The sequence below is a fragment of the Macaca mulatta genome, chromosome 16 (assembly GCF_049350105.2).
Source record: "Macaca mulatta isolate MMU2019108-1 chromosome 16, T2T-MMU8v2.0, whole genome shotgun sequence".
Classification (NCBI taxonomy): domain Eukaryota; kingdom Metazoa; phylum Chordata; class Mammalia; order Primates; family Cercopithecidae; genus Macaca; species Macaca mulatta.
This window is the reverse complement of record NC_133421.1, coordinates 55376532-55448620: the sequence shown is the minus strand read 5'-3', so window position 1 is coordinate 55448620 and position 72089 is coordinate 55376532. Positions and strand designations below refer to the sequence as shown.

Below are 72089 nucleotides of genomic sequence, written 5' to 3'. Positions count from 1 at the left end.
CCAGCTTTGTTCTTTTTGTTTGGGATTGTCTTGGCTATAGGGGTCTTCTTCGATTCCATATAAAATTTAATGTAGTTTTTTCTAATTCTGTGAAGAATGTCAATGGTAGTTTGATGGGAATGGCATTGAATCTATAAATTACTATGGACAGTATGGCCATTTTCATGATATTGATTCTTCTTATCTATGAGGATGGAATGTTTTTCCATTTGTTTGTGTCCTCTTTTATTTCCTTGAGCAGTGGTTTGTAGTTCTCCCTGACAAGGTCCTTCACATCCCCTGTTAGCTGTATTCCTAGGTATTTTATTATCTTTGTAGCAACTGTGAATGGGAGTTCATTCATGATTTGGCTCTCTGCTTGCTTATTGTTGGTGTAAAGGAATGCTTGTGATTTTTGAATACTGACTGTGTATCCTGAGACTTTGCTGTAATTGCCTATCAGTTTAAGGAGATTTGGTGCTGAGATGATGAGGTTTTATAAATGCAAAATCATGTTGTCTGCAAACAGAGAGACAATTTGACTTCCTCTCTTCCTACTTGAATACCTTTTATTTCTTTCTCTTGCCTGATTGCCCTGGCCAGAACTTCCAATACTATGTTGAATAGGAGTCGTGAGAGATGGCATCCTTATCTTGTACCGGTTTTCAAAGGGAATGCTTCCTGCTTTTGTCCACTCAATCTGATATTGGTTGTGGGTTTGTCATAAATAGCTCTTATTATTTTGAGATATGTTGCATCAATACCTAGTTTATTGAGAGTTTTTACCATGAAGGGATTTTGAATTTTATTAAAAACCTTTTCTGCATCTATTGGGACAATCGTGGTTTTTGTTTTTGGTTCTGTTTATGTGATGGATTACCTTTATTGATTTGCATATGTTGAACCAGCATTTCATCCCAGGGATGCAGCAACTTGATTGTGGTAGGTAATTTTTTTTTATGTGATGCTGGATTCGGTTTGCCAATATTTTATTGAGGATTTTTGCATTGATGTTCATTAATCTAAAATTTGGCCTAAAATATTTTTTGTTGTTGTTGTTTTGTTTCTGGAAAGTTTTGGTATCAGGATGATGCTGGCTTCATAAAATACGTTAAGGAGGAATCCCTTCTTTTCAATTATTTGGAATAGGTTCAGAAGGAATGGTACCAGCTCCTCTTTGTATTTCTGGTGGAATTCAGCTGTGAATCCATCTGGTCCTGGGCTTTCTTTTTTTCTTTTTTTTTGGTTGGTAGGCTGCTAATTACTGCCTCAATTTCAGTACTTGTTACTGGTCTATTCAGGGATTTGACTTCTTCCTGGTTTAGTCTTGGGAGTGTGTATGTGTCCAGGAATTTATCCATTTCTTCTAGATTTTCTTGTTTATTTGCATAGAGGTGTTTATGCTATTCTCTGATGGTAGTTTGTATTTCAGTTGGATAGGTGGTTATATCCCCTTTATCATTTTTTATTGTGTCTATTTGATTCTTCTCTCTTTTCTTCTTTATTAGCCTAGCTAGTGGTCTATTTTGTTAATTTATTCAAAAAAACCAGCTCCTATATTCATTGACTCTTTGGAGGGTTTTTCATGTCTCTATCTCCTTCAATTGTTCTCTAATCTTAGTTATTTCTCGTCTTCTGTTGGCTTTTGGATTAGTTTGCTCTTGTCTCTCTAGCTCTTTTAATTGTGATGTTAGGGTATTGATTAAAGATCTTTATAGCTTTCTGATGTGAGCATTTAGTGCTGTAAATTTCCCTTTTAACACTTTAGCTGTGTCCAAGAGATTCTGGTATGTTGTCTTTTTGTTCTCATTGGTTTCAAATAACTCCTTTATTTCTGCCTTAATTTTGTTATTTACTCAGTAGTCATTCAGGAGCAAGTTATTTAATTTCTATGTAATTGTGTGGTTTTGAGTGAGTTTCTTAATCTTGAGTTCTAATTTAATTTCACTGTGATCTAAGAGTCTGTTTTTACATTTGCTGAGGAGTGTTTTACTTCAATTATGTGGTCAATTTTAGCATAAGTGCTATGTGGCACTGAGAAGAATGTATATTCTGTTTATTTGGGTTGGAGAGTTCTGTAGATGTCTACTAGGTCCACTTGATCCAGAGCTGAATTCAAGTCCTGAATATCCTTGATAATTTTCTCTCTCATTGATCTGTCTAATATTGACAGTAAAGTGTTAAAGTCTCCCATTATTTTGTGGGAGTCTAAGTCTCTTTGTAGGTCTCTAAGAACTTGTTTTATGAATCTAGGTGCTCCTGTATTGGGTGCATATATATTTAGAACAGTTAGCTCTTCTTGTTGAATTGTTCCTTTTACCATTACGTAATGCCCTTGTCTTTTTTGTCCTTTGTTGGTTTAAAGTCTATTGTCAGGGACTTGGATTGCAACCCCTGCTTTTTTGCTTTCCATTTTCTTGGTAAATTTTCCTCCATCCCTTTATTTTGAGTCTATATGTGTCTTTGCACATAAGATAGGTCTCCTGAATACAGCACATCAATGGGTCTGGACTCTAATTTGACAGTGTCTTTTATTTGGGACATTTAGCCCATTTACATTTAAGGTTAGTATTGTTATGTGTGAATTTCATCCTGTCATTATGCTGCTATTTGGTTATTTTATACACTAGTTGATGTAGTTTCTTCATAGTGTCATTGGTCTTTATATTTTGGTGTGGTTTTTGCAGTGACTGGTACCGCTTTTGCCTTTCCATATTGAGAGCTTCTTTCAGGAGCTCTTGCAGGGCAAGGCCTGGTGTTTACAAAATCCCTCAGCATTTGCCTGTCTGAAAAGCATTTTATTTGTCCTTCACTTATGAAGCTTAGTTTGGCTGGATACGAAGTTCTGGGTTGAAAATTCTTTTCTTTAAAAATGTTGAATATTGGTGCCCAATCTCTTTTGGCTTATAGAGTTTCTGCCTAGTGGTCTGTTGTTAGTCTGATAAGCTTCCCTTTATAAGTGGCCTGGTCTTTTTCTCTGGCTCCCCTTAACATTTTTTTTTTCATTTTGACCTTGGAAAATCTGACGATTATGTATTTTGGGGTTAACCTTCTTGTGGAGTAGCTTAATGGTGTTCTCCGTATTTCCTGAATTTGCGTGTTGGTCTGTTTTGCTAGAAGTTCTGCTAGATAGTATCCTGAAGTGTGTTTTCCAGCTTGTTTACATTCTCATAGTCTCCTTCAGGTACTCCAATCATTCGTAGTTTCAGCCTTTTTATGAAGTCCCATTTTTCTTGAAGGCTTTGTTTATTCCTTTTTATTTTTTCTTTGGTCTTGTCTGCATGCCTTATTTCAGCAAGGTGATCTTCAAACTCTGTTATCCTATCTTCCACTTAGTTGATTTGGCTATTGATACTTGTGTATGCTTCACAAAGTTCTGGTGCTGTAGTTTTCAGCTCCATGAGGTCGTTTAACTCTCTAAACTGGTTATTCTAGTGAGCAATTACTCTATCCGTTTATCATGGTTCTTATCTTCTTTCTGTTGGGTTAGAACATGCTCATTTAGCTCAGCACAGTTTTTTTATTACCCATCTTGTGAAGCTTACTTCTGTCAATTCATCCATCTGATCCTCCGTCCATTTCTGTGCCCTTGATGGAGAGACACTGAGATCATCTGGAGGAGAAGAGGCGCTCTGGCCTTTTGAGTTTTCAGCATTTTTTCATTTATTTTTTCTCAGCTCTGTGAATTTGTTTAGTTTCGGTCTTCGAAGCTGCTGACCTTTGGATGGGTTTTTTTGGGGGGCTTTTGTTGGTGGTGGTCATGGTGTTGTTGTTGATGCTGTTGTTGTTGCTTCCTGCTTGTTTTTTTTTTCAGTGTTCAGGTCCCTCTTCTGTAGGACTGCTACAGTATGCTGGGGGTTCACTTCAGGCCCTATTCATCTTATTCATTCCTGTGCCTGGAGATGTCATTCAAGGAGGCTGGAGAACAGCAAAGATGGGTGCCTGTTCCTTCTTCTGGGACCTGTGACCTCAAGGGGCACCAACCTGATGCCAGTAAGATCACTCCTGTATAAGGTTTCTGACAACCCCTGTTGGAGGGTGTCACCCAGTTGTGTGGCATGGGGAACAGGACTCATTTAATGAAGCACTTTGTCCCTTGGTGGAGGGCGTGTGCCTCCCGCAGGAGAAACTCACTTGTCTGGGCTGCCCTGATTCCTCAGAACTACCAGGAAGAAAGGCCGAGGCTGCTGGTCTACAGACTGTGGCCACCCCTTCCCCTCAGGGCTCAGGCCCAGGGATATCTGGGTTCTATCCCTGAGCCTCTGACTGGAGTTATTGGAGAGTTCCTGCAGGGAAGCCCCACCAGATGAGGAAGTACGAGTCAGGGTCAGGCCTGCAGAGGCACTCTGGCCACAGATTGCCACAGCCAGCTTATTGGACTGTGGGGAACAAGTCGTGGGACCAAGTCATTCAGCCTCCCTAGCTCCCGCAGGGGAAAAGCATAGCCTTTAGCTATAGAGATGTGTGCAGCTCTTCACCCGCCCAGGGAGCTTAGCATGTTATGCAGTTGCGAGTCCCAGTACTGGCTGCTGCGCCTCGCCTAAGGAGCTCAAACAGGCTTAGAAAGCAGGCAGTAGCAGCTGTGGTGTTGGTCACCCCTCTCCCCGGAAACAGATTCTAGCTGAGAGACTGTTGAGAATCTGTGTGTTCCAGGGTTGGGGCACTAGGCCCGAATGGTGTGGGTTCGTGAACGGGATCTTCCGATCCATGGGTTGCACAGTTTTGTGGAAAAAGCATGCTTTCCCTGCTTTTTCATACATTTGTATGAGTGTTCTATACTTCACAAATTTTTACTTGGCAATAATTTGTGCTCATTCATTTATTCAATTCCCAGCGTTCACTCACTTCCTCCCTTGGCTGGGGGGAGGACGATCCCCTGCCCTGTGTGGCTCTCAGGTGGGCCACTGCACCACCCTGTTCTTCCTTCTCTCCGTGGGTCACGCCAGCCTCCTAGTCAGTTCTGATGAGAGAACCTGGATACTCTGGTTGCCGGTGAAGGGCTCACATGATTATGGTTTTATTCGATGGGAGCATCTGAATGCCACTGTTTCTAGTTGGCCTTTTTGGCCCTGCCTCCTGTGATATGTATTATATATACAATAAGTAGTCCTCAATGTCATCATTCGGCTCTTGGAAACTGAGTGCAAGCGAAACGGCATATAAGGAAACCACATAGGCTAATTGACATAAACAAGAGTTAAGCCCGCCGGGCGCGGTGGCTCAAGCCTGTAATCCCAGCACTTTGGGAGGCCGAGACGGGCGGATCACGAGGTCAGGAGATCGAGACCATCCTGGCGAACACGGTGAAACCCCGTCTCTACTAAAGAAATACAAAAAAACTAGCCGGGCGAGGTGGCGGGCGCCTGTAGTCCCAGCTACTCTGGAGGCTGAGGCCGGAGAGTGGCGTGAACCCGGGAGGCGGAGCTTGCAGTGAGCTGAGATCCGGCCACTGCACTCCAGCCTGGGCTACAGAGCGAGACTCCGTCTCAAAAAAAAAAAAAAAAAAAAAAAAAAGAGTTAAGCTCATAAGGCATATTTCTAGTCATAAAAATATCACCAAACTTCTAAATAGAAGCCAAACACTTCTAATATTATACACTGAACTAAATGTGAGCTATACATACATCTATACATATATTTATAAAATATGAATACAAACAAAAATGATTTACCCAATTTTTGGTGAATCAGTGAGTGACTGTGGTCGTGGTAATGGTGGGTTAAGTCAAGAAATAAATGTTTGCAAAGCAAAATTGTTGAGGAGTCCCTCCTACCACCATGTAGTTCAAACCCAAACAATAACATATCATGGGCTCACTGAGCACTTACGGATTGCATCATTTATTGTCACATATTTGTATGAGTGTTCTATACTTTACAAATTTTTATTTGGCAATAATTTGTGCTCATTCATTTATTCAATTCCCAACACATTGATTTCAGTTCAGGGTCTTGGGTAGTCAGAGCCTAACCCAGCAGCACAGGGTACGAAGCAGGTACCCATCCTGGACGGGACATTTTATTCCAGGGCACACTCTTTCACACATCCACACTCACTCAGACTGAAACAATTTAGACATTCAATTCGCCTAACCTGCACAGCTCTGGGATATGAGAGGAAATCAGCCAGAATACCAGGAGAAAATCCACACAGACATGGGAAGAACATGCAAACTCCACATAGACAATGATATTAGCTAGAAATCAATTTTTTTTCTCAACATTATAAGGAAACAATGTTATTCAAGGGTCTGCTGTATATGTATGCATACATATGTATACACACTATACATACATATGCATATGTGTACATACATATGCATATATATAAATACATATGTAAAACTTAACTATATCTTAATCTGTCATCATTGATACTTACGCCTTACACTTCAGCTGAAAAGAACAATCTGTAGGTCTTGAGCTTGTCTTGATGTTTTACAACTCCAAACTTATCTGCCTGCCACTCCCCAGCCTGGAGTACTGTAAGGTATACTTGGCATATTCCTGTCAATTTTTTGAGACTTGGTTTAAGTGTCCCATCCTCTGTGAAACCCACTCAGCCAACCTTAATTATTTCCCCATTTTATTTAGGACACTGTCACTGCAATTATTATTTTTTGAACCTGCCACTCAAGTATACACATACCCCACTCAGTGCCAAGGATTGTCTTGAGGCAGAACTGTCTGGAACTCCTGTATGTGCCTCCATGAAAGTCTGCGTGTAACTATTTATTTGTCAATCTTCCCACTAAAATGGGAGCACTTTTATTCCTAAACCCCGGGACTCAGCACAGTGCTTGATATCCAGTAAGTACTCATTAATATTTGTTGAATGAATAAATGCATTTTAAAAAGCTGTGCATTAAAAATGTTAAATATCTTAGGATATTATTTCCTTAGCTAGCAACATTACAGGAGAACAGAAACTCCAAATTTGACCTTAAAACTCTGTAAGATTTACAAGTTGGACTAGATTTTCCCGAGAAATAGCATGAGATACAAATTGGAACCTAAGCACTGAGATAATTTTTTCTGGCTACTTTGCGAAATATCAGGTAAGGCATGTTAATAATTAATTAAGTCTTTCATAGTCAAACAGTAGTGAAACTTTGCAACATGGAGAGAATTCCTAATAAATCTGGCACATAGTGTTAATTTTCACAGCCAAAGTTTATGAGTACTGTCAAAAGAGTTTCTAGCATTAATGGACTTCGCTGAAAATTTTCTAGTTTGCCATCTGATACAATGAATTTGTCAATATTTTTGTGTGGTTGTTTTGTTTTAATTTTAAGCAGGACATAATTTTTGAGCAGAGCATAATAAGGACAGAAATCTAGAAATCCAGGGAAAGATGATCTGGTGGCTCCATATGGAAAATTATTAGAGTTCATACAACACTTAAGTAATTTCTCATCTCTGATCTTCAACTTCCTTTACACATGAAACAAAGAACCTGGATTTGTCTCTCACATTCTCTATTTTAAACTGCTCTAGAATTTTCAGTTGAAGAGAACTTCACTGAGTGAGTTTCTTGACCCCATAATGTTCAAACATAACTTTGACAGACTAGGTCAAGATATTCAACTGTGAATTCAAGCATCTGGGGAAAAGATGAGATTAAATGATTATTAAAGTTTCTTCTCTCCTTCAAGAGGGGAATGGAGAGGTAGGGGAATGGGAACAAAATGACAACAACTACTTTATCATGCTGGTCAGAGTAGCCCTTGGGCATATCAACAGAACTGAGATTAGTTATTTAGGGTTTTAGACTACAGTGAAAGTGTAATGTGATGAGGATATTCAATTACTTAGTTTCATAAAGATCAAGAGCTCCTGGATAAGAAGAAAAGCCTTTTAGATAAGAGGAGACTTGATCTCATGAACATAAAAGAGACATCATTTACTTTAAATTAGATTTAGAGGCCTGGGCCAAAAAGGCAAATTAAGTACAAAGAACTAAGTAGAACAGAGATGCTGTGGGGAAAAAAAGAACCAAGTGTATATGAAAGAAATGAGAGACTTTTAATGCACTGTAGTCTAAGCATTATTTACCTTCATTGAGATGAAGGGGAAAATGTTGATGGAAAAAAAAGTGTTCATCACTGTAACTGAATTTAGGTTGAAAGAAGCTCGTATCTTAATGCTTAGGTGAGTCTGTTGGAACACACAGAAAAAGCTATTGTCTTAGGTGGTTTCCCTTAGAAAAAGCACTTAGGTTAGAATTCTTGTTCAAAGGAATTATTGAGGGAGTGCTCAAGAGGAGCAGGGAAGCAGAAAGCGTCAGGGGCAAAAAGAGCTAATCAAGCATGTGGTAACAGCTGGAGACCAGCTTCCATTTGATCTCTTGGTGAAAGACTGGAAGACAAATTGTGCCCCAGAGTGTGTCCCACCTTAAAGGAAGAGGAATGGTCTTTTGCCAGTGCCAGTCAGTTATTGAGCAAGATCTGGAAAGTGATGGGTTCAGGACATGCTACCCCCAAATACAGCACCTTGGCATTTGAGAAAATGGCAGAAGCAAGAAGGTCACTCTCTGACCTTCTCTTGCCCCTATCCCTTGAATCAGGCCTTAAGACCTAGAAAAGACTTCTCTGAGTTTCCTCTGAAGCAGGTCATAAGACCCTCACTCGAGAGGCACCCTCCCTTGACCTGGAGAAAAGAAGTATCTTTATCTCTGAAGACACAAGGACACATAGAAGAATGCTCTCGGTTTACTATAGTTAGATCATACACTTCTTTGTCCAATAATACTTCCCACAACTATCCACATCTTCATCAAACTTATACATAGGTTTCTGTTACTTTGGGTCTTCATTTCTGAGGACTCCTGTGTCACATAAACTTATTAAATGATTTCAAATCCTTTTCTCTTGTTAATCTGCCTTTTGTTATAGGAGCTTCAATCATGAACCAAAGAATCTGTGAGAAAAAAGAAATCCTTTCTCCCCTACAGAGAAGATGCAGAGTGTACCACGGAGGCAGATCCCCAGTTGACAAAAGTAATTCTCCAGAGAAGTGGGGAGCTAAAAATTGTCATCAGTCAGCACTTACAACAGTCAGGTCTTGCGTTTACCAGCTGGTAAAGGGCATTTTGCTGAGGCCCCAACAGCATCCACTTCTCTGACAAGTCTTTCCCAAGGAATCACTATCTTTTCAGTGTTTCTGTCCCGCCCTATATATAATTCTGCCTTCTTGTTCTCACAAACATTTGTATCTGTTTAGTTATGTCCCTGCCGTCAACTATGAGCCTTACGTGAGGAAATTTGCTTTTTCAACTTCAAATCCCAGAATTTAACACAAGTGCTATTTTTTTGGAAAATAAAATTATTCTCTTTCTGGTTTGTTATTTTAGAAATCCTGCATTTCTAGAATGATGTTCCTTTCTACCTCAAGTTTTAAGTCATTAAAAATGTGTATCCTGTAACCTCTCTGACCTTGAGTAGATATTTATAATCATGTTTCTCATTTTATTTTTTCAACTCTTGGCCACAGTTCATTGTGTTAAAAAGATAATAACTGTACCCCATGGCAAATCATTAAGAAAAATACACAAGCAATATTTTTTTTACACCCCATCTGTCATTGAGCACTTGGTAAACTAGCAGGACTCAGTAGGACTGTCACAGACTCTGGGTTTCCATGTGCTCTAATGTCACCCCAAACTCCTTGGCCTACTCACTCACCATATGGAATATGAATATCAGAATTCTTCTGATATTACCAGAATGTATAATTGAGATATTTGCCCTGCTGCCAATACCCTAACATGAACTCATTCTGAAGTCAGGCAGGAGCTGGTTGTTTTTCTGTCTGGTGCCTCATAAACCACCCATATCAAAACTGAACCAACTAATTAGGGTTGTAATTTATGTATGGCCAACTAAAGAGTTTTTAATGGCTCATAACATATTTGCCAGCTCTAAGAACAATTCAGTGGGAACCAGATGGCTCAAAATACACGCCTTTTGTTGGCTCAGTCTACCTGATTTCTGCAGCTCACAGTCAAGATTAGTTCCTCTTTGTCTTATAATTTTAAAATTATAATTTTATTTTTCTATCATTTTTCAACATGACAACATGAACTACAAAGTAGGAGTCAAATAGACAATGTGATTCTTCTTGTCAATCTGTTACTACAGATACTTTTTTGACAGAAAAATAATCAAATTCTCTTTCTGATTATTTGTTTCAGATTTGGTAATTTAGTTAAAAAATTTCAACCATCTGATAAAAATAACCAGAGAATATGAATATCAAACATATAGAAAAAGAAACATAAATAACTGATAAGTATATACAAATAGATAACTAGTCATTTCAGTAGTCAGAGTTGATAGTCAATTCGAAGATAATTTATTTTCATGAAAATAGAAGTATGCACTATATGCTATTGTACAATATTTTTCTAGGTTACTGAATAGTCTACCACAAAAAAAGATAATTTTTGTCTTCCATGAATTAACAATATCATACTTATTGGCAGCGTATGGTTCATGTTCATTAAAATGAAATATTTGATACAGGAATGTCTGTCATTGTTATTAGTAATAGCCATCATTTGTTGAACCTTTCCTATGTGACACAACACTGTACTTTGTGCTTCTACAAACATTATGTTATGTAATTTTTATAAACACTTTATTGTTTTACATATAAGAAAATTAGGGCTCAATGATTCTGAGATTTTTCATGAATGACATAATTTAAAATGGTAGAGCTCAGAATTAAACTCAGATCTGTCTGCTTCCAAAGCTCCTACTCTAAGGGTTAAGACGAAGCTCCCTCCCTAATTTAAATGATGAGATTGCTATGTGTTAAGTCCATCTAGTTGAGCCTCTGTTGGGATATTGCTCTAAATTTATCCAGTTTGCTGAGTCAAGTGACCTATTGTTCTGTAGGAAAATAAAGGCAGAGATTAAGAAAGTGGAGAATGGTAACCAAAGCCAGGGAGTATGATGCTCCGAGAGAGAGGAAAATCAGTCCTCAACTACTGTCAGTTGATCTAGCCTGTCACTAAGAGCTGTACCGTGATGTTCTCTTGTGGAACATAACCTCACAGAAGCCAATATCAGACAAGGTCACTCATTCTGTGATCACAGTGGAGCAAGACAAACCGATACCACTCTATAATGTATGAGGCACAGACAGCAGTGATCGAACATCTTCTCCCAGCTAATGAGTGATGACTGCTTCTTTACCTATGATTTAACCCTGCTCCATTCCTTATCTACATAGATAAAAATTATTAAGGATCATACAACTTTTCTCACTTTGTGGCAGCACCCAGTGAAAAGCAAAACTACATTGTCTTAAACACTCCCCCAAATTACCTAATGCAAGCACAAATACTGTAACAAATCCCTCCTAACACTCTCTTTCTGAAATGCCTAATAGTTCCCCATGGTTTTTACCTCCCTTGGGGCAATGAGCCAATAAGTCCAACTTTCTTGACTACAGATATATTGTTTGTCTTTGGTGGGAGGGCATTGAAGAACTCCTTCTCTAATGAAGCTCTTGGATTGAAATATTTATTTGATACAACTACTCTCCTTGATCAGTGCTCAAGAAAGGAGTTGGCAAACTTTTTTTGTAAAGGACAAGATAGTTATTATTTTTACCTTTGCATGCCATAGGATCTCTATTGCAACGATTCATCTCTGCCATTGTGGCACAAAAGCAGCACAGACAACATGCAAACAAATGAGCAAAGCTGGATTTGGTCTGCCAGGTGATTGTTTAGGGATTCCTGGATTTGATTAGCTTGACAGGGTTAACTGTTAGAATCATACTGATTCATTTTTCCTTCTGAATAGCTTCTCTTTTAATTGCCTTTATTTTCTGAACTGGAATATGATTACTCTGCAGAAACTTCTTCCCATATGGTTGCCATATAAAAATGTCCTTTTGTATAGCTAGACTAAAATTACATAACTATAGAATAACCTTTACACATTTGAGTGGTTCCTATGTCTCCCCTTGAAAATGGATCATTGCAGTCATTCGAGTGAAATTACATTTTCTAAGCCATAATTCTGTACTATGTACTCTTTTAGGCACAGAAGGTAGAAGGATGATTATTTCCTTTTAGGAGCTCAGAGCATAGCTATAGAGTCAGTATCGCAGACAATTAATAATGAAGAATAAATTACAAGAGCCTATAAATTTGAACGAAAGTAAATCTGAGTAGTACAATAAAATGAAGAGCAATAAAATGAGGTATGCCTGTTCTAAAGATCCCAGAGAGACCTGATGAGAAATAAACATAACGTTCTTCCTTTAAAATAGCATACGTTCCGCCATGAAAGTCCAAATTCTATCCAAAGAGGTCTGCTCTAAACTATTATCTGTCCAATTTCTGAACCTTTCTAGCCAGGAGTTTTAGAGTCTTGGTGTCGTTTTCTTGTTCCCAGCTATTCTTTGCACATTGGCAGGTAAGAGTCCACTGCTTTCTAGGACACTTACGAAGTATGAAGTGAAGTCGCTTAAGGAAAGAACAAAGCTATCCAGAATTCCTTTTGAGTGATTAAAGTTTCAATCCTCAAATCAAGGCGTAGGGTTTTTGTTTGTTTTTCTTTTTCTTCTTCTTCTTCTTTTTTTTTCTTTTTTGAACTAAGAATACAATTTTCTCTTCTTTGGTGAAGGAAAGCTAGTGAATCCAAATGAAGTCTGCGTGATGCCAGGCACAATCCTGAAGGCAGGCATTCAGTTTACTTAGGTGAAAAATTCCTCTCTTATTTTCAAGGTGTATTATTTCAAAATTATTATTTCAATATATCAGCCATCTAATATCAACTAATGATTTATTTAACAGCAAATTACGCACATAAGGATTCCAAATAGTTTTGTATAACATTTATAGTAAAGAGATGATTGGGTAAATCTGAATTGCTTGGAGTTGAGTTTAATCAGCACAACTGACCTGGGAGGTGTCCAGAGGTTAGCAGCCTCCAAATAGGTACCTTCAATTCCCTAGTCCTTGTCCAAGTTTTATGTCTGTGAAAGTTCAGTTGCAAAAGCTATCTCCCATGAAAGGCCTCCATATTCTTAGTAGAGACTGAAACTTCTATTCCTTGGCATAAAAATTTGCATTACTAAATTTTATGTTTTTGGTTGTCTGATATATGCCATCTAAAAAGTCACCAGTTATTCAGAAAACCAACAGATTCATTCCAATAAAGTGGTATGAAGGGAAGGACGCTATGTGGCTCTCAAAACAAAAACAAAAACAAAAACAAAAAAAAACTGTATACAAACACAAATGTTGGTTTAATGTCTTTTTTAAATCAAATTATAATTAAAATATTAACAGGTGTTGGACTCATAGCACAGAATGACTAAGGATACAAAAATGCAATATGAAGAATAGGGGCCTTATAGATAATATGACTAACGTTAATGTGAAAAAGGAAAGAAAACAGGAAAATAAATACCTAAATTTTTAGATTAAATTATGACAGCATGGATTTCAGTTATTTGAATTCTGTTCCATAGACCTTAGTTGGAAGACATAGTCTATCTTCATTATATGTAGATTTTGTATTTGCAAATTTACCTACCCACTCACATTTATTTGTAACCCCCAAACCAATAGCCACAGTGCTTTAGAGGTCATTCACAGCTCTTCAGAGTGTAGTGAAAAGTTTGAGTTGCCCAATGTGTTTGTTCCTTGCTAAGGACCTACAGGGCAACACTCTGCCTTCTTGTTTCAGCTTCCATACTGTAAACAAGTGTTCTTTTTGTGGTATATTTAGTTCTATGTATTTGCATTTTTGTGCTTTGTATTGGTGACTTTGCTGTTTTGAAAGGTTCCCAAACATAGGGCTGAAGTGCTGCCTAGCATTCCTAAACTCAAGGAGGATATGATGTGCTTTAAGGCAAAAATAGTATGTGAAAGTTGTAGGATTCAAAATGGAGTCATTGTGTCAAACCCTGGCAAATGAAGCTGAGTAAGGCAATGAAGGGAAGGCTCTAATGCACAATTTGCCTCATAACAGAAACTGTCACAAGAAATGTTTTCAAACTACAAGCTTACTAAAGAGTCAGCTAGGACAGCTAGTAGCATGAGGACAGCTAGCCACTTACATAAGAACACTTGTCTAATACACTGTCTCACAAGCCCAACTCCAAACTGTAAGGACCTAGCCGTAACTACAAGATTACCTCTCCTACGTACCAACTGCTGAAAATCACCAGTCACAATTCACCAGCTCTTGTAATATGTTTCCAGGGTCAACTAAATTTCTTTCAAAATAATTTGCATAAACTGCTCTTTCCGCCATAAAACGCTCACCTTTTCCATTGTTCTCCAGGCATAGCAGAGGCCATTCTGGTCCATATCTATGTCCTGGACTGCAATCCCGTTTCTTGTATATTATTCACAATTAAAATATTTTCACTTAGAAGATTCACATCTCTATGTTTTGTATAGTGGCAAACACATAAGATAAGCTTCCCTGAGGCATGAATTATAGTGCTATTGATCATTATTTCAATGTAAGTAAATCAACAATATATATTAAATAAGGTGTCTTTAAACAGAAACACGAAACCAGGTATTGATCAGTTAACTAAAACATGGCCAGATGCTTACAGAAACATCACCTCTTATTTCCCCATGGAGCAACGATTCAGTATTCACTAATTTAGTGTTCATGACAACTTCATGAATATTACCATGAATAACAAGAATCTGCTGTATCTACATCTCTTAATGCTTTTTACCAGGACTCAAGGTTTTGGGTGAAAGCAATCAGTCTTCCTCCAAAGATTGATTCTTAGTGGAACGTCTGACTTGTGACTTCCGACTCAAAGGAAATTAAATACCTAAGCACAATTTCATTTGCTTAAAATTCTTCCCATTGCCACAAAAACATGGTCAACAACAATCTTTAATTCTCTTTAAATCTCAAAGCACTATCAACTATTTGAGTAGGATTTTTGCTGTACTTATTTCACAGGATTTAAAAGGATTCAAGCCATTGTTAATTCACTGTCCGAATTCCTTCTCCTCAAAGGTCTATTCTGTCAATCTGTATTTGTTGGCCACATTAATTATTAAGAAAACTCATCAAATTCATGTGGACATGCTCCTCCATAATCTGATTTAATCTTTGAAGTAAGCATCAACCTTTCTTTCTGAAATCTCATAGAGTTATTTGCCTCTAAATAATATTAGACATGTATGCAATTCAATAGTTTTAGTATTTATAAATCCTTTATTTGTTGAATTAAATTAACAAATACCTATTAAATTATGATAGGCAGTCACAATTGTTAAACTGAGTGTATTTTTCTACTAGGAGATCATAACCTTGAATAAGATCTTTATTCTGCTAAATGTAATGAAACATTTTTATGCCTAAGCTTCCATAATAGTTGTATAGCAATTGGCATTCCTGACCATTCTCACCTTTAAATATATATCTTTAAAGTATATCTTCAAATAAATATACATCTTTAATACATTTAATAATATATAAATATTTATTGGTTTCATCATAAAAATAACATGCTATTATACAGGAACACAAATAGCCTAGAAATATAGATGATTAAAAAATAAAATTCCCATTTGCTATTTCATGATGTTCCTTAGGAAGTAACCATGGGAAACAGTTTAGGGAATAAATATATCATATATTAATAAGCAAATGCATTTGTGTGTGTGCGTGCGTGTGTGTGTGCATGCGTGCACACATATACATGCAAGGGGATGAGTTTAGACTTTTTACAAATGGAATCTCCCTAAAAATTTATTTGCTTATTTGATATATCCTTCTCATTTTCTTCCAAATTTGTACTTCAAAAACTACCTTATTCTTTTTACCTTGCCTTTGTAATAAATATCCCATTGATTGAATGTAGCACGATTCACTGGTTATTGTTTATATAGCCAGTAGGACTAGACGCTTAGGATAAAAAATAGTTCACAGTTCTTATTTTTCAAGCTAATCACTGTGCACTTTTTGCCCAGTTTGGCAGTTAGTATTGCATCTCTCTCTTGATGTTTCCACATTGAAATGTCTAAGAATCCAGGCAGTTTACTTAGGGGTCTATTTTCCTTTCAGATGCCAGGTGGGGGGAAACTGGAGAATACAATCAGCCCCCTATTGCCATTGCTTTCTGTCTCTTCAACATGGTACTTTTGTTGAAAGCTGGTCCTACTGATGTGTGTCTACCTGGTAATCTGATACCTGCCCAGGCTGTGTTGATCCCAAGATTGAGCTCCAAGTTTGCATTAACATTCACATCTGCATATTGTGCACATGTACCCTAGAACTTAAAGTATAATTTAAAAAAAGAAAAAATTCACACCCTCAGTTGTTTATCTCAAAGAAGGGCCACTGTTATCTGATGACTGGGTCATCATAGGGTCTTTAGTCTCAGCAGGGGCTGTACTGGAACCAGCCTTTCTTTTTGAGCCTCTAGTCTAAGTACTGGTGTCACACCCTGATCTCTGGTTCTGACTCTTTTTCTCAAAAGGTGTACTCACATTGGGCTGGGGAATCATTTCCTGCCGTAATTCACAACAATCCAACTCCATCAAAGAGGCTCTAATACATCTAAATCAAAAGAGCTTGGGTTCAGTGGTGGGCACAGTGGCTGACACCTGTAATCCCAGCACTTTGAGAGACTGAGGCGGTCAGGGATTTGGGGGATCACTTGAGGTCAGGAGTTTGAGACCAGCCTGGCCAACATGGCAAAACCCTGTCTCTACTAAAAACACAAAAATTAGCTGTAGCTGGGTGTGGTGATGCCCGCCTGTCCCAGCTACTCAGGAGACTGAAGCAGGAGAATTGTTTGAACCCATCAGGAGGAGGTTGCAGTGAGCTAAGATGGTGCCACTGCACTCCAGCATGGGCCACAAAGTAAGATTCTGTCTCAAAAAAAAAAAAAAGAGAGAGAGCGAGCTTGGGTTTGAACTTAACCAGCACATCTGACTTGGGAGTTCTATAGCAATTAGTAGTCTTCAAGTAGGCACTTTCAAAAGGAAATGATTTGGGGGTTGGTTCTCAAGATAACTGGCGTCCTCCCATGAGGTTACCTGACTCCTGTGCAAATGCACTCAGCTTCTTGCCATGGACAAGTTCTCAATATGGAGCAATATTTAGAGATACCTTTGCTAGGCCACAAAGACCCCCACTGCAGCCTTCCTCAAAGGTAAGGAGTACTTGCTTTAATTTGCATAACCAAGAAGATCCTCTTGAGTGTTTAGATAAGAGGCAAAGAAGACATATTCCAAAATGTCTCCATTCTAGGCCAAGAAGCAGAAAACAGTTTCTTTCTTTTCTTTTTCTTTTCTTTTTTTTTTTTTTTTTTGAGACTGGGTCTCTCTCTGTTGCCCAGGCTGGAGTACAGAGGCACGATCTTGGCTCACTGCAACCTTCACCTCCCGGGTTCAAGCGATTCTGCTACCTCAGCTGCCCTAGTAGCTGGGATTATGGGCGCGCAACACCACGTCTGGCTAATTTTTTGTATTTTTAATAGAGACAGGGTTTCACCATGTTGGCCAGGCTCGTCTCCAACTCCTGACCTCAAGTGATCTGCCCACCTTGGCCTCCCAAAATGCTGGGATTACAGGCGTGAGCCACCACACCTGGCCAAGAAGGCAGTTTCAATCACTAAGAACTTGAAGGTTCACTTCTGCAGGTGTAAACTACATTTGTTTATTGACAAGTAATTTTTTGTATATTAATTTAAAAAGTAGTATACTTAATAGCCTTATTTTAAATAGTTTGTAATTAATTCTGTTCAGTTTTGTCAACTGCAAATAAAAGCATTGCTTCCTCTTTACTACTGTTAACATCTCTTCTTTTTCTTATCTAGTAAAATTACATAGTTCTTCCCCATCGAGTTTAAAAATGATCATGAGCATCATTGCCTTGTTCTTAAATTTAAGAAGAATGTTTCTAGGGTTTCATATTAAACATGAAGTTAGCACTTTTTTTTTCCCAACATTTATTTTAAGTTCAGGGTCAGGATGTGCAGGTTTGTTACATAGATAAATGTGTGCCATGGTGGTTTGCTGCACAGATCATTCCATCACCTAAGTATTAAGCCCAGCATCCATTAGCTATTCTCCCTGATGCTCTCCCTCCCCCAGTACCCCTTTTGGCAGCCCCCAGTGTGTGCTGTTCTCCCCCATGTGTCCATGTGTTCTCATAATTTAGTTCCTACTTATAAGTAAGAACACGTGGTATTTGGTTTTCTATTCCTACATTAGTTTGCTGAGGATAATGGCTTCTCAATCTATCCATGTCCTTGCAAAGAACATGATCTCATTCTTTTTTATGACTGTGTAGGATTCCGTGGTGTATATGTACAACATTTTCTTTATCCAGTCTATCATTGATGGGCATTTAGGTTGATTCTATGTCTTTGCTATTGTGAATAGTGCTGCAATGAACATATGTGTGCATCTATCTTTATAACAAAATGATTTATATTCCTTTGGGTATATACCCAGTAATGGGATTGCTGGGTCAAATGATATTTCTGCCTCTAGGTTTTCTTTTGTTTAATTGTGAGTCTCATTCTGTCACCTAGGCTGGAGTGCAGTGGTGTGATCTTGGCTCACTGCAATATCTGCCATCCAGGTTCAAGCAATCCTCCCGCCTCAGCTTCCTGAATATCTGGGACTACACGAGTGCGCCACCACACCCAGCCAAATTTGTATTTTTAGTAGAGATGGAATTTCACCATGTTTGCCTGGCTGGTCTCAAACTCCTGACCTCAGGTGATCCATCAGCCTCAGTCTCGCAAAGTGCTGGGATTACAGGCATGATCCACCATGCCCAGCCTGCCTCTAAGTCTTTGAGGAATTGCCACACTGTCTTCCACAATGGTTGAATTAATTTACATTCCCATCAACAATGCAAAAGTGTTCCTTTTTCTCCACAACCTTGCCAGCATCCGTTGTCTTTTGACTTTTTAACTATTGCCATTCTAACTGGCGTGAGATGATATCTCGTCGTAGTTTTGATTTGCATTTCTCTAATGATCAGTGGTGTTGAGCTTTTTTTCTTCTGTTTGTTGGATGCAAAAATGTCTTCTTTTGAGAATTGTCCCTGTCCTTTGCCCACTTTTTAATAAGGTTGCTTGTTTTTTTCTTGTACATTTGCTTCAGTTCCTTATACACTGGATATTAGACCTTTGGCAGATGGAGAGATTGTAAAAATTTTCTCCCATTTTGTAGGTTTTCTGTTCACTCTCTGTTGATAGTCTCCTTGCTGTGCAGAAGCCCTTTAGTTTAATTAGATCCCATTTGTCAATTTTTGCTTTTGTTGCAATTGCTTTTGACATTTTTGTCATGAAACCTTTGCTCGTGCCTATGTTCTGAATGGTATTGCCTAGATTTTCTTCTAGGGATTTTATAGTTTTGGGTTTTACATTTAATTTGTTAATCCATCTTGAGTTAATTTTTGTATAAGGTGTAAGGAAAGGATCCAGTTTCAATTTTTTTGCATATGACTAGCCAGAGACTGGCGCTGTTTTAAATGATGACTAGGTTTTACTTCTATGTTGTGCTTTTAATTAATAGATTGATGATTATTTATATCATCCTCACCTTCTTATAAAGAACCTTGATTAGTTATGTTGTATTATTCTTTTAACTTACAGCTGAATCTTGTGAGTTCATATTTTAATTTAGAATTTTTTAATAAAAATTAATAAGTTGAGTTTGATAACTTTTTTATGCTACTTGTGTCTAATGTATTATCTTCCAAAAAATAAAGAAATTTGGTGTTTTACATTTAATTCTTTAATCAATCTTGAGTTAATTTTTGTATAAGGTGTAAGGAAGTGATCCAGTTTCAATTTTTTTGCTTATGACTAATCAGAGACTGGCATTGTTTTAAGCGATGACAAAGTTTTACTTCTCTGTTGTGCTTTTAATTAAAAGATTGATGATTATTTATATCATCCTCACCTTCTTATAAATAGCCTTGATTAGTTATGTTGTATCATTCTTTTAATTTAAAGCTGAATCCTGTGAGTTCATATTTTAATTCAGGATTTTTTATAAAGATTAATAAATTGAATTTGATACATATTTTTTATGCTACTTGTGTCAAATGTATTGTCTTCCAAAAAATAAAGAATTTTGGTGTTTGGTTTATTTCTCCATGCTCCTGATCTACAAATTACATCAGAATAATGCACTTTTTAAAGTTATAAACTAATGAACCAGTAAAATATGTGAGACTACCTTGTCATTTTTGTTTTTTTTTAATTTTAGAAGACAGTTTTTCAATAATTTTCTCAGGATTTTCTATGCTTCTTGTTCTGTTTTCTTTTACTACTTAAAGTCAATTTTGATCATTTATAAATATATATATTTTTAAATAATATTTTCTAGGTTTTAAGTGCATTTGCATAATGTTGTAATGCTTGTTATCTCATTTTTTTATCCAATTTTCTCACTCTGTAACTGGGTTTTCAATTTTGTGTGATTTTGCTTACTCTCATTTTTCTTGATTAGAATTATGTTATGATGTTTTAATTTACTTTTAATACACTTTAACATAGACAGTGTGATATTATCTATGTGTTATCCTAAGCTATACCTAAGGTAAAAAACACTTGTTAAGCTAATCATAAATTAACAGGCTTGGACTGGTCATCTAGCATTCTAATTAAGAAAGGTATATTTCAGGTATGACTACTATAAGTGCTTTAGCTATTGACATATCAGTTCCACAAGAAGCTTTGGGAATTAATATAATTAGTATCAGAAATACTTTTTAACCAATAAAATTAGTAACATTTATTCTGTATAATAAATATTATAGTAGACTCCTACATGCTAAGAGAATTCAGTAAACATGATGCTCTGAGTATTCGGAGCCCAAAACATAAAAACACTGTGTGTTAGTGAGGGTTCCCTAGAGGGACAGAACTAATAGGAGAGATGTATGTATGAAGGGAGTTTATTAGAATTAACTCACATGACCACAGGTGAAGTCTCACAGTAAGCTGTCAGCAAGCTGAGGAGCCAGGAAGCCAGTTCAAGTCCCCAAACCCCAAAAGTAGGGAAGCTGATAGTGAAGCCATTAGTCTATGGCCAAAAGCCTGAGAGCCCCTGTCAAATCACTGGCATAAGTCTATGAGTCCAAAAGCTGAAGAATCTGGAGTCTCATGTTCAAGGGCAGAAAACATCTGGCAAAGGAGAAACATGGAGGTCAGAAGACTTAAGCAGTCTAGTCTTTCCACGTTCCTCTGCCTGCATTTATCCTAGTCACACTGGCAGCTGATTAGATGGTGTCCGCCCATACAGAAGGTGGGTCTGCCTCTCCTAGTCCACTGACTTAAACTTTAATCTCCTTTGGCAACACTCTCACAGACACACCCAGGAACAATACTTTGCATCCTTCAATCCAATCAAGTTGACACTCAATATTAACCATCACAGAGTGGTAGCTTTTCCTCCCTTCCTCTTAAAATCCAGCAGCCTTGCTATAAGAAGCCCAAACCACATGGAATGACCACATGGAAGAAAACTAAATTTCCAATTAATAATACCAGTTGAATTCCTAGCCAGGAGCCAGCACCAACTTCCAGCCATTTGAGTGCAATATCCTGTGTGTTCCAGCTCAGTCAAGCCCCAGGTTAATGCAGCCCCAACTGACATCACTTGGAGCAGAAGAACTACACAGCTGATCCCAGTCAGCCTAAAGAATCATTAAAAAGATAATAAAATGACTGTTGTTTTAAGACATTACATTTTGGGTTTTTTTTTAAGTATCAGTAAATCATCAGATCGGCCACGTTTACTTGAATAGGGTATAAGAATTTAAAAAGGTATTTAAGGGGCAGAGCAAGATGGCAGAATTGAATATTCCACCAATCACCCTCATGCCCCATAGGAACACCAAATTTTAAAAACCATCTTCACAAACACAAAAAAGCACCTTCACAAGAACCAAAAATCAGGGGGGCAATCACAGCACCTGGTTTTAACTTCGTATTGCTGAAAGATGCACTGGAGTGGTTAGGAAAGACAGTCTTGAATTGCTGGCACCATCCCTCCCCTGGCCTTGGCTGCATGGCATGGAAACAGAATTTGTGCACTTGAGGAAAAGAGAGTATCACAATGACTGGGGGACTTTGCATTGAATTCAGTCCTACCTTGTCACAGCAGAAAGTAGAATCATGCTGAACTCAGACAGTGGCCACCTACAGAGGGAGCATTTGAACAGGCCCTCCCTAGAGGGGAAGTGCCCATCTCAGTGGCCGGGAATTGATTTTCAGCAAGCCTATCCAAGGCAGGCTAAAGTGCTCTGGAGAACTAAACAAACTCGAAAGGCAGTGGAAGAAACAAAGACTGCAATTCTTAGGCAAGTCCCGATGGTGTCCGGGGCTTAGAGCCAGTGGACTGGAACAGCACATGACCTAGTGAGACACCAGATGCGGTGGCTAGGGGTGTTTCTTCCACCCCTCCCTCAATCCCAGGCCCAATAATTATTCAGTCAGCGTATGGTGAATGCTATCAGGCCTGAGACTCACCCTTCAAGGCAGTAGACTCCCCTCTGACCCAGAGCAGATACTGAAATGCTGTCCAAGAGCGTAGTCCTGGAATCAGGGATCCCAAGAGTGCCCTTGGTGCTCTATTCCACTGTGGTCAAGCTGTTACCTGAAGCCAGCACATCTCAGAGTCTCACCCAAGGCCCATGGCATATTACCTGATTATCACTTTTGGTTATTCAGGTCCCAAGGTCTCTGTAGTCAGCAGGTGATGAATCATACCAGGAGTTGGTACTTCCCTTCAAGGCAGTGGGTTCTCTTCTTACCCAGGGTGTGTCTATAAATGTTGTCCAGGAGCTAAGGCCTGGGACTGGGGCCTCACAACCCTGCCTGGTGCTCTATCCTACTGTGGCTGAGGTTATGTCCAAGATGCAAGACAAGGTCCTCTTTACTCTTCGTTAAGCAGGTCCCTGATCCTGTGCCTTCTCACTGGGTGAGACCCCCCTTCAACAGGGGTTGCCAGGCACCTTACTCAGGAGAGTTCTAACTGGCATTAGGTCAGTGCTCCTCTGGGACAGAGTTAGCAGAGGAAGGACCAGACAGCCATCTTTGCTGTTTGAACCCTCCACTGGTGACACCTCCAGGTGTGTGAGGGACCCAGGCACATAGGGTCTGGAAGGGACCCCCAGCAAACCACGGTAACCCTACAGAAGAGGGATGTGACTGTTAAAAGAAAAACAAACAGAAGTCAACAACAACAACAATAAAAGTCCCTACAAAAACCCCATCCAAAGGTCAGCAGCCCCAGAGATTGAAGCTAGATAAACCCACAAAGATGAGAAAGAATCAATGAAAAAAATCGTGAAAACTCAAAGAGCCAGAGTGCCTCTTCTCCTCCAAATGGTCACAACACCTCTCCAGCACAGAACTAGGTGGAGGCTGAGATGGATGAATTGACAGAAGTAGGCTTCAAAAAGTGGGTAATAATGAACTTCACTGAGCTAAAGGAGCATGTTCTCTAACCCAATGTAAAGAAGCTAAGAACTTGGCTCATCCCATTCCTGGGTATGTACCCAAAGGAATATAAATCATTCTAATACAAAGATACATGTATGCGTATGTTCACTGAAGCCCTATTCACAAAAGCAAAGACATGGAATCAACCCAAATACCCATCAATGGTAGACTGGATAAAGAAAATGTGATACATATACACTATGGAATACTATGCAGCCATAAAAAGGAACTAGGTCATGTATGGAGCTTGAAGCCATTATCCTCAGCAAACTAACACAGGAAAAGAAAACCAAACACTGCATATTTTCACTTATAAGTGAGAGCTAAACAATGAGAACATATGGACACAGAGAGGGGAACAACACACACTGGGGCCTGTCAGGGCAGGGTGAGCAGGGGAAGGGAGAGCATCAGGATAAATAACTAATGCAAGCAGGGCTTAATACCTAGGTCACAGGTTGATAGGTGCAGCAAACCACCATGGCACACATTTACCTATGTAACAAACCTGCACATTCTGCACATGTATCCTAGAACTTAAAATTAAATTAAATTTTAAAAAATGAAACTACCACTACCATATGATTCAGCAATTCAACTTCAGGATACATACTCAAAAGAATTGAAAGCAGAGTGTCAAAGATATATATGTACACCCATGTAGCACTGTTATTTCCAATAGCTAAAAGGTGGAAGTAACCCAAATGTCCATAGATGAATGAATGGATAAACAAAATATGGCATATACACACAATGATATATTATCCAGCATTAAAAATGAAAGAAATTCTGACATGCTATGATATGGATGAACCTTGAAAAGATGGTAAGTGAAATAAGCCAGTCACAAAAGGGCAAATACTATATGCTTGCACATATATGAGGTTCCTAGAGTAGACAAACTCATAGAGCCAAAATGGTGGTTTCCAGGGCCTGGGATAGGGGTGAATGGGGAATTATTGTTTAATGGGCATGGAGCTTTACTTGGGGAAAATGAAAATTTTCCGAAGATGAATGGTGGTGATGGTTACACAACAATAAAAATGTACTTAATGTTCCTGAACTGTACCCTTAAAAATAACTAAAGTGGTAAATTTTATGTTTTTATTTGCTAGATGAAAACATTTCTAGAGATTGGATGTACAACGTGACTGTGCTTAATATTACTGAACTGTAGGATAACTGAAAAATAATTAAGATTTAATTTTATGTTATGTGTATCTTACAATTAAAAATTAAAAAAAAAAAAACTTAAGAAGGAATTAGCCTTTAGTCTTACCAATTATACTTGAAATTTGATGTCTAATTGTCCTATGTCCAGCCATTGAGTTGGAGGATTTGTGAACGAATGCCAACTACAGTTGGCAGCAGAATATAAGAGCAATAGAAATATGTCAGGTCTGACTCAAGCAAATGGTTTATTCTAGGCTGTGAGCAGAGCAGTGAAAAGAACAGGAACTGTAAACTTTATCAAGAGTGATGTAGAATGACCTAAGTAGCTACAAGAGCCATCCCCTTACAGAAACACTGAAAACCAACCGAAACTGTAAGAATCAACTTTGCCAGAATGCTGGAAAACAGTAAAAGGTTTAGAGTAAAGCTGAATGAAGAAAAAAGCAACTTAAAAATGACAGGAAAGCTCTGTCGTGTTTTTACATGCCATTTTCCCACCCCTTCCCCAGTGTAGTAGCTGTCTTGAAGACAGCAGCCTACATTCCCAGTGTGGAACCCTATCCCTGATTCTAGAGGAAGCAGCATAGACCTTATTCAGAAATAATTATGTTTGGTCTAATTTGTCTGGGAACTACCAGGAAGACTAATTCAAGGAATATGGCTTTGTTTGGCCTAACCTAGAGCTCACACAGGATGGAAGAGTAGAGGGCATTTTTCAAAACCATGGTAAGAATAACAAGCAAGCCATAGACACCTGGAGCAAAAGGTTACAGTGAAACATACAATAGAGTGTTCAAAACCTGGGATTAAAAACTGAGGAGAGAGTTTCTTTGGAAATTAAAACATTCAAAAGTGACCATGTATCCTACGGGATTTAGAAAGCTACACATATACCCATGCCAGATGCATACTCAGAAAACAACAATAACAACTGCAAGTTTTTACCTCTGGCTGATCTCTAGTCTCAGTGCAAGCAGACAGTGAAGGGGAAGGTGAACTTGTGAATGACAGGACTAAGAATTAAAGGAGTGCCCAGTACAGAGCCAATCTGCAAAGAGTAGGAGGGAGTTTTATCTTTATTTTTCCCTTTTTTTCTCCCTTAGTTGCAATATCTATTCATGACATTCAAGGAAATCTCTGTCGAAACACTAGTTGAACAAAACATAAAGGAACATAAATTTCAGAGACCACACATGACTGAAATACAAACTTTACAACATTAATTCAGAAAATTGCTTTAAAAACAAACAATATAAAGCACAAACCAAAACTCCTGAAGAGTGGGAAGATTCTGATTTCAAGTTAACACATTTTAATACTGAAAATGTTCAATTTTCCATGGAAAATTATGAAGCATGAAAAGAAATAAGAAAGTATAGTCCATTCACAGAAGAAAGTAATAGAAAATGTCTTTAAGGAAGTATAAACTTTGGATTTACTGCACAAAGATTTAACTCAGCCATCTTAAATATGCTCAAGGAGCTAAAGGAACCCAGGAGAACAATGTATGAATAAATAGAGAATATCAATAAAGATATAGAAATTATAAAAAGAAACCAGAGTCTTTTAAAAATATTTTCCGGGGCGGAGCAAGATGGCCGAATAGGAGCAGCTCCAGTCTCCAACTCCCAGCGCCAGCGACACAGAAGACCGGTGATTTCTGCATTTTCAACTGAGGTACTGGGTTCATCTCACTGGGGAGTGCCGGACGATCGGTGCTGGTCAGCTGCTGCAGCCCGACCAGCGAGAGCTGAAGCAGGGCGAGGCATTGCCTCACCTGGGAAGCGCAAGGGGGAAGGGAGTCCCTTTTCCCAGCCAGGGGAACTGAGACACACAACACCTGGAAAATCGGGTAACTCCCACCCCAATACTGCGCTTTAGGAAACAGGCACACCAGGAGATCATATCCCACACCTGGCCGGGAGGGTCCCACACCCACGGAGCCTCCCTCATTGCTAGCACAGCAGTCTGTGATCTACCGGCAAGGCAGCAGCGAGGCTGGGGGAGGGGCGCCCGCCATTGCTGAGGCTTAAGTAGGTAAACAAAGCTGCTGGGAAGCTCGAACTGGGTGGAGCTCACAGCAGCTCAAGGAAACCTGCCTGTCTCCGTAGACTCCACCTCTGGGGACAGGGCACAGTAAACTAAGACACACAGACACCTCTGCACAGACGCAAACGACTCTGTCTGACAGCTTTGAAGAGAGCAGTGGATCTCCCAACACGGAGGTTGAGATCTGAGAAGGGACAGACTCCCTGCTCAAGCGGGTCCCTGACCCCTGAGTAGCCTAACTGGGAGACATCCCCCACTAGGGGCAGTCTGACACCCCACACCTCACAGGGAGGAGTACACCCCTGAGAGGAAGCTTCCAAAGCAAGAATCAGACAGGTACACTCGCTGTTCAGAAATATTCTATCTTCTGCAGCCTCTGCTGCTGATACCCAGGCAAACAGGGTCTGGAGTGGACCTCAAGCAATCTCCAACAGACCTACAGCTGAGGGTCCTGACTGTTAGAAGGAAAACTATCAAACAGGAAGGACACCTACACCAAAACCCCATCAGTACATCACCATCATCAAAGACCAGAGGCAGATAAAACCACAAAGATGGGGAAAAAGCAGGGCAGAAAAGCTGGAAATTCCAAAAATAAGAGCGCATCTCCCCCGGCAAAGGAGCGCAGCTCATCGCCAGCAACGGATCAAAGCTGGACGGAGAATGACTTTGATGAGATGAGAGAAGAAGGCTTCAGTCCATCAAATTTCTCAGAGCTAAAGGAGGAATTACGTACCCAGCGCAAAGAAACTAAAAATCTTGAAAAAAAAGTGGAAGAATTGATGGCTAGAGTAATTAATGCAGAGAAGGTCCTAAACGAAATGAAAGAGATGAAAACCATGACACGAGAAATACGTGACAAATGCACAAGCTTCAGTAACCGACTCGATCAACTGGAAGAAAGAGTATCAGCGATTGAGGATCAAATGAATGAAATGAAGCGAGAAGAGAAACCAAAAGAAAAAAGAAGAAAAAGAAATGAACAAAGCCTGCAAGAAGTATGGGATTATGTAAAAAGACCAAATCTACGTCTGATTGGGGTGCCTGAAAGTGAGGGGGAAAATGGAACCAAGTTGGAAAACACTCTTCAGGATATCATCCAGGAGAACTTCCCCAACCTAGTAGGGCAGGCCAACATTCAAATCCAGGAAATACAGAGAACGCCACAAAGATACTCCTCGAGAAGAGCAACTCCAAGACACATAATTGCCAGATTCACCAAAGTTGAAATGAAGGAAAAAATCTTAAGGGCAGCCAGAGAGAAAGGTCGGGTTACCCACAAAGGGAAGCCCATCAGACTAACAGCAGATCTCTCAGCAGAAACTCTCCAAGCCAGAAGAGAGTGGGGGCCAATATTCAACATTCTTAAAGAAAAGAATTTTAAACCCAGAATTTCATATCCAGCCAAACTAAGTTTCATAAGTGAAGGAGAAATAAAATCCTTTACAGATAAGCAAATGCTTAGAGATTTTGTCACCACTAGGCCTGCCTTACAAGAGACCCTGAAGGAAGCACTAAACATGGAAAGGAACAACTGGTACCAGCCATTGCAAAAACATGCCAAAATGTAAAGACCATTGAGGCTAGGAAGAAACTGCATCAACTAATGAGCAAAATAACCAGTTAATATCATAATGGCAGGATCAAGTTCACACATAACAATATTAACCTTAAATGTAAATGGACTAAATGCTCCAATTAAAAGACACAGACTGGCAAACTGGATAAAGAGTCAAGACCCATCAGTCTGCTGTATTCAGGAGACCCATCTCACACGCAGAGACATACATAGGCTCAAAATAAAGGGATGGAGGAAGATTTACCAAGCAAATGGAGAACAAAAAAAAGCAGGGGTTGCAATACTAGTCTCTGATAAAACAGACTTTAAACCATCAAAGATCAAAAGAGACAAAGAAGGCCATTACATAATGGTAAAGGGATCAATTCAACAGGAAGAGCTAACTCTCCTAAATATATATGCACCCAATACAGGAGCACCCAGATTCATAAAGCAAGTCCTTAGAGACTTACAAAGAGACTTAGACTCCCATACAATAATAATGGGAGACTTCAACACTCCACTGTCAACATTAGACAGATCAACGAGACAGAAAGTTAACAAGGATATCCAGGAATTGAACTCATCTCTGCAGCAAGCAGACCTAATAGACATCTATAGAACTCTCCACCCCAAATCAACAGAATATACATTCTTCTCAGCACCACATCATACTTACTCCAAAATTGACCACGTAATTGGAAGTAAAGCACTCCTCAGCAAATGTACAAGAACAGAAATTATAACAAACTGTCTCTCAGACCACAGTGCAATCAAACTAGAACTCAGGACTAAGAAACTCACTCAAAACCGCTCAACTACATGGAAACTGAACAACCTGCTCCTGAATGACTACTGGGTACATAACGAAATGAAGGCAGAAATAAAGATGTTCTTTGAAACCAATGAGAACAAAGATACAACATACCAGAATCTCTGGGACACATTTAAAGCAGTGTGTAGAGGGAAATTTATAGCACTAAATGCCCACAAGAGAAAGCAGGAAAGACCTAAAATTGACACTCTAACATCGCAATTAAAAGAACTAGAGAAGCAAGAGCAAACACATTCGAAAGCTAGCAGAAGGCAAGAAATAACTAAGATCAGAGCAGAACTGAAGGAGATAGAGACACAAAAAACCCTCCAAAAAATCAATGAATCCAGGAGTTGGTTTTTTGAAAAGATCAACAAAATTGACAGACCACTAGCCAGACTAATAAAGAAGAAAAGAGAGAAGAATCAAATCGACGCAATTAAAAATGATAAAGGGGATATCACCACCGACCCCACAGAAATACAAACTACCATCAGAGAATACTATAAACACCTCTACGCAAATAAACTGGAAAATCTAGAAGAAATGGATAATTTCCTGGACACTTACACTCTTCCAAGACTAAACCAGGAAGAAGTTGAATCCCTGAATAGACCAATAGCAGGCTCTGAAATTGAGGCAACAATTAATAGCCTACCAACCAAAAAAAGTCCAGGACCAGATGGATTCACAGCTGAATTCTACCAGAGGTACAAGGAGGAGTTGGTACCATTCCTTCTGAAACTATTCCAATCAATAGAAAAAGAGGGAATCCTCCCTAACTCATTTTATGAGGCCAATATCATCCTGATACCAAAGCCTGGCAAGGACACAACAAAAAAAGAGAATTTTAGACCAATATCTCTGATGAACATCGATGCAAAAATCCTCAATAAAATACTGGCAAACCGGATTCAGCAACACATCAAAAAGCTTATCCACCATGATCAAGTGGGCTTCATCCCTGGGATGCAAGGCTGGTTCAACATTCGCAAATCAATAAACATAATCCAGCATATAAACAGAACCAAAGACAAGAACCACATGATTATCTCAATAGATGCAGAAAAGGCTTTTGACAAAATTCAACAGCCCTTCATGCTAAAAACGCTCAATAAATTCGGTATTGATGGAACGTACCTCAAAATCATAAGAGCTATTTATGACAAACCCACAGCCAATATCATACTGAATGGGCAAAAACTGGAAAAATTCCCTTTGAAAACTGGCACAAGACAGGGATGCCCTCTCTCACCACTCCTATTCAACATAGTGTTGGAAGTTCTGGCTAGGGCAATCAGGCAAGAGAAAGAAATCAAGGGTATTCAGTTAGGAAAAGAAGAAGTCAAATTGTCCCTGTTTGCAGATGACATGATTGTATATTTAGAAAACCCCATTGTCTCAGCCCAAAATCTCCTTAAGCTGATAAGAAACTTCAGCAAAGTCTCAGGATACAAAATTAATGTGCAAAAATCACAAGCATTCTTATACACCAGTAACAGACAAACAGAGAGCCAAATCAGGAATGAACTTCCATTCACAATTGCTTCAAAGAGAATAAAATACCTAGGAATCCAACTTACAAGGGATGTAAAGGACCTCTTCAAGGAGAACTACAAACCACTGCTCAGTGAAATCAAAGAGGACACAAACAAATGGAAGAACATACCATGCTCATGGATAGGAAGAATCAATATCGTGAAAATGGCCATACTGCCCAAGGTAATTTATAGATTCAATGCCATCCCCATCAAGCTACCAATGAGTTTCTTCACAGAATTGGAAAAAACTGCTTTAAAGTTCATATGGAACCAAAAAAGAGCCCGCATCTCCAAGACAATCCTAAGTCAAAAGAACAAAGCTGGAGGCATCACGCTACCTGACTTCAAACTATACTACAAGGCTACAGTAACCAAAACAGCATGGTACTGGTACCAAAACAGAGATATAGACCAATGGAACAGAACAGAGTCCTCAGAAATAATACCACACATCTACAGCCATTTGATCTTTGACAAACCTGAGAGAAACAAGAAATGGGGAAAGGATTCCCTATTTAATAAATGGTGCTGGGAAAATTGGCTAGCCATAAGTAGAAAGCTGAAACTGGATCCTTTCCTTACTCCTTATACGAAAATTAATTCAAGATGGATTAGAGACTTAAATGTTAGACCTAATACCATAAAAATCCTAGAGGAAAACCTAGGTAGTACCATTCAGGACATAGGCATGGGCAAAGATTTCATGTCTAAAACACCAAAAGCAACGGCAGCAAAAGCCAAAATTGACAAATGGGATCTCATTAAACTAAAGAGCTTCTGCACAGCAAAAGACACTACCATCAGAGTGAACAGGCAACCTACAGAATGGGAGAAAATTTTTGCAATCTACTCATCTGACAAAGGGCTAATATCCAGAACCTACAAAGAACTCAAACAAATTTACAAGAAAAAAACAAACAACCCCATCAAAAAGTGGGCAAAGGACATGAACAGACATTTCTCAAAAGAAGACATTCATACAGCCAACAGACACATAAAAAAATGCTCATCATCACTGGCCATCAGAGAAATGCAAATCAAAACCACAATGAGATACCATCTCACACCAGTTAGAATGGCAATCATTAAAAAGTCAGGAAACAACAGGTGCTGGAGAGGATGTGGAGAAATAGGAACACTTTTACACTGTTGGTGGGATTGTAAGCTAGTTCAACCATTATGGAAAACAGTATGGCGATTCCTCAAGGATCTAGAACTAGATGTACCATATGACCCAGCCATCCCATTACTGGGTATATACCCAAAGGATTATAAATTATGCTGCTATAAAGACACATGCACACGTATGTTTATTGCAGCACTATTCACAATAGCAAAGACTTGGAATCAACCCAAATGTCCATCAGTGACAGATTGGATTAAGAAAATCTGGCACATATACACCATGGAATACTATGCAGCCATAAAAAAGGATGAGTTTGAGTCCTTTGTAGGGACTTGGATGCAGCTGGAATCCATCATTCTTAGCAAACTATCACAAGAACAGAAAACCAAACACCGCATGTTCTCACTCATAGGTGGGAACTGAACAGTGAGATCACTCGGACTCAGGAAGGGGAACATCACACACCGGGGCCTATCATGGGGAGGGGGGAGGGGGGAGGGATTGCATTGGGAGTTATACCTGATGTAAATGACGAGTTGATGGGTGCAGCACAGCAACATGGCACAAGTATACATATGTAACAAAACTGCACATTATGCACATGTACCCTACAACTTAAAGTATAACAATAATAAATAAATTTAAAAAAAAAAAATATTTTCCTCCTTGTATTATATTCAGCTGACACACAACAATTGTACATATTTATGGGGTAAAATGTGATATTTTGATACATGTATACAATGTGTAATGATCAAATCAGGGTCATTAGCATATATATCCCCTCAAATATTTATCATTTCTTTGTGTTGGGAACATTAAAAATTCACTCTTCTAACTGTTTGAAAATAAATAATAGATTATTATTAATTATACTCATCATACAGTGCTATGGAACACTAGAACTTATTTCTCCTATCTAGCCATAATTTTGTATCTGTTAACAAACTTCTTACTATCACCTCTACCCCCACTCAATACCTTTCCCAGCCCCTAGAAACCACTATTCTATTCTCTACTTCTATGAAATCATTTTTTTTAGCTTCTACATATGAACATTCAGTATTCATCTTTCTGTGCCTGGCTTATTTCACCTACCCTAATATCCTCCAAGTTCATCTATGTTGCTATGAATGACAGGATTTTATTCTTCTTTCTGGCTATATTATTCCACTATGTATGTATACCACATTTTCTTTATCTGTTCATCTGTTGATGGACATGGATGCTTATTCCGTATCTTGGCTATTGTGAATAGTGTTTCAAAAAACACAGGAGCCTGTGTTTTGGACGTATTGATTTCTTTTCCTTTGGATATATACTCAGTAGTGGAATTGCTGGATCATATGCCAATTCTATTTTTAGTTTTGTAAGGAAGCACCATAGTGTTTTCCATAATGACTGTACTAATTTACATATCCACCAACAGTGTATAAGAGTTCCCTTTTCTCTGCATTCTTGTCAGCATTTGTTATTGTCTTTTTGATAATAGCCATTTTAACTGGGGTGAGGTGATGTCTCATTGTCATTTTGATGTGCACTTCCCTGATGATTAGTGATGTTGAGCATTTTTCATATACCTGTTTGCCATTTGTATGTCTTCTTTTGATACATGTATATTTACCTCATTTGCCCATTTTTACATTGAATTATTGGTGTTTTTGTTGTTGAGTTGTTCGGGTTTCTTGTGTATTCCAGATATTAATCCCTTATCAGGTGAATAGCTTGCAAATATTTTCTCCCATTCTCTAGGTTGTCTTTTTATTTATCATTTTCTTTGCTGTACAGAGCTTCTTACGTTGACCTAATCTCATTTATCTATTTTTGCTTTTGTTGCCTGTGCTTTTGCAGTCTTCTCAATAAACCTTTGCCTAGACCAATGTTCTGAAGCATTTCCCTTATGTTTTCTTCTAGTAGTTTCACAGTTTGAGGTTTTACATTTAAGTCTAAAAGATGGTGAGTTGACTTTTGTATATGGTGAGAGACAGGGGTCTAGTTTCATTGTTCTCCATATCAATATTTAGTTTTTCCAGCATAATTTATTATTTATTCACTGGCATAATTTATGTATGTATACATATTGTATATTTTTGTATATTAAATCATTCTGCATCCCTGGGACAAAGTTTACTTGATCATGGTGAATGAATGACCTTTTTAATGTACTGAGCAATTTGGTTTGCTAGAATTCTGTTGAGGATTTTTGCATCTATTTTCATCAGGGATATTGGTGTATAGTTCTCTCGTATGTGTGTTTGTCTCTTTGTCCGGTTTTGGTATCAGGGTAATGTTGGCTTCATAGAATACATTTGGAAGAATTTCCTCATCTTTAATTTTCTGGAGGACTTTGAGAAGACTTGGTATTAGCTGTTCTTTAAGTGTTTGGAAAAATCGAGCCATGATGCTATCAGATGTTGGGCTTCCTTCGACTGCAGACTTCTTATTGAATACATTTCATTACTCATAATTCATCTATTGAAATTTTCTATTCCTTTTTGGTCCAATCTTGGTAGTTTGGGTGTGTCCAGGAATCCATTTATTTCCTCTAAGTTTTCCAATTTGTTAGCATATGGTTGTTCATAATAGTCTCTAATGATCCTTTGCATTTCTATGGTATCAGTCATAATGCCCTCTTTTTTATTTCTAATTTTATTTGTTTGGGTCTTTTTAATCTTGTTTAGCTATTGGTTTCTCAATTTATCTTTTCAAAAAGCCAATTTTTGGCCAGATGCAGTGGCTCACGCCTGTAATCCCAGCACTTTGGGAGGATGAGGTGGGCAGATCACGAGGTCAGGAGATCAAGACCATCCTGGCTAACACGGTGAAACCCCATCTCTACTAAAAATACAAAAAATTAGCCAGGCATGGTGGTGGGCGCCTGTAGTCCCAGCTACTCAGGAGGCTGAGGCAGGAGAATGACGTGAACCCAGGAGGCGGAGCTTGCAGTGAGTCAAGATCATGCCACTGCACTCCAACCTGGGTGACACAGCAAGACTCCATCTAAAAAAAAAAAAAGCCAATTTTTATATCTTATGTATATTTCCTAGTCCTAATTTCATTTGTTTCTGCTCTAATCTTTATATTTTTATCATTATTACTAATTTTGGGTTTACATGGTTTTTGCATTTCTAGTTGCTAGTTGTTTCTGATGTATTCAACTGTTCATTTGAAATATTTCTACTTTTTTTTTTTTTTGAGTTGGAGTCTCGCTCTGTCACCCAAGTTGGAGTGCAGTGGCATGGTCTTGGCTTACTGCAACATTCGCCTCCCAGGTTCAAGCAATTCTCCTGCCCCAGCCTCCCTAGTAGCTGAGACTATAGGCGCAATCCACCATGCCCGGCTAATTTACATATTTTTAGTAGAGAGGGGGTTTCACCACATTGGTCAGGCTGGTCTCGATCTCCTGACCTCGTGATCTGCCCACCTCAGCCTCCCAAAGTGCTGGGATTACAGGCATGAGCTACCATGTCCGGCCGAAATATTTCTACTTTTTTGATGTAGGTGTTTCTTGTTATAAACTTCCCTCTTAATACTATTTTTGCTGTACTCCATAGGTTTTTGTAAGTTATGTGTGTGTTTTCATTTGTTTAAATGTTTTATTAATGTCATTCTTAATTTCTTTATTGACCCATTGGTTATTCAGGAGCATGTTGTTTAATTTACATGTATTTGTACAGTTTTGAAAGTCCCTCTTATTATTGATTTCCAGTTTTACTCCATCGTGGTCAGAAAATATACTTAATATTATTTTAATTATTTTTAAGTTTGTTGAGTCTTATTTTATGGTTTACCATATGGTCTATCCTGAAGAATGTTTCAAGGGCTGATAAAAAGAATGTGCATTCTGCAGTTATTGGATTAAATGTTTTATAAACATATGTTAGGTTCATTTTGTCTAAAGTGCAGTTTCAGTCCAATGTTTCTTTTTTAATTCTCTGTCTAGATAATTTATTTGATGTTGAGAGTTGGGTGTCAAAGTCCCCAAGTATTATAGTAGTGGAGTCTACCATTCCCTTTAGATCTAAACATTTGCTTTATATCTCTGGGTGCTCCAGTGTTGGGTGCATAAATATTTATAATTGTTATGTTGCTGAATAGATCCCTTTATCAATATATAATGATCTTCTTTGCCTCCTTTTATAGTTTTTGACTTAAAGGCTGTTTCATCTGTTGTAGTATAACTACTCCACCTTGCTTTAGATTTCTACTTGTGTGGAATGTCTTTTTCAATCTCTTCACTTTCAGTCTATGCATGCCTTTACAGGTGAAGTGATTTCTCATAAGCAACATGGTTGGGTATTGTTTTATGGTTTTTCTTGTAAATCCATTTAGCCACTCTATATATTTTAATTAAGGAATTTAATTCATTTACACTTAAGGTTACTATTGAAAGGTAAGAACTTAATCCTCTCATTTTGTTAATTGTCATCTTGTTGTTTTGTATCTTTTCCTCCTTTCCCCTTCTCTTGTTTATCCTTGTGGTCTGGTGTTTGTTTGTTTGTTTTTTGTTTTGTAATTGTAAGGTCCAGATCCTTTCACTTTCTCCTTTACATATATGCTTTACCAGTGAGGTTTGTTGTTGTTGTTTTACTTTTATGTGTTTTTATGATGGTGGTTATCTTCCTTCACTTCTAGATGTAGGTCTCCCTTGAACACTTCTTGTAATGCCAGTTTAGTTACAATTAATTTCCTCAGCTTTTGCTTATCTGGGAAGAACTTTATTTCCCCTTCACTACTGAATTAAATCTCTGCTAGATATGGTATTTTTGGCTGACAATATTTTTCCTTTCAGCACTATGAATATATTATCCCATTCTCTCCTGTCCTATAAGGTTTCTGCTGAGAAATCTGCATTATTCTATTGAGGATTCCCTTTTATGTTACTTTCTGTTTTTCTCTTGCTGTTTTAGAATTTTCTCTTTGTCTTTAACTTTTGGCAATTTGACTATAATGTGCCTCACAGAGGACCATTTTGTGCTGAATCTATTCAGGAACCTTTGAGTTTCCTGGATCCAGATGTCCGTATCTCCCTCCAGATTTGGAATTTTTCAGCTGTCATGTTGTTAAATAGGTTTTCTGTGCCATTTTTGTCTCTTCTCCTGGATCTCACATAATGCAAATTTTTGTTTGCTTAATAGTGCTCAATAAATTATGTTAGCTTTCTTCACTCTCATTTTCTTTTTTTGTTTGTTTTTCCCTGATGGGATAATTTCAAATGACCTATCTTCAAGTTCAAAGATTCTTCCTTCTCCTGATATAGTCTGCTGTTGAAATTCTCTATTGTACTTTTTATCTTATTGATTTTTTTCACCTGTAGAATTACTGTTTGGTTTTTTTATAATATCTATTTCTTTGTTAAATTTTTCATTCATATTGCAAATCATTTTCCTGATTTCATGGAATTGTCTGTCTGTATTCTGTTGTATATCAATGAACTTTCTTAAGATCATTATTTCAAACTCATTTTCTTGCAGTTCACTTATTTTCTTTTCTATAGGGTTTGTTACTAGAGAGTTATTGTATTCCTCTGCTGGTGTCATACTTTTTTGCCTTTTTATGTTTCTTGCATCCCTCTGTTTATTACTGGGAAGGAGGAAAATCCTTGGTCCATAGTCATTTTGGGAGAAAGATTTCAGCCAAACAATAGTATAGATAGCAGAGAGATTTACTGAAAAAATGGGGAGCAGAAAGGTTATTTAAAAGGGCAGTATGCTCTGAAAGATGAGGCAGAGCAGGCTGCTGAAAGAGAATGGGCCAATGGCCCCCTGAGAGTTCTGTGTTGAGTTTTTATGGTGTTGGATATTTTTCTTGAAGTTTCTGCTTCTGTCTCAAGTCTCTGCCTTTTTTCTCTTTTTTCTGTGTCTAGTTTTTCCAGTTTGGCCTTAAGTCCCCACCTTTTCCCCACCTAGTTTCCACCCCAGGGTTTTGAGATTACCCTGTCAGTTGATGTGCATGTACAGACCCAGTGTTGGATATGAATTCCATCTAATGGCTGCATTGCTCATTACCGCCAGCCCAGGAAGGTTGTATAGTGGTGAAATCTATACTTACTGCACCTGTGTATCTCTTAGGAATTTCTCTTTTGCCCTCTTTCCTCCTTATCAGCATGCACCTAGCAACATCCTGACATTTGAACTGCAGAGTGAATAACCATTAGGCATCTTAAGGGGCATTCCTTTCTGCATAGGTATTTCGCCTCCTCTCTGCTCATATCTAGTATGCATGTTTTGGATGATCTCCGGGGTGCGAAGTTTTCTAGACCTCTCTTTTCTCATGGACTCCCCAGTCCTGCTCATGTCTAGCTATCTGCCTGCTCTAAAATGTTAATGCCAGTGCATTTGGTGGGACAATTGCCTCTTCCAAACTTTACACAGTGGCTTTTGAAGAAAAAGACCTTCAACTGCAGGTAGGTCTTAGGGTGTTGATTGGGAAGAATGTGGTGACTCTTGTTTCAAATAGATGTAGTGATACAGTCTTCATTAAGCTTCTTCAAGTGTGATCAATGTCAGTGATAACTGTGAGTGTCTCCATGACCTAGACTGTAGAATTTTGTGGCAGTGGCAGCAGCAGCAGCAGCAGCAGTGGTGGCAGTGGCGTAGATGGTTAAGGTTCTCAGTGTCAAGAGCTTTTGGAGTTCTCTTATTTTTATTTTCCCCATAATGAAGAGACTTAGCAGAGGGAATCCCTCTTATTTTCAAATATGATATAGCTTACAAGCATCTGCAGTGGCATTGGATTCCATGTGCAGATGCTCAGAGTGGCTGTGGAGCCAAGATCCTAGGTCCAGGGTCCAATGAAACTTTGTAGCACCTGGATATCGGGGAGAAGGTTAACTCTCTGTAGCAGGGTTGGATGTATAATGTCTGTGGATCTAGGATATGTGACTCTGAGGCATTCCCTTTTTAGCAATTTAGGACCAGGAGGCTGGGTTGTAGCTGTGATTCTGACCATAGTGGGTAGGGCACAACATTGACCCAGATCTGGGGAAGGAGTGCTCTGGAGATTTGGGCCTGGGGAGCAGGTTGTGGCTGTAATTCAAGAGCCATATCCAGTTTGGTTCAGAGGCAACTTGGGTCCCAAGATATGAGGCACTGTGTAGTGATGACTCTAGACCCTGGCATAGTAGGACTTGGCGGTCCAGACTTTGTGAGACCAGGTGCAACAGCAGCAAGGACCCCAGAATGGCAGAGCACAGCTATTGTTTGGGTCCCAGGAGACAAGCAGAAGCACAGTATTGATTTCACTTCCCGGGGAGAAGTGTGTCTCAGCATCTTAGATATAGAGAGCTAATCCTGTCCAGGTAAGCAAGGAACTTAGAGGTGTTAGGCATGAAGTGAAGGTGTCTCAGCTACAGTGTGGGATGCACAGCTTCTCACCTTGGCTACGGCACAGATTTCTTAGGAGGCAATGCACTGTTTCTGCTCTAACCTGACAGCTCTTGGCAGCCCAGGGATCATTACTCTGAGATGCAGGATGTCACTTCAACTTAAGTACTGGGGTACTTGTCTGCTCTGAATGGCCAAGGGACCATTTCCTGAGAGGCAGGGTGCTGCTTAACTTATGCACCAGAGAAGCATTACTCTGCCAGGCAGCCAAGGTACTGTTTTCCCAGGAGACAGGGTATTGCTTCAGCCCAGGCACTGGGAATGTAACTGATCTGGCAGTCAATGCATCATTTCCCTGGGATGCCAGGCATTGCTTTAGCAATGGTTGGGGGAAGGCTGCAGGACTGACTGGAAGATGTACGTGGAGCTGCTCCATCAAAGCACCATTTTCCTGGGAGGCAATATTCAATTTCAGCTTGAGTCCTGTGGAGCAGGGCACAGCAGTGACAGGGAGGGTTTTTTGGAACTGCTCTACTAAGGTACTGCTTCCATGAGAGGCAGTGGGTGAGGCTTCAATTCAGGACCCTGGGGGGAGGGCACAGCAGTGACTGGGAAGGGTAGATGGGGCAGCACTGCCAGTGCACCATTTCCCCATGAGAAAGTGTGCAGCTTTAGCTCAGGTCCCAAGGGGCAAGGTACAGAAATGACTGAAAGAGGTAGGTGGAGCAGCACTGCGAAAGCACTGTTTCCTCAGAAGAGAATTCTAAGTTTTAGCTCCAGTCCCCCAGGTGCAGGGCTCAGAAGCAACTGGGAGGAGTAGGCGGAGCTGCTTCATCAGCTACTCACAGTTCAGTTTGGGGATGTTGGATCACTGTTGGGGAGAGGTGGTTCCATGGCAGCTTAGCCTCAGGGATAAAAGGGTATTGTGGCTACTCCATTTCACAGAGCCAAGACACACTTCAGCAGCATTTCCAGTTTCAAGATAAAACAGTGTAATAGCTACATGGGGGACAGGGAGTGGGCACAGTGTCAGCTCTTTCTCTGGGGAGAGCACAGCTGTGTGGACTCTAGGAAGCTCCCTCAGTTGGGTTTAGTGCCCATGAGGACTGCAGGGGTCCCCAGTCTTGAAAACTGTGAGTGTCCAAGGTGGTGATGAAGGATGCTGGGGTCCTGTTGCTCACTTCTTCCCTGCTGCTGATCCTGACTGGAGGATAGGGTAGGTGGTGGCATCCAGGTGTTTCCTTTCATTTTTTATGAGGCTATCCTGAGTTTCTGTGCTCACTAGTGCTTCTGTTACTTTCTGTATATACTCTGGCACTATCCTTTAGTTATTTTCACCAAAATGTGTGGTGTTGTTTTTTTTTTTTTAATTCAAAATTTTGGCTATCTTTATGGAGGAGGACAAGCGCTAGGGGATTCCAGTTGGCCATCTTGCTTCCATATAGAAATTATGAAGATGAAAAATAAAATAGCTGAAATTTCAAAACTCTCTAGAAGGCTCCAAAAATACATTGAGCAGGCAGAAAAGAGAATACAAAAACTTGAAGATAAGTCAATTGAAATTGTCCAGGCTGAAAAGCAGAAAGAGTATGAAGAAAAATAAACAGAGCCTAAAAGAGTTATGGGATATTATCAAGCTAACATATGCTTATTAGGGATCTCAAAGTGAGAGAAAAAAGAGAAAGAGATATAAAACTTATTTGAAAAAACAATGGCTGAAAATTTCCCAAATTTAATAAAATACATAAAACTCCACATTAAAGAAACTCAATAACTCCAAGAAGGAAAAATACAAGGAGATTAATTATAGCCAAATTGTCAAAAGTCAGGGACAAAAACAAAATATTAAAAGCAGCAGGAAACATGGCTCATCTCATACAAGGGATCATCAGTAAAATTAATAGCAGATTTCTCAATTTCTCATCAGAAATCATGGAAGCCAGAAGATAATGAGATGACACTTTTAAAATGCTGACCAAAAAACAAACAAACAAACAAAATTAAAAAAAAATCCACCTGAGAATCTATACTCAGAAAAGTGATTCATAAAGAATGAAGGAGAAATTAAAACACTCCTGAATAAACAAAAGCTGAGAGACTTCATCACTAATGGGCCTGCCCTACAAGAAATGCTAAAAGAGAGCACTTCAGACAGAAATGAAAGAACACTACAAGTTAGCTCAAAGGAATACAAAGTAATAAAGAACTCCAGCAAAGGTAGCTTCATAGGTAAATATAAAAGCCAGCATTATTGTATTTTGGTTTGTAATTTATCTTTGTATTTCCTACCTCAATTAAAAGACAAATGCATGGTATAATTATTATAAGTGTATGTTAATATATACAAAATAAGTAAAGACATAATTGACAATAACAATGTAAATGGGTGATAAGGTTATATATTATAGTAGCAGAATTTTTATATACTATTTAAGTTAAATTGTCATCAATTCAAAATAGATTGTTATATATGTAGTGTATTAAAAATCATTCTTATGGCAACTACTAAAAAAAATTTGTTATAAATGGTGCTGGGAAAACTAGCTAGCCATAAGTAGAAAGCTGAAACTGGATCCCTTCCTTACCTTATACAAAAATTAATTCAAGATGGATTAGAGACTTAAATGTTAGACTTAAAACCATAAAAACCCTAGAAGAAAACCTAGGCAATATCATTCAGGACATAGACATGGGCAAGGACTTCATGTCTAAAACACCAAAAGCAATGGCAATAAAAGCCAAAATTGACAAATGGGATCTAATTAAACTAAAGAGCTTCTGCACAGCAAAAGAAACTACCATAAGAGTGAACAGGCAACCTACAGAAGGGGAGAAAATTTTTGCAATCTACTCATCTGACAAAGGGCTAATATATCCAGAACCTACAAAGAACTCAAACAAATTTACAAGAAAAAACCAACCCCATCAAAAAGTGGGCAAAGGATATGAACAGACACTTCTCAAAAAAAGACATTTATGCAGCCAACAGACACAGAAAACATGCTCATCATCACTAGCAGTCAGAGAAATGCAAATCAAAACCACAATGAGATACCATCTCACACCAGTTAGAATGGCAATCAATAAAAAGTCAGGAAACAACAGGTGCTGGAGAAGATGTGGAGAAACAGGAACACTTTTACACTGTTGGTGGGACTGTAAACTAGTTCAACCATTGTGGAAGACAGTCTGACAATTCCTCAAGGATCTAGAACTAGAAATACCATTTGACCCAGCCATCCCATTACTAGGTATATACCCAAAGGATTATAAATCACGCTGCTATAAAGACACACGCACATGTATGTTTATTGCGGCACTATTCACAATAGCAAAGACTTGGAACCAACTCAGATGTCCATCAATGACAGATTGGATTAAGAAAATGTGGCACATATACACCATGGAATACTATGCAGCCATAAAAAAGGATGAGTTCACGTCCTTTGTAGGGACATGGATGCAGCTGGAAACCATCATTCTCAGCAAACTATCACAAGAATAGAAAACCAAACACCGCATGTTCTCACTCATAGGTGGGAATTGAACAATGAGAACACTTGGGCACAGGAAGGGGAACATCACACTCTGGGGCCTGTTGTGGAGTGGGGGAGGGAGGAGGGATAGCATTAGGAGATATACCTAATGTAAACGACTAGTTAATGGGTGCAACACAACAACATGGCACATGTATACATATGTAACAAACCTGCACATTGTGCACATGTACCCTAGAACATAAAGCATAATAATACACAAAAGAAAATGACAGTGAATCACATTGGTACACCACAAACAGCTAATGCAACACAAAAAGCAGTAATGAAGAAAATTAAAGATAATAAAAGTATGACATATTGAAAACATATGTCAAAATGGCAGATGAGTGTGAATCAAATTGGTAAACCACAAAGAGTTAAACACAAAAGAAGGCAATAAAGAAGAAAATTAAGAACAATAAAAGTATGACACATTAAAAATATATGTCAAAATGGCAGAAGTGCTTCCTTGTCAGTAATCGCTTTAAATGTAAATGGAATAAACTCTACAATCAAAAGTGAGGGATTAGCAGAATGGATTTTTAAAACCACGATCCAACTATATGCTGTCTATAAGAAACTCATTTTAGATTTGGTGACACATGTAGATTGAAAGTGACAGGATGAAAAAACACAGCCCATACAAATATAACAAAAAGAGAGTTTGAGTGGCTATACTAATGTCAGAAAAAACAGACTTTCAATTAAAACCTGCTGCAAGGAACAAAGATATTATATATTGATAAAAGGTTCTATATATCAAGATAATGTAACAGTTATAAACATAAGCACTAAACGACATAGAAAGAGCCCCAAAATACAGAAAGCAAACATTGACAGAATTAAAGGGGAAAATAGTTGTAAATTAATAGAGACTTTTAAAAATAAGGAATAGAATACCTACCCGAAGATCAATAAAAAATAAAGGACTTCAACAACACTGTAAACCAACAAGACCAAACAGATGTAAATCACTCCATTCAACAATAGCAGAATACACATTCTGCTTAAATGCACATGAAACTTCATCAAATTTAGACTGTAAAATGTTAGGAAAGTTCTGTGACAGCTTTTTCAAAAAATGACTTTTTAGTAAATGTTGATATTCATGACAAATTCTGGTCTGCGATTTGTCATTGGTAACTGATAATGAGGCTTTGGAAGCCAATTTTTATTTGTCATATGTAACTATTTTGGAAGCTACCTTTATGTATGAAAAAGGACTAAACTGTGTTAGGTTACTTTAAAAAAGGTTAAAAATAGTTTACCTGTCTCTGCAAAGAACCAGCTTTTAGATACAGTTCTTAGTTGTACTTTTTTCTGTTTATCTTATTAACATTTTAAAATTTTTATCTCCTCTACCTATTTTTCTTAAGTTGCTTATTTGTTCAACTTTGATTTATCTGAATTCATTATTTTTATATTTTTTATTTAGTAACAAATGTCTAATGAATTTTTAGTACAATTTTAATAATAGCATATAGATTGCATGATGTTTATGCTTTTATGACTTTTATGTTTTAGAGAATGGTAATTCCTACCTTATTGTCTCTTAAGATTTAACCATTTTGTGTACCTTCCATTTATAAGTGATTGTTTTGTGTTGCTTTCCTAATTTGATTAGCAATTTTTAGTTTCAGTGTACTTAGAGCATATGGCCTGTGCCCCGTTACAAATTATGAAAATTATTATGCTTCTCAAGGCATGTATGTGCACCTATCTCCTAAAAAGAACAATTCACATATGTATACATATTTATAAAGAAATATATACATGTATATCTTGCAAAAAAGAAATATGTGTGTGTATATGTGTTTGCCCTGTGGGTTGATTAAATTGAAGGGATATTCTGCTAGCAAGTCAGAGTCTGAAATATAGATGTATAAGATCAACTTATTAATCATCCTTATCCTCACTCATTGTGTGTGTTATCTGTCACCAAATGAGAGATATGTGTATGCCTATTTGTCTACGTATTTTATTTAATTTTACTTATTATGATAGCACATTAGTAGTATACAAAGACTCATGGCACTTATATGTTCCTTGTAGGTTACATCATTTTTCAACTTTTTTAAGGCATCTTGGTTTGTTTCCTTTAAGGCTTTACCATGTGTTCAGCATTGTCTGATACTAACATTGCAATCCTTGATTACCTTTGAACACATTTGGCTTTTATCTTTCTATTGTCAACTGTTTTAAATATAGGGCAGTTCACACTCATCTTTGTCATCATGACCCTCATTCTCCACATTATGACACAAAAATATACAGGGACATCTGGCTTTAGTGGCTATTTTAGTTACTCAGCAGTAAACAAATGGATTTATAGTCTCAGAGGAGAAAAGGTAAAACAAATGCTAAGTATTGTGGTTGCCATTGTTGTGAGAAAAACACAAAAATAAAACCTCTCAACATAGTGTCCTCTCACCAATGTTTCTCAACTCCTAATCTTATTCTCCTCTTTATAAGTGAGTTCCGACTTTTCCAGGCTTACGTTCTATCTTAGGCTTTCACTATTATCTCCACTCTACTGAGAAATGCCATGCTCTATCTCCTTAAATTTTTCTTTCCTAGGCCATCTTACCCCGTTATCATTTTACATGCCATCTACACGTTTATGGTCCCCACATGTATATTTCCACACTCAAATTGTCATCTTAGCTATAGACTCACACATGTGAATTCTTTATTTCCCAGCACTCAGATCTGCTCTTTCTCTGACTTTCCTATCTTGGTCTACTACATACTTGATCATGCTCACAACGTAAGATTCACTGATGTCCTCTTCTTCACCACTCTTTACGTCTGCTTATTCACGAAATCTAATAGAGGCTAACTTCTAAAAAGTTTGAACCCCAATCATCTCTCTCCTTCTCTACTGTCATTGTCCTTTTGAGAATTATTTTTTTTCTCAAGCAGTTAAAAGGATCTTTTAAAATGCAAATCTTCTTATATCTCACTCTCTGCTTAAAACTATTCTGCGGCTTTCAGCCTTGTATACTGTTGGTAGAAATGTAAATTGGTACACCCAATATGGAAAACAATATTAAAACATTAAAATTACAATTAAAAATATAATTAACATTAAAATTTAAAATACAATTAAAATTTAAAAATTAAAACTACAATTACCATATTATCCAGCAATCCCACTTTTAAAGGAAACAAAATCAGTATCTTCAAGACATATGTGTACCTCCATGTTCACTGCAGCATTATTCACAAAAGCCAAGATAAGGAAATAATCTGTCTGTTGGTACGTGAATGGAGTCAGTGGTACATACATACATATATATATATATATATATGTATGTATATATTTATATGAATATTATTCATCATTAAAAAGAAGACAATTCTATCATTTGTGAAAACATAAATGAACAAGGAGGACATCATGCTAAGTGAAATAAGCCAGACATAAAAAGACAAATGCTGTTTGATCTCCCTTATTTGTGGAAATTAAAATAGTCAAACTAATAGAAGCAGAGAGTAGAATGATGGTTTCCAGGAACTAGGGGCTGAGAGAAATAAGGAGATGCTGGTCAAAGGGTACGAAGTTCCAGTTATGAGATGGACAAGTTCTAATGTACAGCATGGGTGATGATGGATGTGTTAATGTACTGTGATAATTGTTACACAATGTATACATATATCAAATCAGCACATTGTACAACATGGAGAGGTTTTTCCCTAACTTATGTATCTATTTCTTTAATTTAAAAATATTTAATTGACAGATAAAGAAAAGATAAATTGTTCTATGGTTTTGTATAAAATAACATGGCTCCCTGGTTCCTGCTAACTCCTCTAGCTTTGTCTCAAACAGTCTGACTTCCTTTATTTTATGCAGTTACTGGACTTTTCTGCGTATCTGGAATAAGAGAAGCTCTTTCCTGCCTCAGAGAATATGCAAGAAATGTTCTGTTCCTTTCTTTTTAGCCTCTTGTCCATTATTCCTTCGAGCTTCAGTAAAAATTTTCAAGGGAGTCTTTATAGACCAAATTTGATCTTTGTGAACATGTGTCTCAGATGGCACTCATCAATTCTGTAACAGTTCATTTTGTGTCTTTCTCTTTAAGCTTCATGAAGGTTTGGATTAATCCTGTCTTGGACATCTTTATTCCCCCAGAACCTCTCATACTTTCTGGGATGTAATGGGTGCTCCATACATAGTTATCAACAAGAGATTGAGATGAAGGTAACTAAGGAAATTGGTACACACATTTATTTACTCTGTGTTTTATTATTTCTCTTTTAATTTTAAAATTGATGAAAGGACTTATTCCAACAGACACAGAACTTATTTATGTTATAAAACTAATCTCTACTCTAAATTAGAAAATTACTACAGATGGCAGAAGCACTATGATTACAAGTTATTTTTTTCTTGAATCTTTTCTATGAAACAATCTGATAGATTGCTGGAATGTTACCAGGTAATTCTGTCATGTTGGCTAATAATTTCTGATAATTTCAAACATGGCCATGTTCTGGTTGACATGTTCTGGGTCTTATAAGAGATCATAACAGTTGAACCTTGGCAGCTATATAAAATGAATCAAACATATATTCAGATAAACACTGTAGTGACAAATAGCTTTTTCAAAGAGATAGAGTTAACACTTTAAGCTATTATAATGAGTATAGAAATTCAATAATATTTCCACACACTTTTTTCTAAAAGTAAAAAAGAAGTTAACAAACTTAAATGATGTATAAAAGAAGAAAACTCTGCTGAAGGAAAAAAAATCCTTATTAAGTGAAGGAGGTGCACAGAAATGTGAGATAAGCTTATTTATAAAAATGTCAAAAATAACTTTCAACACATGCTTAAAAAAAACCCTCATTTCTTTGCAACTACTTGGGCTGGTTTTCTACTGTGGTTTGACACTTTCTACTGAAGCTTTCTCTATGTTGAATATAAAGAGATTGAAGTAGAATTAAATACTTTTTGAAGTATTCTTTAAAATATATAAGTAGTATATGAAGTTTTTGTTACTGGCTTTGTCTGTGGACTCAATTTAAAGGCTTAATACTCTTCAATAATTTCTAAGCTTCCAATAATTCTAAAAAAGTGAATGGAGAATATCCATACAAAACAGCATTGCCAAACCCCAGTGCTCATCTCAGCTAGAAATTGCATGCAAAGTCATCAAAGAATAAAAAATAAGCTTATTTTTAAAGTACAAGCAGTTTAATATTGTTAGGTTTGGGAGTTCTAAGATACTATGTTTTCATCCTCACCTAGTCAAAAAATCTTTTACTGATTATAGCAGTTGCTTGCAAAGGGTGATTCTTCCAAGTACTACAGTTGTACAGATGCGCCTCAGCAGTTGGTACAGGCAACAAGGGAGAAATGAAGTTACCCACCTTCATAGGGATAGTTGGACATACAAATATAATGTCTAGAGTAAAGTTATGAGTTGGATATATAATTTTGGGAGTTATGCCCAAGTAGATAATATTTGAAAGCCAAGAAATCCAGTGAAATTGCCAAGTGATGAGTGTGGATAGAAAAACAAAAAAAGAGAGAGAGAGAAGAAGAGATCCAAGGATTACAGTCCCAGGTACTATGATACTTAGAGGCTAAGGAAATTAAGTAAAACCAGTAAGGGAAACTAGAAAGGAATGGTCAAAGGGCCTACATAAGCGGAGGATTTAGGTTTTGTTAGGAACATGGGACATTCATCTACAGAACCAGAAGAAAAGGCAGAGGATGTGCTGTAGGTAAGTGAATCAAGGTGGTGGTAGAATTAAGGAATTTCTTTTCTGACTGCTTCTATTTTCTTGTTGAACTATGAAACAAGGTCATTAGCGGAGAGTGAGAATGTAAGGAAATTTGGGGTATTTGAGGCAAAAAGATAAAGAATGAAATATTCATCTAGGAAAGTGGGAGACTGAATTAACTGAGGAAATGTCCTGACTTCTAGGCAGCTTTAAGGGACCATATGAGATCTGTAATCACGAATTTCAAAGAAGACCAATTAGAGTGGTTGTGTCCTTTCTCTAGCTAGGTTCAATCGTACCTGTGCAGGGGCAGAATAGATGGAGAGTTGGAGTTAATCAGGCTTCGCAAGAGAGTATCATAAAGAGAGAGAATGTATGTAAAGGATTGATTACAGTGTTTGAGTAAGAAGATGCAGTATCATGGGAGGTTAAGGGACACTGAAAAAACATATAACGAATGAGTTCTAAGTACAAGTGAGATTCTGAAAAGGCGTTAGAGATGGGGTACTAAAGGGAGTAAACTAGAAAGATAGTGGGTGTTATTTGAAGACTGGGATGTTTAAATTGAGACAAAGAAGGGATCACTATCATTGGTACTGCCCAGGCTAGCAAATGACCATAACGAAGAATGATTCATGTATGGTGTAAAGGAAGATTATCGAGAAGAGGAAGTGTATGAACTAAGAAGTGAGGATCAAGAAATGTTGCTGTTGTGGGCATGAAAAGGATCAGAACATGATTGTGGGAGTTGGTGGGATAGCATGAAAGATAAGCTCAATGGCGAAGAGAAGATGCAGAAACAGAGACTAGCTATATAGATATTAAAATGGCCAAGATCATAACAGGAATATGGAGGACAGAGAGTTAAGAATTTCAAAGATGGAGTGGAAGTGACTCAAAAATCAGTTTGAAAACTTGAGACTTTAAAGTTGGTTATTTTCAGAGAGAGGAGAGTTGTGGAAGCAATAATGAGGAATATGAAAAACACTTATTTCATCTCCAAGTTTGGGAGCATGAGGATGAAGGGGGAGAAAAGCATTAGCGAGTGCTTCAGGAAAACATTGTTCTGAGAAAGACAGAGGATGTTTGAGTAAAGAGGTAAGGGAAACACTCATAAGCTACAGTAAGATTAAACAGACAGATCAATATCACAGAATATGTGATCCCAAATGGGCCCTGGAACTTAAGGGAATTGAGTGGGCTATGTGTGGGAGAAAGGCGGGTATTTCAAAATATGAAAGGCCTAGTTATTTGAAAAAATAAAATTCTGGGGGTCCGACTCAGAAACGGCGGCCTCCATGTTCTACGGTCGGCTCGTGTCCCTTGTCACCCTTGGGAATCACTGGCCTTGGATGGCCCTGCGGGCCGCTGCTCAGCTGTCCTAGGTGGGAATGTCCGAGGACCAGCAGCGCTGGCTGACTTGCCTTTTCTGGGGTAAGGTTCTGGGAAGTTCTGAATTAATAACCATGGACTCCAAGCACAGCAGCAACAGCAAAAGAATCTCTCACTACATGGATACATGAGTATGGAGTTATTGCAAGAAGATAGTGTCTCCATTCCCAAAGGATATGTGGCAAAATCAACAGATGAAGCTTATGCAGTTGCCAAAAAATTAGGTTCAAAAGATGTTGTGATAATAGGCCCAAGTTTTATCTGGTGGTAGAGAAAAAGGAACATTCGAAAGTGGCCTCAAAGGAGGAGTGAAGATAGTTTTCTCTCCAGAAGAAGCAAGAGCTATTTCTTCACAAATGATTGGGAAAAAATTGTTTACCAAGCTAACGGGAGACAAGGGCAGAATATGCAACCAAGTATTGGTCTGTGAGCGAAAGTATCCCAGGAGAGACGACTACTTTGCAATAACAATGGAAAGGTCATTTCAAGGTCCTGTATTAACAGGAAGTTCACATGGTGGTGTCAACATTGAAGATGTTGCTGCCGAGACTCCTGAAGCAATAATTAAAGAACCTATTGATATTGAAGAAGGCATCAAAAAGGAACAAGCTCTCCAGCTTGCACAGAAGATGGGATTTCCACCTAATATTGTGGAATCACAGCATAATACATGGTCTAGCTTTACAGCCTTTTTCTGAAATATGATGCAACCATGATAGAAATAAATCCAGTGGTGGAAGATTCAGATGGAGCTGTATTGTGTATGGATGCAAAGATCAATTTTGACTCGAATTCAGCCTATCACCAAAAGAAAATCTTTGATCTACAGGACTGGACCCAGGAAGATGAAAGGGACAAAGATGCTGCTAAGGCAAATCTCAACTGCATTGGCCTCAATGGAAATACAGGCTGCCTAGTAAATGGTGCTGGTTTGGCTGTGGCCACAATGGATACAATAAAACTTCATGGAGGGCCTCCAGCCAACTTCCTTGATGTTGGTGGTGATGCTACAGTCTATCGAGTAACAGAAGTATTTAAGCTTATCACCTCCAGATAAACAGGTACTGGCTATTCTGGTCAACAATTTTGGAGGAATCATGCACTGTGATGTTATTGCACAGGGTATAGTCATGGCAGTAAAAGATTTGGAAATTAAAATACCTGTTGTGGTACGGTTACAAGGTACACAAGTCGATGATGCTAAGGCACTGATAGCCGACAGTGGACTTAAAATACTTGCTTGAGATGACTTGGATGAAGCTGCTAGAATGGCTGTAAAGCTCTCTGAAATAGTGACCTTAGCGAAGCAAGCACATGTGGATGTGAAATTTCAGTTGCCAATATGATCTGAAAACCCAGTGGATGGCTGAAGGTGTTAAATGTGCTATAATCATTAAGAATACTGTGTTCTGTGTTACTGTTCTCTTTCTTTTTAGTGTGTGGAGGTTGTAATTGCCATCTCAGCACACAAACATTTAAAAGGATTTGGTCTACATTTCATTGTACCATTCAGAATGGACTGTTTGCACGAAGCATGTATAACGCAGGTATCTTCTTTCTTTTGTCGCAGACAGTCTTTTTTGCTTTTCCTACAAAACATAACTTGCAATTTACCAGTTTATTATTGTTGGATACAAAGTTCTTCATTGATAAGAGTCCTATAAATAAGATAAATATGAAGATAAAGCTTTATTCTTTAGTGTTAAAATACAGTATAGCTAATAACTAGCCTCATTAGAAGACCAGATTAAAACAATGTTTTATGTAAAAAGTGTTTATCTTCAGCACTAAATACATAATAAATGTATCAATCACTATTTATAAATAGAGGTTTCAAACACTCAGAATATTCTTCTAAGTATTTTGATGAAGTAACTTTGTAATTATTTGAACATTGTTTTAATCATTAGGAAACACTGATAACTGCAAGTCTTTGGATTCTATCATATTAAGAAACACCTGTAGGTTTGTTTCAAATAAAGGCATATTTACCAAGGACTTGTAGACAAAATTGAGAATGTCAACTTAAGTTAATAAAAATCTCCCAATATGATTTGGAAAAAATAAAAAAATTAAATTCTGTGTCTTAATTTTTTTCTGACTCCCTCATGAATCAGTCATTTCAATGTAGAAATAATTTTAAAGTCCTAGAAGATATTTTTAAAGTAATGTAAAAATGTTCAAGAATGAAGTATTTATGTTTTATTTGGCTGGGTGTGGTGACTCACACCTGTCATCTCAACACTTTAGGAGACCAAGGTGAAAGGAGGATAGTTTGAGCCCCAGAGTTCGAGACCAGACTTGGCAACACAGGGAGACCTCGACTTTACACACACACACAAAATTAAATGATGTCTTTTTAAGCATGCAAGGAAATATTCAAACATTAAAGAGAAAACTGACTTTTTACCCTACAAAAATTCATCCAGGCACGGTGGCTCATGCCTGTAATCTCAGCACTTTGGGAGGCCAAGGCAGGTGTATTACTTGAGGTCAGGAGTTCAAGACCAGCCTGACCAAAATGGTGAAACTCTGTCTCTACTAAAAATATAAAAAATTAGCTTGGCATGGTGGCAGGTGCCTATAAGTCCAGCTATTTGAGAGGCTGAGGCAGGAGAATCCCTTAAACCAGAGAGGCGGACGTTGCAGTGAACTGAAGTGCCATTGCACTCTAGCAGCCTGACCAACAAGAGCAAAACCCTGTCTCAAAAATAAAATAAAATAATAAAAAACAAAAAAAATCCAGAAAATTCTTGAATAAACACAAAAACAGCTTGAAAGATAATAAATTTAAAAATATTTGAAATACCTACTGCAGACAAAAGACTAATTTTGTTACCATATTAAAATCACAAATTAATCAATAAAAAGATGAGTAAATTGATAAAAAATTAATGAATATTAAAAACAGGTCACAGAAAAAGAAGTATTTTTAACAGATGAAAGATTTGTTCATTCTTGGCCCCGGGGTATAAAAAAAGAAGTATTAAAAACTCAAAAAAATTAAAACACTCAAAATTGAAATTTTAAAAAATGCAAAATAGACCGGTGGGGCAGTGGCTTAGGCCTGTAATCCCAGCACTTTGAGAGGCTGAGGTGGGTGGATCACAAGGTCAGGAGATCGAGACCATCCTGGCTAACATGGTGAAACGCCATCTCTACTAAAATTACAAAAAATTAGCCAGGCATGGTGGTAGGCACCTGTTGTCCCAGCTACTTGGGAGGCTGAGGCAGGAGAATGTCATGAACCCAGGAGGTGGAGCTTGTAGTGAGCAGAGATCATACCACTGCACTCCAGCCTGGGTGACAGAATGAGACTCCGTCTCAAAAAAAAAAAAAAAAAGCAAAATAAATGAAATACTTTATCAATCAGAATGGCAAAAATGAAAATACCATACTGATAGTTATATGTGATGATTATTTTAAATTATCCACATATGCCCATTTTAATCACAAGGGTCTGTATAAAAGGCAGGCAGGAGATCAGAGAGGTGAGAACACGCTAAGATGCTGGCTTTGAAATTGGAGAAAGGGGCTGTGAGCCTAAGAATGTAGGTGGCATCCAGGAGATGAAGAAGGTGAGGACATAGATTCTCTCCCAAAGCTTTGGTGAGTATCACAGCCCTGTCAACACCTTGATATTAAAATTCTGATCTCCATAAATGTAAAGTAATAAATTTTTGTTACTTAAGCCATTAAGTGTGTGGTACTGTGTTACAGTAGCAACAGCAAACTAATACAGTGTGGCTGGAGATTTGGGGTAAAAGATAGGTGGAACTGTTTTAAATAGGAGATAACAGAAAAGGTGATTGGCTGGCTAGATCATATTCAGCCATTCACGATAAGGACTTTTCATTTAATGCTCATAATCTGGGAGCCACTGAAGAGTTTTAAGAAAAGATGTGTCTTTGTTAACTGAGAGATTGTAAATCACTCTGACTGCTTGTGGAAAATATGTAATAGGTTGAAGAGGAAATTAATTAGAGGAGTAAGGAGGGTATTGCAATAGCTTAGGAAAAATATGAGGACTGTTTGTTCCAAGGTGATTACGATGAAGGTGCTGAATAGTAATCAGATTTAGATATTGTGCCTGATATATTCCATTGACTCTCCAGATGCATCTCTACCATCCATCTCCCTTTAAAGGCTGACTTGTGTGGACCGTGTCTACTCGTTCCACCCTGGTATCAGGTTGACAGACGAAAGCTATTCATTCCCTTGATTCCCTCCAGAGGACTTGCTATGGATTTGCCTCATCCATCCCACAGGCTCCTCCAAAGCAGCCTCCTCCGCAGGACTCTCTCCTTCCAGTCTGTGGTAACTGCTCCTTCCCTGGCCCCTTCAGTCCTGGGGTTGTTATTCCCCTCAGGGTATTGCACTAGCTCTGTGTTTCCCAAATACCCTGCCCACACCTTTATTAAAAAGTTTTTTTTATTAAACAGTCCCTCAAATTATTCTAAAATGAATGTGCTGTCTGCTTCCTGCTAGGACCACAAGTGACATAAACACATTAAGCAGATACAGCCAGAGGACCTGGTGATGGATTTGTGTGGAGTGTGAGAGAAAGAGAAGTCAAACAAATATCTTGTCTATCTGCTGCTTTATAATATCTTTATTTTCCTAAGGATATATGCCTACTATCATACTATATAACTATCAAATTATTTGATGTGATAATCATCAAAATGATATATTTATTCATCTATATAAATTGTATCCAAGATGCGATCATTAGAATTTCACATACTAGCAAAGAAATCAGTGATCAAAGCTGACAGACAGGAAGCTGAAAAAGCAGGACTTCCAAAACACAGAAGTATCAATGAGATCATATTCTGTGAATATTAGCCTACCTAGTCTGAATAATTAATGAATATAAATTCAGCTCTCCAAAAGTTGTTATTACACTTGTACCATAAATAACACTTGCAAAGCACGGAATTAAACTAAATACAAAGCCGCTAATAAATAAAAGGATGATCAGGTTGAGCATAAGCAGAGTAAATAATTAAACTGAAAAATCTTTAGGAGAATGTGAGAGAATGTGGACAGTGTAATATGGTAGAAATGAAAGGAAACAAGAGTCTTTATGAGTATAAAAAGTAATGGTAATTTCTAGAAGGCTCCATAAAACTTAAAAGTAAAACCATATAATGGTAAAGAGAGGAAATACGTGAGCTTATATTGTATGATATATGTTCAGGAGGCCTGAGTCCTTTTTCCTTTCTAACTAGAATTCTGTAATTTTTCCAATTTATTACTCAATCTCTGAAAACTTTCTACTCAATAGTCTGAAAACTTTCATTGCTTCTCATTCTTCATTTTAAAAACGCATGTAATAATGTCTATACTGTTTAATTCAAAACTGTTTTGAGGATTAGATAGACTGCATTTAAAGTAGTGAAAAAGTTGAAACAATTTGCAAATGTATTATTTATATATATATAAGATATATATATATATATCTTATATATATCTTCCTCTTCTTATATAGCCACAGTCTTATCAGATCAGGGCCCCACTTTTATGACCTCATTTTACCTTAATTACTTCCTAAAGATCCTGTTTCAAATACAGTTACATTGGGAGTTAGGGCTTTAATGTATGAATTTGGAGGAGGGGGAAACACAATTTAGTCCATGAGAGTGAAGTATTTAGCAGGTGATGCCCAGGACACATGCATGAGAACTGGATGCAAAGGAACCTGGGGAGACTGGGAAAGTTCTATTTGACTGGAAAATCCCCAAATATAGTAATGGTACTCCAGGAAGGCTGGATAGAGAGAGAATATAACAAGTTCCCATTGTATCTAGTAAATTGAATTCAAGAAAATCAGACATGGAGCCATCATTTTAATCAAAGCTCTTTATTGGCAAAATATAACCATATAATCTACAGAACTGCTGCTTAAATGATGTAGAAATGAGATCTAGACAAAATTAAGACATTAGAGATGTTTACTTCTTATAAACAAGAGATTAGCATTGGAGAGCACAGAAAGCAAGCCAGAAGAAGACAGTAAGGGAGAAAGGGGAAGTGGGGACATGACTCTCAGCTTAGTGGAAAATGTAGATGAATTTTCTACCTCATAAGAAAAGTTTTTGCCAACAAGTTTTAAAAGAATTTTGTACACAGTGCTAATTAGCATGATATAATGGCTTCTTTTATATTCAATATAAATCTTTATTCAAGTTATTTGAATAACTTGACCTTCTCTACTGCCAGATACTCAAATTAAGTCTGCTGTACTTTAATCAGATATTAAAATATGCAATATGTATTTTAAATGGGTTCTGTTTTATCCAAATTAGGGTGTAAAGCACACAATTTTGATTCATCCATTCTCAAAGTTCCCCGAAGATAAATTAATCAGTAAAATGACGAAAATTCTAACTTGCTACTGAAAACTAGAGAAAGAGTATTTTAATGTATCTGATAATCGAAAAGTTTCAGCAGGAAGTAATTTATGCCAGAGCAACTAACTTGTTGCCATTTGTGGAATGTGCCAATAGATGCTGCCCGAAGAAATAAAAGAGAGGCCAACAGTGTCCACCAGGGAATCATGCCTCAGTTATCTGACTAGACTATGCTGTGAAACCACTCGTTCCTGAGAATAAGTGAATGTCAAATCACCAGGCATATGAAATATCCCAGGAATTTAAGTATAGGTCATTCTAAGTCTCCAGTGCAAGAGCATTCTGTAAAACAGAGGTTGTCAGGGGCACTGACACACCCACTACACTTCATGCTTCTGGCACCACGGGCAGTTGGCAAATGTTAGCCTATCATCTGCCTAACAAACGACCCAGATTATGTGGTTTAACTAATTTTCTTTGGCGCATTTCAGACAATATGAAATCAAAACAAGTTAGGTTTTTTTTCAGCATTCCCAGAAGCAAAACAAAACTATCCTAATGTAGTTAAGGCCACTTTTAACCTATTTTAGATCACAACAGGAAATATAATAATAACAGATTTTCTATGCTTTTTGGCATAAGAGAAATCATGAAACAATTTCATTTTTATCAATTATGTTGGTTACCTCTAATAACTTTTTTCTTTTGTTCTAATCTGCCATTTCTAGTCACCATTCTTTCAGTCTTTGATAAAGAAGCTGCCCAGCTCTTAGGAGTACTTTACCTGAGAGCAAATGAAAACATTTGCCTACTATAAGTGAGTGATAGTGAAGGACTCCCTTTTGGGTGGACTGAGGTTGTAGCTGAGAAGCCATTTTGCATTCTTTGGGGCCTGACCTTCTCTACTGCCAGATACTCAAATTAAGTCTGCTGTACTTTAATATAGATGAGGATATGACCACCATGAAAAAATACAAACTCACCGAAAACAAAAAAAAAATAATATAAGTCCCAAGTCTTACCCTGGTGATTTTTTTAATGAGTTTTTACCTTGGAGTGCTCTTGGACTCAACTGTGTCTACCTAACACTAAGCACCTGATCCAAAACAAACAAAAAAAAAACTGGTGTATTAGTCTGTTTTTACACTGCTGACAAAGACATAACTGAGACTGGGAAATTTACAAAAGAAAAAGGTTTTTTGGACTAGCAGTTCCATATGCCTGAGGAAGCCTCACAATCATGGTTGAAGGCAAGGAGAAGCAAGTCACATCTTACGTGAGTGGCAGCAGGCAAAAAGAGAGCTTGTGCAGAGAAACTCCCATTTTTAAAACCATCAGATCTCGTGAGACCAATTCACTATCACAAGAACAGGACAGAAAGATCTGCCCCCCTGATTCAATTACCTCCCACCAGGTCCCCCTCTCACAAAACATGGAAATTGTGGGAGCTACAAGATGAGATTTGGGTGGGGACACAACCAAACCATATTATTCCACCCCGCCCCCTCCCAAGTCTCATGTTCTCATATTTCAAAACCAATCATGCCTGCCCAACAGTCCCTCAAAGTTTTAACTCATTTCAGCATTAGCTCAAAAGTCTACAGTCTGAAGTCCAAAGTCTCATCCAAGACAAGGCAACTTCCTTAGGCCTATGAACCTGTAAAATCAAAAGCAAGTTAATTACTTCCTAGATACAATGGGTATATAGGCATTGTATAAATACAGCCATTCCAAATGGGATAAATTGGAAACAGCAAAGGGGCTACAGGCCCCATGCAAATCTGAAATCCAGTAGGGCAGTCAAATCTTAAAGCTCCAAAATGATCTCCTTTGACTCCATATCTCACATCCAGGTGACACTGATACAAGAGGTGCTCCCACGACTTTGAGCAGCTCTGCCCATGTGGCTTTGCAGGTACAGCTTCCTTCCTGGCTGCCTTCATGGGCTGTTGTTGAGTGTCTGTGGCTTTTCCAAGCACATGGTGCAAGCTGTCAGTGGATCTACCATTCTGGGGTCTGGAGGACAGTAGCCCTCTTCTCACTGCTCCATTAGGTGGTGCCCCAGTAGGGACTCTGTGTGGGGGCTTCAACTCCACATTTCCCTTCCGCACTACCCTAGCAGAGGTTCTCCACAGGGTCCTACTTCTGCAGCAAACTTCTACCTGGGCATCCAGATAGTTCCATACTTCTGAAATCTAGGCAGAGATTCCCAAACCCCAATTCTTAACTTCTATGCACTCGTAAGCTCAACACCACATAAAAACTGCCAAGGCTTTGGGCTTGCACCCTCTGAAGCCATGGTCTGAGCTTTACATTGGCCCATTTCAGCCCTAGCTGGAGTGGCTGGGATGCAGGGCACCAAGTGCCTAAGCTGCACATAGCATGGGGACCCTTGGCCTGGCCCATGAAATCATTTTTTTCCTCCTAGGTTTCCAGGTCTGTGATGGGAGTGACTGCTGCCTCTGACATGCCCTGGATACATTTTCCCCATTGTCTTGGTGATTAACATTCAGCTCCTCATTACTTATGCAAAGTTCTGCAGCTGGCTTGAATTTCTCATAAAATGGGATTTTCTTTTCTATCCTACTCTCAGGCTGCAAACTTTCTGAACTTTTATACTCTACTTCCCTTATAAAACTGAATGCCTTTAACAGCACCTAAATCACATCTTGATGATACTTTGCTGCTTAGAAATTTCTTCTCCAGGCCAGGCGCAGTGGCTCACGCCTGTAATCCCAGCACTTTGGGAGGCCAAGGCAGGTGGATCACGAGGTCAGGAATTCAAGACCAGCCTGACCCACATGGTGAAAACCCATCTCTTAACAAAAACACAAAAATTAGCTGGGCATAGTGGCAGGCACCTGTAATCCCAGCTGCTCGGGAGGCTGAGACAGGAGAATCACTTGAACCCAGAAGGTGGAGGTTGCAGTGAGCTGAGATAGCACCATTGTACTCTAGCCTGGCCAACAGAGTAAGACTCTGTCTAAAAAAAAAAAAAAAAAAAGAAATTTATTCTTCCTAAATCATCTCTCTCACATTCAAAATTCCACAAATCTCTAGGGCGGGGGGGGGGGGTAAAATGCCACCAGTTTCTTTGCTAAAACATAAAAGCCACGTTTGCTCCAATTCCCAACAAATTCCTCAACTCCATCTGAGACCACCTCAGCCTGGATTTTATTGTCCACATCACTATCAGGGCTTTTGGTCAAAGTCATTCAACAAGTTTCCAGAAAGTTCTAAACTTTTCCACAGTTTTCTGTCCTCTTCTGAGCCCTCCAAACTGTTCCAACCTCTGCCTGTTAACCAGTTCCAAAGTCGCTTCTACATTTTCGGGTATCTTTTCAGCAACACTCCACTCCCAGTACCAATTTACTGTATTAGTCTGTTTTCACGCTGCTGATAAAGACATACCTGAGACTGGGCAATTTACAAAAGAAAGAGGTTTATTGGGCTTACAATTCCACATGACTGGGGAGGCCTCACAATCATGGTGGAATGCAAGGAGGAGCAAGTCACATCTTATGTGGATGGCAGTAGACAAAGAGAGAGCTTGTGCAGAGAAACTCTCATTTTTAAAACCATCGGATCTCATGAGACTCATTCACTATCATGAGAACAGCACAAGAAAGATGCACCCCCATGATTCAATCATCTTCCACTGGGTCCCTCCCAAAACATGGGGGAATTATAGGAGCTACAAGATGAGATTTGGTTGGCGACACAGAGCCAAACCATACCAATCGATGTTAAAAATGCAATGATTTTGCCTGTATTTAAAAGATCATCTAGATGCTTGGAAATATTCCAGTGCTGATTGTCCAGATAAAAAACAAGTAAAAATCAAGTGCAAAGAATGACCATACCTAAGCCCTCCGATGTAAGATTTTACTTAGAAAAGCTAAAAGAGGCTACTCTGTTAGAGATACTTGATCACATAAGTAAAACAATAAAATTTATATGTCCCTTCTCTTCTTACTGGCCACTGTGGATTAACATTCTGCAATATTGTGGCTAAGTATATCCCAAAATTGAAGAACAAGAAGTACAATAATTATGTTAAAAAATAAATGCTTGTTTGAAAATTTCTCAGTTATGTTTTGTTAATTGTTTATACACATATATTTATGAAGCACCATTAAGTTCTTTCTTTACCAATCACTAGGTCTATAACCGTCTAAGCCTGGGTTTCTCAGAAAGGAAAGCCTGCATCTACAACTTGCGTTCCATTCTTTGATTGGGATATGTGCCATTTAACTGGAGAAGCAGGAGTTGATGAGGGTAGGAGAAAGGATATTATGAGGGTGTAATACTCAGTTAATTGCTGATTGTCTTCAAGTATAAGGAATTCGCCATTCTGGTGTAACCATCTTTCAAGTGCCCACAAAAAATCCTTCATCTTGGTACTGTGCCCTCAGCGTTTTATTCACCTGCTCCCATACCCCATTGTTCAAATGTTTGTTTTATGCATACTAGCCTCTCCCACACTTCTGGGTTATACATGGGTGGTGGAATCAGGTCCCACTGACTCTGATCATTCAGAGCAACAAGAGGACCCCCTAGGAGAAAGACATGTGCTGTCACTCTGTGCCTACATGAGATCGGTCACCTCAGCAGGAGCTGGGTAAAACTCAAACAAAACTGGTGGGATAAACTGGTTATGGAATTCCTTTAATCATCTTTCCATTCATATTCCAGGCTCTGTTCTCAGCTTAGTGACACAAAGATTAAATGGCACAATTCCTACATGGGAATAAATTAAATTTTAGTAAAGATACAGACCAAAAAAAGGAAACTAATGTTAAAATGTGTCAGTACTAACATGGGAAATATATACAAATAAACTTGTAAGTCTGTCTGCTGAGATTAAGCTATGAATTGAGAGAAAATATTCATCAGGCAGAAATGTAACCGAATGAGTGAGGATTAACCAGGCATGAAGCCTGGGAGGAAGACCTTGGAGGCTGAGTTTGTTAAAGACTTTCTGACATATGCAGGGTAAAGGACAAGTCACTATTGTTAAAGCTTCATATACCATGAGGGAAGGAGAGAGATTAGATTAGCCTGGTTTGAAGAGAACAGATTATCACTAACATTTTTTGTCCTTTGAGAAAAGTGATATTTATGGTAATGGTAATGAGGAGTCATTTAGAAAAATAATTGAGCAGTAATAGTTGATAAAATGTACATGTTAAATAGATTACTCTCACCATAATGTGGGGGATGGACTACAGGGGTGAAACCAGGGCATAAATCAACCAGAAAAAAAGACTCATAAAATTCTTGGGCACCCATTCTTCCTGCTTCACATGACTGTGGGAAGGATGAAATGAAACCACAGATGTGGATGCCAGAGGAACTATAAAATGTCACAGAAGGCCGGGCTCAGTGGCTCACCTGTATTCACAGCACTTTGGAAGGTCAAGGTGGGAGGATGGCTTGAGCCCACGAGTTCAAGAACAGCCTGGGCAACATAGGGAGAAATTGTCTCTAGAAAAATTAAAAAATTAGCTGGGCATGGTGGTGCATAACTGTGGTCTCAGCTACTTGGGAGACTGAGGTAGGAGGATCTCTTGAGCCTAGGAGGATGGGGCTGCAGCAAGCCATGATCATGCCACAGAGATCATGGGCAACAGAGAAGACCCTGTCTCCAAAAGAAAAAAAAAAAGAACCCATAATAGAGAATGAGAATGAGATATCCATAGTAATGCTGTGTATATCTCTGTTGTCCTTTGCCCAAGGTAGGTCTTTACCCTTTATCTGCCAGTCCCCCCAACTTCAGAGGTTCTGACTAAGCAGATCTACTGTTCAGCATTCATATTTTGAAAAGACTGCCCCAATGATTCTGAAAAACACTGAATTAGTTTTTTTGAAAAGTCAATTATTTGACTTTCCTTACAAACCAACGCAAACACGAGTGGTGGGTTTTTCTTCACAAGACTGGGTAATGATTTGGTCCAGAAATCACCCAGTCATCATCATAAGCCAGGATATTCTCAGCTCAGTACGCAACATGAAGAGACGACAAAAGCTTTCTTGGGTAACATGTCCCTTTCTTTCCTCTGGGGTCTGATTAGAGGTGTTCTGCCTAAGTTTTTCAGCAGAGCAGTTGTAGTTTAAAATCTTCTACATCTGCTGAGAGATAATGTCATTTCCCTCAAACCAGATGGATTATATTCCTGAGAGATATGCACAATGTTTATTTTCTTCAAAGACCCAGAGGAATCAAGGAGACTGGCAGGATACAAGCAATTAATATTCACATTTCCACTCAGCTGCATTTGTACACCTGAGAGTAATCGCAGGCATGATGTAGTGGTGAACCAGATGGACTTCTATTTGATCTGATTTCACTGGACTGCTTTTTAAATTTGGGGACTACATTTTGAGTTTTCACTTTTGTATAGTTAGGTTCCCACAGGTTTGAGGCCTAAACAGAAAGCATCAGATTTTGAGTGGCATTTTGCGGAGCAACTTGACAATTCAAACTCAAGAGAAATGTGGAGCTACACAAGTCTGTCTGTCTGTCTGTCTGTCTGTCTTTCTTGCTTGCTTGCTTTCCTCTCTCTCTCTCTCCTTCTTTCTCTTTCTTCCTTTGTCATTATGCCTAGGTAATAATCACAGGAATATATTTCTACTTACAAACAGGGACACATCAAATCCCATTTTAAAATGTTCTCCACATCAATTTAATTTTGAACTTAGCTCCTCTCTCACTAGGCTAGTAGGAAGCATTCTAAGATAATCTTAGGATACCCTAAGTTATACCACAATTACTGCATCTAGAACTATAATTCCAAGTAATGTGTTATTGATCAGCTGTCCACACAGGCTACCCCTGTTCTAAGAGACTTACTGTCCCTGTCCACATCAGTCATTCAGGTCTGGAAGTCTTCTGTTATTTTGTGTGACTCCATTCCCCTCTGCTATCTCCCTAGGGCACTCACTATTTGTGGGTCCCCAGAGTCTCACACACCATTCTCTTCAACCTTTCTTCCAGCCTATAAAAATCTCCTTCAAAGCTGACACGCAAAATATTACACATTTATTTTCTTGAAATTATATACCACTTGCTTTTAAATTACCATTTTGGTTAAAGAAGAAACAAATATTAAGCTCACTAACAGTAATTCAGTTTTATCCATTCTAAACCTATTGGCTAAATCTTTAATTCATTTAAAATTCAAATTTAATATTAGGTCTTTTTTTTAAAAAAAAAAAAAAACTATTCAAGGGCTTTCCTTTGTTGTCTTTTTCTTCTCAAGGTAGAAATGAGAGGCTTACCTATAAACTGGCACTGAATGGGAAGGGGACTCTCTTCCACGTGCAGTCCTCTGAGTCCTTGTTGGCCTTCTCTGAGATATTTCACACACTTCATGGTCACTCAGCATCCAATGTTGGTACCCACTCAGATGTGGCTAGTCTCATATTATGATTTAGGCATTTACTGGCACCAACTGCTAAAATCAATGTCCCTTGCAAAAGCCTCCAAAGTCGAGGTCCCTAAATGTGGTCTCTCTATCCCAAGACCAGGTTTCTACCAAACCATCAGAGCTCTAGAAATTTTTGTAACTGCTTCAGGATTTGGATGCTCTGATCTATGAAGCTGTCTTCAGATAGACACATTGAGACATCTTCTTGAGAAAAAAAAAAAAAAAAAACAGATGATCACAAAGGAAAACATTTCTGAAAGTGTTTTAAAAATATCATCCTGTTACTGTAATACATGAAAATATCATTCAGCTAAATGTTTAGCTGAGCCTCAGTCTTCTCCTGTATAAAAGGGAAGGTTATACACATTTATTCTGGCATTTTTTCCATCTCTAATATTCTCTCTTCATAAATTCTGTGTACAGTAGGTCCTAGGAAGAAGCACAATACAACAAACAGAAATGCCAAGAACAGGACCATTTGAAAGGAGACAACAAGTAGAAACAGAAAAAAGCAATAGGTGTTAGAGGTAATGGAAGCCCACAAAAGATATATATGTTTATATATAGAGAGAGAAAGTTGGCAGAAAAGGCAATAGGCAAATAGGGATAGATAATATCTTGGAACCCACCAACACTAACTACTGAATAAAGAGGACTTGTCAAGTTTGTCAAGTGGTAGGAAGAGACCAAATACTGAGCTAGGATTTAGGCAGATGATATCAGACACTAGGGAAGCAGAGGAAAATGAAGCAGAGAAAAGCAGGGTTTACATTACAAATAATAGAGTAAGTGGCAGGTCATGAAGTCAGAACCGAAGTCCAGAAACAAGATGGAAGTAAAATTTTCAGAACTGGGGCGCATAATGAGAACTAGACTAACAGCAAGACTAACCAGATTCTGACTCACAAAATGTTAGTTTAAGTCTCCTTAAACCTCTTCTGCTTAGGAATAAGTAAGTTCAAGAGACTTTGACAGACTGCCATCAGGAAATAAGGTAAAGTAACAGCTGTGAGAACAAAAAGTTTGCAAAGGCTGGAAAACAGGCAGAATCAGCCTTAGTTTGCAATGTGTTTGAGGATTCTATTAGCAACTCTAACACAAGAGGTTTTTAAAGACCTGTGGTCTTTTTGAAACTGAGAGGTATTTGTCAAAGCATCCGGAAGACCTTTATCACAATTAAAATTCACTTTATATATAAACAGTATAAATCTGTTTGTAAAACATTATATTCCATTTATTTTTCATTTATAACCTTTTAAAATTGCAATGTGACACACAGGAAAAAATGCATATCTCATAAATGAGTCATAAAAAATGTGACTACATCTAAGTAACCCTTACCCAGGTCAAGAATAGAATATGACTGGCAACTCAGAAGGTCTAGTCATGCCTCATCTTAATTTTTTTAAATGTAGCTCTGAATTGTGTTTTGAGAAAGATACCTGTTCCATTTAAGAATCAGAAGCAAGAGAAGCTGAGCAAGATGGCAGAATAGAAAACTCCACCATACATCCTCTCCACTGGCCACCAATTTAGGATCTATCTACACAGAAGAAACACTTTCATGAGAACCAAAAATCAGGTGAGCCTTCATCGTACCTAGTTTTAACTCCATTGTCACTGAAAGAAGCATTGAAGAGACAGAGAAACAGTCTTGAATTGTCAACATGGCCCCAACCTCAACACCTCTCCAACCTTAGCAGTAAAGTCATGGTACAGAGAGCATCTCTGGGTGCTGGGGGAGGGAGAACACAGTAATTGAGAGGCATTAAACTTAGTGCTGTCCTGTTAGAGCAGAAAGGAAAACAGAAGCAAACTCAGCTGTTGCTCACCCATGGAGCGAGCATTTAAATCAGCCCTAGCCAGAGGGGAATCGCCAATCCCAGTGGTCCAAACTTGAGTTCCCACAGACCTCACCACCACAGGCTAAAGTGCTCTGTGATCTAAATAAACTTGAAAGGCAGTCTAGGCCATAAGGACTGCAACTCATAGTGAGTCTTATTGCTGAACTAGGCCCAGAGACAGTGGACTTGATGGGCACATGACCTACCAAGACACCAGATGGGACAGCTGAGGGAGTGCTGGCATTACCCTTCCCCTAACTGCAGGCTGCACAGTTCATGGCTTGAAAAGAGATCCCTTCCTTCTGTTTGAAGAGAGAAGAGGAAAGAGTGGGGAAGACTTCATCTTGCATCTTGGATACCAGCTAAGCCACAGCAGTATATCACACTGGTCAGAGTTGTGAGGCCCCTGTTCCCATGCCCTAGTTTGGATGACACTTCTAGACAACTCCTGGGCAAGAAGGAATCTCACTTCCTTGAAGGAAAGGACCCAGTCCTGGCAGCATTCATTATCTGTTAACTGAAAAGCTCTTGGGCCCTGAATAACCAGCAGTGATACCCAGATATTAAGATGAGGGCTTTGGGTGAGCCTCTGAGAGTTATTGGCTTCAGGTGAGACTTAGCACATTACCAGCTGTGGTGGTTATGGGTCAATACCCCTTCTGCTCCAGAAAACCAGAGGGAAGAGTAAAGCGGTCTTTATTCTGCGTCTCAAGTGCCAGTTCAGCCACAGTGGAGTAGAGCACAATGTGGGCTTTTGGGATACCTGATTTCAGGATTTGACTCCTGGACCCTATCTGTGGACCTGCCCTTGACCAAAAGGGAGCCCACTGCCTTGAAGAGGTGAATCCAAAGCCAGGCAGCCTTCCCTACAAGTTGACTTAAGAGCCACTGGGTCTTATGGAAACATTGGTAGTAGTCTGTCAGTACTCTCTGTGGCTGGCTTATAGTGGTAGTTATGGGGTGAGGCTCCTCTGCCTTTGGAAAAGGGAAAGAGTGGGAAAAATTGCATCTTGTGGTATGACTGCCAGCTCAGCTAGAACACCAGGTAGACTTCTAAGGTTTTTGACCCTAGCCCTTGACTTTTAAATGGCACTTCTAATCCATCTGAGGCATGGGGGAACCTGCCGCCATGAAGGGAAGAACGTAGACCTGGCTGGGTTTGCAACCTGCTAATTGCAAAACCCCAAGGCCTTGAGAAAACATAGGCAGTAGCCAGGGAGTGGTCAATGCAGGCCTCGTGGGAGGCATAGTGCTGCACTGCATTCAGGTCTGACCCAGTGCAGTCACAGATGTGGTGGCTGTAGGGATGTTTGTATCACTCTGCTCCCAGCTTTAGGTGGCTCATAACAAAGAGAGACTCTTTTTTGTTTGTTTTTATTTTTATTTTTTATTTTATTTTTGAGAAAGTGAAAAAAGGGAACAAGAGTCTCTTTCTGGTAATCCACAGAATCCTCCTGGATCTTGTTCAAGACCATCAAGGCGGTACCTATATGAGTCTGCAAGAACGTGTTACTGGGATTAGGTGCTCCCTAAAGCAGATACAGCTTAGATCACAACACCCAAGTCTTTTCTAAGATCTGGAAAGCCTTCCCAAAAAGAATGGGTCCAAACAAGCCCAGACATTGAAGACTACAAAACATACCTAATTCTTTAATGCCCACGTACTGAAGAACATCTACTGGCATCAACACCATCCAGAAAACCATGACCTAACAAAATGAACTAAATAAGCCACCAGAGAAAAATCTTGGAGAAACAAAGATATGTGACTTTTCAGATAGGAATTCAAAATAGTGGTGTTGAGGAAACTTGAAGAAATTCAATATAACACAGAGAAGGAATTCAGAATTCCATCAGATAAATTTAGTGAAGGGATCAAAATAATATAAAAGAATCAATCAGAAAGTCTGGGGCTGAAAGATGCAACAGACATACTGGCAAATGCATCAGAGTCTTTTAATAGCAGAATTGATCAAGCAGAAGACAGAATTAGTGAGCCTGAAGACAGGCTATATGAGAATACACAGAGGAAACAAAATAAAAAAGAATAAACAATGGAGCACTTCTACAGAATCTAGAAAATAGCCTCAAAAGGGAAAATATCAGAGCTATTGGCCTTAAAGAGGAGGTACAGCAGGAGATCCCAAACCTAGAGAAATATCAACATCCAAGTACAAGAAGGTTATAGAATGCCAAGAAGATTTAACCCAAAGAAGACTACCTCAAGACATTTAAAATGAAAATCCCAAAGATCAAGATCAAGAGTAAAGATGGGATCCTAAAAGCAGCAAAAGAAAATAAACAAATAACATACAATGGAGCTCTAATATGTCTGACAGAAGACTTTTCAGTGGAGACCTTATAGGCCAGGAGAGAGTGGTATGACATATTTAAAGTGCCAAAGAAAAAAAAAAAAACTTTTACCCTACAATAGTATATCCAGTGAAAATATCCTTCCAACATAAAACAGAAATACTTTCCCAGACAAACAAAACCTAAGTGAATTAATCAACACCAGACCTGTCCTACAAGAAATACTAAAGGTATTATTTCAATCAGAAATAAAAGGATGTTAATAAGCAATAAGTAATCAACTGAATGTACAAAACTCACTGGTAATAGTAAGTACACAGAAAAACACAGAATATTATAACACTGTAAATGTGGTTTGTAAACTACTCTTATCATAAACAGAAAGACTAAACAATAAACCAATAAAAAATAACAATAATTTATCAATACATAGTGCAATTAGATATAAATAGAAATACTACAAAGTTAAAAAGTGGGAGATGAAGTTAAAGGATAAGATTTATATTAGTTTTCTTTTTGCTTGTTTGTTTATACAAACAATGTTAAGTAGTTATCAGGCTAAAATAGTGGGTTATAAAATAGCATTTTCAAGCTTCGTGATAACTTCACACCATAAACATACAATGGATGCACAAGAAATAAAAAGGAAGAAATTAAGTTATATCACTAGAGGAAATTACTTTCACTAAAGGAACACCAGAAGGAAAGAAAGAAGACCACAAAACAATCAGAAAACAAATGACAAAATGGCAGAAGCGTGTCCTCAGTTATCAATAATTACACTGAATGAAACTGTACTAAACATTCCAATAAAAAGAAATAGAGTGGCTGAATCGTGAAAAAAACAAGACCCTTTGATCTGTTGCCCACAAGAAGCATGCTTCACCAATAAAAACACACAGACTGAAAATAAAAGGATGGGGAGAACCTGAAAGATCCCTCACTTGGAGGAAAGCACAAGAATGTAGGTGCACAGTACATGATTTGGAAATTCAGATAGCTGGTGGAGAAGAATGGTCAACCAAAGGCAGCTAGTGTATGTCACTCTCATGGAGACAAATAGGATGAGTAAATATAGCACCTTCAACTGAAACATCCAGGTACACATAAGAGGATTCATCAAGAAAAAAACTCGACTAAAGAAGAACAAAGAAAAGTAGGGCAGAATAACAGCCCACCCAGGAGTGACACAGAGCCAGTGGAACCTCTGAAAAGAAACAATGCAAGAACTTTGGCAACTGAAATGGCCAGACTTATTTCCTACAAACGACAGCACTAGTTCTCCAACAAGGATTCTTATCCAGACTAAGTTGACTGAAATGATGGAAATAAGATTCAGAATATGGATAGGAACAAAGATCATCAAGATTCAGAATGACAAAACCCAACCCAAGAAAACTAAGAGTCACGAAAAATTGATACAGGAGCTGACATATGAAATAACTAGTAGAAAAAAGAATCTAACTGCTCTGATAGAGCTGAAATCACACTACAAGAATTTCAAAATGCAATCACGTGTATTAAGAGCAGAATAGACAAAGCTGAAAAGAGAATCTCAGAACTTCAGGACTGGCTTTCTAAAATAAAAGTTATATGAAAATAAAAGAAAGGAATCAATGAAACCTCTGAGATATATGAGATTATGCAAAGAGACCAAATATATGAACCACTGGCATCCCTGAAAGGGGCAAGGAGAACACAAACAACTTGGAAACCATATTTCAGGGTATCATCCATGAAAACTTCCCCAACCTCACTAAAGAGGCCAACAGTCAAATTCAGGAAATACAGGGAACCCTTGCAAGATTCTACATAAGAAAATAATCTTCACAACACGTAATCATCAGATTTTTCAAGGTCAAAATGAAAAATAACGTTAAAGCATCTGGAGAGAAAGAGCAGGCCACCCACAAAGGGAGCCCCATAAAGCTAACAGTAGACCTCTCAGCAGAAGTCCTACAAGCCAGATGAGATTGAGGGCCTATATTTAACATTCCTAAAGAAAAAAATCTTCAACCAAGAATTTTATATCCAGCCAAACTAAACTTCCTAAGTGAAAGAGAAAAGATCCTTTCAGATAAGTAAACATTGAAGAAGTTTGCTATGAGACCCACCTTTCAAGAGATCTCAAAAGGTGCATCAAATATGGAAAGGAAAGACTATTACCAGGCAATACAAAAACACACTTAAGTACAGACCAGTGACAACATAAAGCAACCAGGCAAACAAGCCAGCACAATAACTAGCTAACAACACAATAACAATATCAAACCCAAACATATAAATACTAGCCATAATCGTATATGAGCCAAATGTCCCATTTAAAAGGCACAGCGTGGCAAGCTGGATAAAAAAGCAAAATCCAATAATATGCTGCCTTCAAGAGACCCATCTCACATGCAATGACACCATAGGCTTAAAATAAAGAGAGGGAGAAAAATCTTTCAAGCAAATGGAAATCAGAAAACAAGGGTTGCAATTCTAATATGGATAAAATAGACATTAAAACAACAAAGATCAAAAAAGACAAGGACATTACATAATGGCAAAGGGTTGAATTCAACAAAAAGATATATGCATATATACATATATATATATATATATCTCCTAAATATATACGCACCCAACACAGAAACAAGTACTTAGAGACTTTCCTGCAGACTTAGACTACCACAGAATAATAGTGGGAGACTTCAACACTCCACTGACAGTATTACAGAGATCATCAAGGTAGAAAATTAATAAAAATATTCAGGAACTGAACTCAACATTGAACCAAATGGATCTGACAGAGCTCTATAGAACTCTTCACCCAAAAACAACAGAATATACATTTCATCACCACATGACACATACTTTAAATCCAATCACACAATTAAACATAAAACAATCCTCAGCAAATGCAAAAGAAATGAAATTATGCCCAACACACTCTCAGACCACAGTGCAATCAAATTAGAAATCAAGACTAAAATTTTTGCTCAAAACCATGCATTTACATGGAAATTAAGCAAACTGCTCCTGAATAACTTTGGTATAAATAATGAAATTGAGGCAGAAATCAAGAAGCTCTTTCAAACCAATGAGAACAAAGATACAACATACCAGAATCTCTGGGACACAGCTAAGGCAGAGTTAAGAGTGAAATTTATAGCAATAAATGCCCACACCAAAAAGTTAGAAACATCTCAAATTAACAACCTAACATCACAACTAAAACAACCAAAGAACCAAGAGCAAACCAACCCCAAAGCTAGCAGAAGACAAGAAATAACCAAAGTCAGAGCTGAACTAAAGGAGATGAAGACATGAAAGATTATTCAAAACATTACCAAATCAGAAGTTGACTTTTTAAAAAATGATAGTAAGATAGGCCACTAGCCAGATGAATAAGGAAGAAAGGAAAAAAGATTCAAATAAACACAATTAGAAACAACACAGAGAATGTTACCACCAACACCACAGAAATGCAAACTACCATCAGAGACAACTATAAACACCTCCACGCACACAAACTAGAAAACTTAGAAGAGATGAATAACTTCCTGGACACCCTCCCATGACTGAACCAAGAGGAAATTGATTCCCCGAACAGACCAATAGTGAGCTCTGAAATTGAATCAGTACTAAACAGACTACCAAACAAAAACACCCAGGACTAGATGTGTTCACAGCCAAATTCTACCAGATGTGCAAAGAAGAGCTGGCACCATTTCTACTGAAATTATTCCAAACAACTAAGAGGAGGGAGTCCTCCCCAACTCACTTTATGTGGCCAGAATCATCCTGATACCAAAGCCTGGAAAAGACACAACAAAAACAGAAAACTTCAGGCCAATATCCTTGATGAAAATAGATGTAAAAATCCTCAACAAAAGTATTGCCCACCAAATCCAGAAGCACATCAAAAAGCCTATTCACTACAATCAAGTAGGCTTTATCCCTGGGACACATGTTTGGTTCAATATAAACAAATAAATGTGATTCATCACATAAACAGCACTAAAGACAAAAACCACACTATTGTCTCAACGCATGCAGAAAAGGCTTTCAATAAAATTCGACATCACTTAATGTTAAAACTCTCAATAACCTAGGTATTGAAGGAAGAGCTTTCAATATAGGACACAAACAAATGGAAGAACATTCCATGCTTATGGATAGGAAGAATCAATATCGTAAAAATGGCCATACTGCCTAAGGTAATTTATAGATTCAATGCCATACCCATCAAACTACGAATGACTTTCTTCACATAATTGGAAAAAACTACTTTAAAGTTCATATGGAACCAAAACCACCCACCATCCCCTGAAGAGGTCCCAGTGTGTGATGTTCCCCACCCTGTGTCCATGTGTTCTCGTTGTTCAATTACAACCTATGAGTGAGAACATGCGGTGTTTGGCTTTCCATCCTTGTGATAGTTTTCTCAGAAT

General features: G+C 38.3%; 1 pseudogene; it reads left to right on the top strand.

The window, feature by feature from the left end:
• The first annotated feature begins 49822 nt into the window (after positions 1-49822).
• Positions 49823-51115, top strand: LOC709894 (succinate--CoA ligase [ADP-forming] subunit beta, mitochondrial pseudogene; annotated as a pseudogene).
• The last annotated feature ends 20974 nt before the right edge of the window (positions 51116-72089 follow it).